General features: G+C 32.2%; 2 protein-coding genes across 2 annotated transcripts in view; both read left to right on the top strand.

The window, feature by feature from the left end:
• Positions 1-4,801: 4,801 nt before the first annotated feature.
• On the top strand, positions 4,802-31,087 carry LOC145283528 (uncharacterized; the record flags this gene model as incomplete). Its single annotated transcript, XM_080132399.1, is given in 6 exon segments — positions 4,802-4,879; positions 13,560-13,640; positions 18,308-18,389; positions 21,228-21,330; positions 27,418-28,293; positions 30,913-31,087. Coding segments are annotated over 5 exon segments (1,203 nt in total). The 3' UTR covers positions 30,994-31,087.
• Positions 31,088-59,249: 28,162 nt separating this feature from the next.
• The window catches only part of LOC145280633 (uncharacterized), a 14,566-nt gene continuing 10,872 nt past the window's right edge, over positions 59,250-62,943 (top strand). The window contains exons 1-5 of the mRNA XM_080132170.1: positions 59,250-59,274; positions 59,682-59,768; positions 60,521-60,607; positions 61,305-61,376; positions 61,738-61,824. Of these exons, the coding sequence (XP_079988296.1) occupies positions 59,250-59,274; positions 59,682-59,768; positions 60,521-60,607; positions 61,305-61,376; positions 61,738-61,824 (358 nt within the window). The remainder of the gene's footprint in view (positions 59,275-59,681; positions 59,769-60,520; positions 60,608-61,304; positions 61,377-61,737; positions 61,825-62,943) is intronic.

Raw genomic sequence — 62,943 nt, 5'->3', positions numbered from 1 at the left:
AATTAATCCACGCTATACTTAGTTCTTGTTTGTCGTTCTTTACAGTCCTCAAGGATGATCTTATTGATTAATAACCGTTCCCGGTGCTTAACACTTCCCACTATACTCTGATTGATCTTTTTCCAAATATGCTCCAGAGGAGAGGTGTTGATAAATATTGTCTGCAACCAGGCAAGTGAAAGGATTGTAGGTAGTAATAGGACAGCACTGTACTTACCAGGGCGTTGTGTTTCACTTGTTTTCGGTGCGAAGGGAGTATCATATTTTAAAAGCTATTCTGCCCTCTTCACCCTTCAATGGTTTGGTAAAGCAACTGCTATACTGACCATTAGCAAGATCTAGGATCCATTTAGCATCTTCACTGTAGGTACTCTAATTCTCCCAAAGAAGCCTCTGATAATATTCCAAGAACATATTATCTTCTAGTACTTTATTTTAAACGAACTTGTAATTCATTACAATATAAGTTTAAATAAAAAAATCTTAATTCGAAAAGACAAACTATTTCTTTTGAATAGACGTCATATATATATATATATATATATATATATATATATATATATATATATATATATATATATATACACTTGTGCCCGATATTATTCATACCCCCCCTTGAAAATTGAGTTTATTAGATGTAACTTTGTAAGAATTTATTGTTTACGTCCATATTGATACATATTCTTTATAAACCTCTTCTGATCATTTTCGTCATTTTAAAATCTCGGGATACTTGTAATAAAAGAAATATACAGCTATTTATAAAATCTGCAATGTTCAAAAATAATCATACCCTCTTATTTTTTCAGTATTAATCGAGTTTCTGACTGTCTGTTTCCTGTTTGATTCTTATTTTGAATGCTTTTATACAACCTTTGATTAATTTAATTTCGTTTTTTGCATTTTTCAGAAATTAAAATGATATCAACTGAAAACCAATAAAAGAATAAAAATTATTAGAATTGGGAAGAAAAAAGAGCTTAGTAATGATCTTAGGACTAAAATTGTGAATTCACATAAGGATGGTTTAGGTTACAAGTCAATTTCCAAGAAATTTGAGGTCCCTACAGCAACAGTACAGAGCATCATCAAAAAATTCCAGAGCCACCCCACAACAAACAACTAGATTGGTAGAGGAAGGAAAAGGAAACTGTCTGCTAGAGCCACCAGGAATATTGTAAGAAGTGTTAATGCAAATCCAACCACCACTACTAAGGACATTTTAGAAAATCTGGAGTCTTCTGGCATAAAAATATCAAGGCAAACATTGCAAAGGACTCTGCATGAAAATGGTCTGAAAGGAAGAAGACCAAGAAGGACTCCATTGCACACCGGAAAACACCTTGCAGCACGTCTAAAGTTTGCTAGGACCCATGTGAATTCTCCAGAGTCCGTTTTCCCAAGTATTTTGTGGACTGACGAAACAAAAATTGAATTGTTTGGCCATATGGATGCTTCTTACGTTTGGAGGAAGAAAGGAGAAGCTTACAACCCAAAGAACACCATACCCACGGTGAAACATGGTGGTGGTAGCCTAATGTTTTGGGGCTCCTTTTCGGCTAGTGGTCAAGGTAGTTTGGTCAAGATAGTTGGAACCATGAAGAAGGAGCAATATTTGGAGATACTCCAGAAAAACATTAGACAGGATGCGGAGAAGCTCCATTTAGGACGAAACTGGGTCCTTCAACAGGATAATGATCCAAAACATACTGCCAAAATAGTCAAGAAATGGTTTGAGGATAATCAAATTAATGTTTTGGAATGGCCTAGCCAGAGTCCCGACCTGAACCCTATCGAAAACCTCTGGCACATAATGAAAACTGAGGTTAAAAAGCGGAAACCTAGAAATTTGAGGGAGTTGGAGAACTACTGCATTGAAGAATGGTCAAAAATCATTGTTGATGCTTGTAAAAACCTTGTTGATAAATATCCAAAACGGTTACAGGCAGTTATTAAGAATAAAGGGCATGCTATAGACTATTAGTAAGAGAGGTATGAATAATTTTGAACTAGTGCCATTATTGTTTTTCTTTGTATAATGTTTCAAACTTACATAATTTATTTATTTGTTGAGTTTAAATTAAATGTTTATGCTTGATTTATTGTTTGAAATCCCTTTAATGTTGTCTACCTTCTGGTTTGAGCAATATTCTTATAGAAATCTCAAAGATCCGAGGGGTATGAATAATATCGGGCACAAGTGTATATATATATATATATATATATATATATATATATATATATATATATATATATATATAAAGAAATATTTTGCAAAAAGGGAATCGAATATGTTTTATTTAAGTTAAAAACTCTAAACAATATTTTATGGCGTTGGCTTTTTTATCAGATGACCTTAAAATTATTATCACAAAATTGCTAAACGAATACAAGAACTGCTGAAGTAAGTTGAAATTATAAAAGAAAATTGATTGTCTTAATGGATTTTTTAATGAGACAACCATTTTTATGGAAATCTCGAATCACGTTGTGAGTAAAATAACCATAAAATTTGAAGTATTTCGAGATCTTTTTTTTCTGTTTGGTTGATTCTATCGCTCCGTATTTCTGGTCTTCTATTTCATCGGAGATTTGATTCTTTCTAGATTCATCTTATCTTTGTCATTTTTCTCTCTTTAAAAGATTGTATATCGTTTGTTGTGTTTGTTGTTATGGTAGGTCAATGCGTTCTGAATCATTGTTAATACAACTTGAGAGTTGGACTTTTGATATTTTTATGCGTGTTTTCAACTTTTACCCTTACAGTATCATACGCCAGCCTAGTATCATCATCATTTGTTTATTAGCAAAGTTAACAGTTACGTTATACATACTAGCAAAACTATACACCAGGAAAGTGCATATTTTTGCTAGTTCTAATAAAGAAAATATTTTCAAGAAATACTACCTCTTAGGTAAGATCATGAATTGATTGATTGTGCTTATAAAGAAACGTTATCATCATTGATTAATTGTGAGATCAATATTTACGTAATTTCCTTGGATTAATTACATCGATATCAGTAGATTTACGTTTTCTTTATTTTTCGCATGATAATTATAGAAAAACAACATATGGTAACCCCCCCCCCGCAAATATAGTAAAATCCATGGAACTAATTAATGCTTCAGTGATGCATTTCAATAAAAATTTCTCGTAATCTTTAAGTACCTTTTATTAAAGGAAATTGCGAATATCGATATCACCCTTAATCCTTCGTGATAATCGTTTTCCATAAGCAGAGGCAAGCAATTAATTTTAAAATGCTTTACACTCGTTTGCTTATTGCTTATCATTAACTGTTTTTCCGTTTCTTGAATCTGTTGTTATGATAAATCAGTGAATTATGAGTTATTCAGTGCATTAAAACAATGCCAAGGCCATTGTTGAGATAGTCAGTTTCCTGTTCACTGTGGTATTCTCTGGTTCTGATCTAGGAGGTCCACTCTCCAAGATTTGACTTCTTTCTATTAAAAAATTCCAACGGAGTTGCTCAGGCATATTTGCAGGCCAGAGTGTTGTTCTCTAAAGTAGATGGCTTTTCGAATCTTTCCTTGCCACCCTTTGTGTCACATCATCCCAATGTGAGAGGGTGATAAATAACTTAAATGGAATTTTGATTTAAACTATCTTTTAATTGAACCTTTAATAAATACATGCACACAATAGTTCATACAATGTCAGCTGCACAAATAAACATGTATTAAATATTTTGTTCCTTCAAAATATTTTCTTAATTCCTTTTTTAATTATTCCTTTGCTGTTTTAATCAAATTTGGCCAGATGTTCCATAAATATGTTGCTTTATTCACAAATTGTCGTATAATTTATTAGGTATCTCAACTAATGTTCATTTAGTTGAATTATTTTCGTGGGAAAATTTAATGCGAGTTAATTCAGAAACAGGATTCATTGTAAACAGGGATAGACGAGGTTCATGCGGTTAACCTCTTGGAACAATCTGCCTAGCATGTTAACCAAGCTTATCAACAATGATGCAAGGTGGCAGATTTGAGAAAGCGAGGTTCTCACAGTCCGGGTGAAGGCCGAAAAGCGACTAGATGTATTTTGAGATTTTTCTTCTTTTTGTGTTTCTTTACTTTTTTTACAAAGCAAAAATTAACATGCCCGCAAGAACCTGTTGATTGATTAATTAATTCGTGTAAATATAGTTGTGTGCTTGAAACCACTTTTCATTTCATCTGCGGAATTATCATCCGTCTAGGGAAGACACTGGTACGAAAGTGTGGAAAGTGAAATGCTGACTAGGAGAAGGAGATGTGTCGTTTGATAAGGAAATGAAAGTGTGAATTACTTATATAACAGCATACTGAATTTCTCATCGCTTTGAAATGTAATTACTTTTAAAACTTCAATTAAATCGCATTTCATTCTTATTATACTAGATTAACCAATCCTAATCCCCCAATACTTTAATTTTTTTTAAATTCTTTTTATTATCTTTCGTTATATTTCATTCCAATCTCGATATTATATTCCAATAATAACCAAAGGTCAAGCTTGAGAACATTACTCTATTTTTAATTTCTAAACTTTATTCATCTCTAATCAGATCGCATATAGAGTATTAGACGCTAGTGAAGCTATATGAGATTACGTGCGTATCAAGTTCGAATCCTGTCGCTTCCAGAACACCGTTTTCACTATGGATGTTGGCAATATCTATAAGTATCTGATTCTAAACTGGAATGAATCGGAGGAACCAATGCAACAATAAAACCAAGTTTAAAAGTTGTACCATGCTGATTCACACGGGTTTCATATTCACTTTAATTTCAGGTTAATACATCTGCTAAATGCCTACAATTGATTCGATACAGTTTGAATACCATTAAGCCGATTCAATAGACCGTAAAGGTAAGTGAATATATGGTATTCAATGATATGTTAGTTCGTCGTAGCTGTCTTTACTTTCGTGTAATGTTGTTGTATAACTAATTTATATTAACGATAACTATTAAACATTATTTCGCAGTGATGTGCTTTAAAAGTTAAGTATAGATATGATTTGTCATGTGGAACTAGTTGATTTGTGATGAGCTCAAGGAGTCAACAGTGACCCGATTCCTTAGGTGGATCATATAACATGTAAAGATTTGAAGTAAGATCCCGTTTGTTGGTACGGTTTTAGTGAAGTAAGACGTAATATATTGTGATAAATAGCATGCATCTGATGCAAATTCTTGAAGGCTCGTGGACGAACATATTTACCAATCATGAGCTGTACGAATATCTTTTTCACCTGAAACGTTTGAACAAATTAGAAACATTTTTCTTTCTTTGTGATACTTGAAAACTGTTACAGATTTTTCTTGGTAATCACCTAACGTTTTAGTTTGCAAACATTTCTAGTTCAGATCAGTTTTATCAATACTATATACCTAATCGCAATTGTGACCTTATTAGTTGCAAATCTTTTCAAATATTTTACAAACTACAGTCGCTGCATCAGCTATAGAAACTTTTATTTTCACCGGAACTACTTATTTATCAGATCACACAACGATCAATAAAACTCCTTAACAAGCCTTCACTGTATTTGCAGGCCAAGGCTTCCTTCAAATATTAATTAAAGATGTTAGTCCTTGCAATAAGCATAGGTTATAATATTGTCACACCATCTGAACTGCGTTGAAAAGAAAAACAACAATTACGTACCATTCATCTAAAAGACGAGATTTGGAATCTAAAAGTCCCTTTTTTTGAAACATCGTAATTTTCGTTAATTTTTCATGTCCAAGTGTAACGTTACTTTTAACATTCTTAAAGATAGACAGTGTAATCTGATGGAACTTCATATCTTCAGTGAAATATGGTTATATAACACGAAATATGGTTATATGACGTGGCGATATGAAATATAAATCTCTAACGTTACACTTACATTTGTTATAGCACCATATAGAGTATAGGTAACGTGGCTTCAAATCTTTATCGTAAACATCGTTATGTAACATAATTACAAATGATTATGGTATTACGTTGCTTAATATGGTTATGTGTCACGTTTGGTTGATAGATTTATTTGTAACTTGGTCTGGTTTTGGCATGGATTCTAACCCCGAAGCGGCGGACTTATTGAGCGAAAACGCATCAGAGACGAATAATAATAATAATAATAATAATAATAATAATAATAATAATTTGCAGAACGCGTGGAAATTCCACGGTAGTTGAAAAATTAAAAAAAAAACACACATCAGTAAGAAACTTCTTATCATATAATCAAACAATTATATTTAGGTTGGACCATGCACCATTAAAGACTTAACTAAATCATGAAGCTCCCGATTTTCAGGTCCTAGTATCTCTGCTGAAAATTGCATCAATTTGACAAAGTGTTCTGATTTTATTCTGATCTCGCAACATTATGATCATGTGATAGTGTAGTAGCCCCCTTTTTTGAAATTCAATAGCATAAACATTTGCAAATAGAAATCTCAGTACATGTCCGTCTTTAATGACTTTCAAAAGTGCAGTTAGATGTGCATGATACACATGTGATATTAAATGCAGGTCGATTTTATGAAAGTTTCGATGGCCTCAAATTGTTTATTATTTAAGGACATCTTGGATTACACATGTATGGAAGGAACAGGTTTGGTTTTCCGTATTTACAGAAAACTGCTTTGTACTAATTGCTTTGTAATAATTTCAACATAAGATATAAGTAGGTAATAATGTTTTCACCTGAAATGCGTAGGTTTAAAAGACCCATAATAAACAAAACTATCTTATGATTTTACTTATTTTGACATAATTCTTTAGTGAGCAATGATCTTTTCACCTGAAATGCGATTATTTTTGAACAGGACATGTAAGTAGATAATAATGTTTTTACCTTACATGTGTACATTTCAAAATCCCTAATCAACAAAAGCATTTTATGATTTTACTTATTTCGACATGACACTTAAATAGTTAATATTTTCACTTGAAATGCATAGGTTTAAAAGATCTTTAATCAACAAAAGTATCCTATGTAAATATTTCGACATAACACTTTAGTCGGTAATAATGTTTTCACCTGAAATGCGTTGGAATTTGTATTAATTATTACATGACATGCAATAATTTATATTAGTTTGAAATAAGTTAAACTTAAAAAACAATCGAACAAAACAAAAACAAACATTGGAAGTAAATATTTATTACGAGTTCGCTATTAAGGTCACACAATAAACGGCGGGCGTTTAGGAAATTGAACCACACCTCTAAATTCCACAATTTACACTTTTTTTTTGGTTACAAACTTAACTTTCCGATAAAAAAAAAATTTAGGAAAAAAAACTTTTTTACAATTTTATCCTCACGGATTAATTTTCAATTATAACTTTCTACTAAATTGAGCATGTACTTTATGACTATCTCTGAGAAAAATATTGCGACTCGATGAGATTAACGCGAAAAACGAATTTAAAAAAAGTAAATTGTGGAATTTAGAGGGTGGTTGGTGTCAATTTCCTAAACATCGGCCGAATAAACATATGATTATTATAATTTTTAATTTTTATTTATCAAACTGGAGATTGGGTGGCAAAATACTCACGATCACTCTATCACATAAAAGGAACATAATTTCCTAATCACCGTTATGTTACCATGGCAACAATATATAAATAATGATATCGATACTTCAGAAGTTAACAGTTTTAAATAAGCAGAACTTACAGCTTTTTTTAAAAGAACAAACACTTTTTTATTTATTTTAAACAATATATACAGAAATTTTAAAAAATTAATCAATATAAATAAAACTTTATATAATATTTAACAATATAAAACTGTATTATTTTTTAATTTTAAATACTATAAACAGAACATTTTATGATTTTTAATTTTTAATTTTAAACAGTATAAAAAGAACTTTTTATAACTTTAAACGGTATACTTTTACTTGATTTTCACCTTAATATTTTTCTTTAAAATGATGACTTTAAACTTTTTCGGGTATGCTAAAAACGAATATCGCAGTCAAAGTTTCCCCAAATAAATAATTTACCGGATATCAAGTCATATAATTATGTTAAAAGTGGTGGCCATAGTTGTACACCAAAAAATATGTGCATTTGCGCGTACAACTATGGCCAGCACTTTACAAATAAAAATTATATTGTTTAATATTCAGAAAACTACTACATTTAAATGTGATATTCGTTTTCAGCATATCTGAAAACCTTTAAAAGTCTTTATTTTAAACGGAAATGTTAAGGTTGAAACTAAGTAAAACTTTACTATAAACTTTTAACATTTTAAACGATATAAACAGATTTTTAGACAATTACTGTCTACGAATGCTTTTGATTATACGGAGAATGATTTTTCCCTTTATCTCTTTTTCGCCACATGAATTTCAATTTCAAAAGTTTCTCTTTTTCTCTTTCCAACTACTCTCATTTATATATATATATATATATATATATATATATATATATATATATATATATATATATATATATATATATATATTACAATGGGACCATTGCCCTTCTATGGTTTGCGTGTGTAGCGAGGAGGCACTCCATAATCGAAGGGGTCCAGAATATAAACTAAAAAAGAAAACACACGTGTATAATTAAATTTTAATTTAAATCGTTTATTAAAAAAACCCCACTCATTTAATTTTCAATAAACACGAGATTAATAATCGATCATTAGGAGAATGGTTCTATTTATATTGTTTAAAATTAAAAATAAAAAAAAAGTTTATATTGTTTATATAAATAATAAAAAGTTTTATTCATATTGTTTAAAATTAAAAAAGAAAAAAACGTTTATATTGTTTATTTAAATAATAAAAACGTTCTATTTATATTGTTTAAAATTAAAAAGAAAGTTCTGTATATATTATTAAGTTTTTTTTTTTTTTGTTAAAGTTCTGTTTATATTGTTTACTAGTATGGGTGCCCGGCGGTGCCCGGGTGTTTGGAGGTGTGTGTTAAGCAAAAAAAAAAAAGTGGTAGTAGGAAGGCAGGCTCGAACCCGTACAGCGAAGGAGGAAAAGAACGGAAAAACATGACGTCTTTGCTGTTACGACCACCGCCAAACCGGAAGTGACGTAGATTTAAATTAAGGCTAGACAATCGAAAAGAGGGGATGACTTTCGAAAATATCGATGAAAAAAGCAACCTCTCCCTGTAGAAAAGTGCCTAGTTAAGGATGAAGAAATTAATGTTTTTAGCTAATTTTTCTGTATTTGTCGTCTGAAGGGTCGAGCTTCAAAACGATACTGATCTTGTGAAAATTCGTCGCCTCTGTCCAAATTTTTATGCACACATGCAAACATACATACATACATTTATATATTGGTAGCTCAAATTTTCGACCCAAACCGATTAAAAACCTTGCCCTATCTCTGAATACCTTTTAAGTAAAATTTCAAATGTTTAGACCAGAAAGTGTCTGAGTAATTTGGTAGAGACCGCAGAGGTGAATTTTTGTTAACTCTGAGCCCTATTATGACCCCTTAAAATTTATTGTTTTGGGCTCAAATAAAGTTATTAAGTTAGATCCATGTCCAAGGAACCTATATCTAAAATTTGAATTGTTTATACCGAAAATTGGCGGAGGAGTTTAGTAGAGTTCTTAAAGGTCAAATCGTGGAACTTTGACTCCTTAACAGCCAAACTTTTGGCCAAAAACGGATTACCAAGATTTTCCTGAACCTCAGTATATCAAATTTCGAGTCTGTAGACTGAAAATTGACAGAGTTATTGTGTAGGGAAATGTACACAGACAGACACACAGACAGACACTTTCACTTTTACAGATATATAGATTTTTTTAAAAAGAACTTCTGACCGATATCATTGTTTATATATTGCTGGCATTTGATAAGATCACAGTGTTCCGATACTACACTTCACCTTTTCTGACCCCAATCAGTTAAGAAGAAATCCTTCTAAACAGAAGAAATTTTTATTTCTGTTCCTACCCAAAATGCCCCTTTCTGGGGAGATGGATTTCCCCCACATTAAAAACTAGCCTTGTGTGATGAGGCAAGTAAGTAGGAACATAACTGTGATTAGGAAATTTGCTTCCTTTTATGTAATATAGGGATCGACGCCCCCCCCCAAGTTAGTTGTAAAATCAACGTTTTTTTTTTCTTTTTACTTTAGTAATCAAGTAAAAAATGGAATTTTTACTTGATTAAATAATTCGAAATAAGAAAAGGATTTTTGTTTTAGTTATTTTTAATTAATATCACCACGAAAATTTTTTTAATTTATATCACCACGAAAAAATTTTAATTTATATCACCACGAAAAGATTTTTAATTTATATCACCACGAAAAAAATTTTTAATTTATATCACCACGAAAAATTTTTAATTTATATCACCACGAACAAATTTTTAATTTATATCACCACGAAAAAATTTTTAATTTATATCACCACGAAAAAATTTTTAATTTATATCACCACGAAAAATTTTTAATTTATATCACCACGAAAAAATTTTTAATTTATATCACCACGAAAAAATTTTTAATTTATATCACCACGAAAAAATTTTTAATTTATATCACCACGAAAAATTTTTAATTTATATCACCACGAAAAAATTTTTAATTTATATCACCACGAAAAAATTTTAATTTATATCACCACGAAAAGATTTTTAATTTATATCACCACGAAAAAATTTTTAATTTATATCACCACGAAAAATTTTTAATTTATATCACCACGAAAAAAATTTTAATTTTTATCACCACGAAATAATTTTTAATTTATATCACCACGAAAAAAATTTTTAATTTATATCACCACGAAAAAATTTTTTAATTTATATCACCATGAAAAATTTTTTAATTTATATCACCACGAAAAAAATTTTTAATTTATATCACCACGAAAAAATTTTTTAATTTATATCACCACGCAAAAATTTTTTAATTTATATCACCACGAAAAAAATTTTTAATTTATATCACCATGAAAAAATTTTAATTTATATCACCACGAAAAAAATTTTTAATTTATATCACCATGAAAAAAATTTTTAATTTATATCACCATGAAAAAAAATTTTTATTTATATCACCACGAAAAAAATTTTTAATTTATATCACCACGAAAAAATTTTTAATTTATATCACCACGCAAAAAATTTTTAATTTATATCACCACGCAAAAAATTTTTAATTTATATCACCACGAAAAAAATTTTTAATTTATATCACCACGAAAAAAATTTTTAATTTATATCACTACGAAAAAAATTTTTAATTTATATCACCACGCAAAAAATTTTTAATTTATATCACCACGAAAAAATTTTTTAATTTATATCACCACGAAAAAATTTTTTAATTTATATCACCACGAAAAAAATTTTTAATTTATATCACCACGAAAAAAATTTTTAATTTATATCACTACGAAAAAAATTTTAAATTTATATCACCACGCAAAAAATTTTTAATTTATATCACCACGAAAAAATTTTTTAATTTATATCACCACGAAAAAAATTTTTAATTTATATCACCACGAAAAAAATTTTTAATTTATATCACCACGAAAAAATTTTTTAATTTATATCACCACGAAAAAAATTTTTAATTTATATCACCACGAAAAAATGTAAAAAACACACATAAAGTCCATCACTACGAATAAAAAAATATTCCATTAAATTTGGTCCTTGAGTAAATAATTCAAAATAAAAAACATGATACCTATGCATCTATAATACCGCATTGAAATCGTTATTTAGAAAACCATTCTTAACATGGGGAGAGGATGGTATTTGTAACTATGTTGTACTTTCACCTAACAATTTAATTTATCAGATTTTAAAGTATTTAAACTGTCAAATTCTGTTAATCAGTCAGCGTCAGACTTTTTTTGTGTCTATAATAATAATGGGAAAACATGTTTATCTCGTCATTTGAAGGAGATGTTGAAGTGTTTAAACTGTCAATTTCTGGTTATGATTAAAGTCAAGCATTCTAGTTCACTTGTCTAAGGAGATGCGAAACACGGAATCTTTGGCCTCGTTACTGTTATATCAAGAAAGGGGGAAATTAAGAAAGGGGAGAAATTGTGATGTTTATTTAAATAAAAAATGGTACTCTTGCAGAGAAAAGACCATGCTGAAATAATAAAGTTATTTCGAAATTCATTTTTAACATGAGGAGGAGGGTGTTTTTTTTTTGTTTTTTTAACTAATCTGTAGTTTTACCTAGCAATTTAATAAACAAAAAATACCGTGAATTTAATAATTATTATTAAAAACAAATGCACGATCATTTCTCTACATAAATAGCTGTAATGTCAAAATTTTTAGCAAAAAATAAATAAATAATAAAAATTATACATATAATCTTAAAATATACAAATATATAAAAAAAGGAAAAAATAACTTGTAAATACTATTAAAAAATAGCGCAGTAGCATATAAATGAGTTTTTCGGTGCCTATGCATGCTTTATTAAACTCAAATATTTATTAGCCTTTTGGAATATTCCACTTTCAATTTAAGGTATGTTCAGGATGATAAAGGTCGAAGCGAATTAGCGTAATTATATATAGAGGAATATAAACTTTCTTCCTTCTTTTTCTCCTCTTTTTCACATTGTTCTTTATTCTAGTCGTTAATAAACATTTTCAAACATAAAACAGTGTGGCAAACTGTAATCTAATTTATAATTATAAAGCGCAATGTGAATTTATTTGTATTCATCTATCCGGCCCGTCACGCTATCGTTATTGGGTAAAAAAAAACAAAAACAAGTCGATTTATACGCTTTTATTTCTTTCCGTTTCATAAATTTTCCAATTTGATTCCTTTACTTTCTGTTTTTATATGAATATAGATAATATGAATATTAATGCGAACACTGGCGAAGGATATTCTTCAGACATTTTTTTTACAGAAAATGTACACTCGTACCAAAACATAAATTCACGCTTTATCTCTTTGATTATGTCAACATCTCTTTGATTATGTCAACAATAGCAGGTATGTCCAGTGTTGGACGGGTTTCTTATTCATGAATGGTCCAACTCCGTGCTTAACACTACCCTTTAATCTTTCAAAGTCAGTAATTACCTACACCGAGCATACCGATTTTCGAAATCGAACCTATGAGGAGTTAAATCTTTAAGAACATTAGGAAAACTTATTCAAAATGGAGAAGTCACAAACACGAAGCTCTAAACTTTCTTGCTTTCCGTATGAAGTTTGAATTCTCTGAAGCTGATCCCAATGATTTCGATAGAACTGGACAGAGTATTTATTTGCCTCATCTCAGGAGGTTAGACCCAATGTCACGTGTGATTTGATAAAAGTGTTTCGAAAGAACAGACTGAATTCAAACTTACTCAGGTTTTCAGTTCGTATCATGAACCACTTAGCTGCACATGGAACTGAGTAGAGTATTACTGTTATCTCCATCATCAGCCGACACCACATTCTACGCGTTATTTAGAATTGGTAAACCAAATATCAATTCTGTATTTGCTCAAGTGAAAAAGTTATCGTCGTACAAATGTCGTATTTGTATTACATCATATTGTTTCTTTTCAGTGTTGATAAAAGCATCAAAAATGGAAGGGAGAAATGTCCTGCTGTTGGTATACCTTTTATTTCACGTTTCATTCACTTCTGGTAAGTATATATATATATATATATATATATATATATATATATATATATATATATATATATATATATATATATATATTTAAACGATTATCCGAAAGGGTAAGACAATTTTCTTTTTTCTACAGTCTTTTGAACTTTTAGTTAATGACAAAAGAAGTAGGTCCGAAATATATAATATTTCTTTCGATTTGCTATAATTTAAAAAAAAGAAGATGATTGGGCTTTATTATTTTTCTTATTGCATTATTGTTTTTTCTTCGTAGATTTTCACACATAGTAATTTTAAATAAAAAAATATTCTTATATTTTAAAATGAAATACGTATTTTATACGTTTATAAGCCAAAATTAAAATGCAAAGAATTTGTAAAATAAATATACAGTTATTTATTTTAAATTAATAATTAATATTTCGACGTGATACGTCTTCCTCCGAATATTTTTTCTTTTCATTGTTATGATGTTAAAACGAAAAAAATATTAGTAAACATTCGCGTGTTTTTCTTCAACTGTGATATTTTTTAATGTATAGGAGAGAATACGTGATCGCGGGTAGTATGAAATAGTTAGGTTGTGTTCTCTGTAATATAAACGTTGTTTAAATTTTAAAATGAAATATGTATGTTATACGTTTATAAGCCATATCTTCCACGGTTGGAAACGAATAAGACTGTTTTGTTTCAATTCCAGCTGATGTCACTAAAGTCATATTTTTTTTAGAAACCTTTGAAATGACTACGGTAAAATATAATAATCAATAGATAAGTGGTCTTCTAATAACAGATACGAAATTAAACTACAATACAGGCGTGCTAGTTTTAGAAACTTATATATATATATATATATATATATATATATATATATATATGTATATATATATATATATACGTATGTATGTATGTATGTATGTAAAAGCAAATACCCCAAAATAAATACATATAAAATAAACATAAATAAATTAAACAAATTATATTAAGTTAAAATTAAATAAAAAACTCTAAAACAATTTATCTGATACTCTACGTATTTATTTGTATATTTCACACACACACACACACACACACACACACACACACACACACACACACACACACACACACACACACACACACATATATATATATATTGTTTCAACAAAAACCAAGACATCAAAGAATGGATTGATGGCAACAAATAGTGTATTTCAACGTTAGTTACAATTGTTTCAAGACTATTCGAACAAATTCAAACATTATGTCGTTTGAAATTTTTCACAAGAACAGCCTTTCATCAGACTTGTTGAATAAAAAATATTTTAACAATTAACCATTATGGAAACAATTTCCCTTCTAAGGAAAAGAAAATAAGCGAAAATATTTGACCTATATCTCATCCTTACAAAGTTTTTTTTTTTTTAAAGATTTATATGTTTACCTATTTTCGTATCTCCATTAAAAAAAAAACTTCACACAAATTATCATACAACATTACCACTAATTACCTATGTCCACTTAATATGATTTACTAATACTATACATTGATTTCTTAAATTACATTTCTTTATTTAATTTAAATTATTTTTTCTAATCTTGACTAATCAACTAAGTTATATTATTGCAATTCTATGTTAGTTTCGTATCTGGAATTTTCTTTGTTTATTTATGAAAATATCGGCTAACCTATTTATGTGATTTAAAAAAGGTTTCTGCTTAAAACTTATTCAATAAAGAAAGAAAGTTTTACATTACTCTATACTTTGTTCATTCTCATTCTTCATTTAAAATTAAGGATCTCAATTTATTTTTAATGTTTTGTTTTGTTTCGTTCCTTCGTATTAAGATTTGCGAATATCGGATATTTTAGATGTAGAAAGGGAGGTGACTCTGTACGTTCGAAAATTTAAAGGTTTAGCTGAATTATAAGTTACCAACATCCTATTATGTATCCATAACGTTGAAATGGAGGCAACTCAAGCCGTTCGATATTTTAATGTTTATGCAGGGTTGTAAGTTTGGTAAATTCCTAATATGCATTTATGATTTATTTATTAATTAAACAAAACCAATTAAATCTATTCAAAATATAAATTTGTAATGCATATCTTAACCACGAGACTGATGATCCCTACAATAATATTATTATATTACATTATTACAATAATATTATTAATATTAGGACCTTTTTAATATATTAGGACTAACGTAAACTATTGGAAACAAACTAATGCAGGAGTTGCAAAAATATAAATTAACTTTCCAACGAATGATTAATTTTTTTTAAGTCGTAAGATACGCTTAAATAAGATATATTAATTCATGCAAATTACATATTCATTATTATAGTGACAATTCTATATCGATTATTATATTGAACCTAATATATAGTAGTGAAATCAGCACTAATATATATATATATATATATATATATATATATATATATATATACTAGCAAAAGTACCTGTTGTTGACTGGGTTCAAAAACAGCCTACAGAAAATGGACTCTGATTTATGAAAGTATGATAGGTTATGAAAAGGAAGGGTTGTAAAGAGATAGCTTCGAATTTGAGGGTATCAAAACCAAAGCAAAATATGATGAAAGTAAAAACAAAATAGATAACCCCCATAATTTATTATACCATACCTGTTCACACTGAAACATTCATCACAATATTCTGTGGATCTATATTAAAAAACCTTGTTAAACTTTGTGACATATTTCCATTCTATGGAGGTCAGGCGCGAACGAGCACACCATAATTTTATTATACCATATTTCTTCAAACTAAAACATAACTATCAAAGTATACTTACGCAGATAGATATGAAAAGCCTTTATTAAAGTTTGTGCCTATTTCAATTCTATAGAGACGAGGCGCGAAATTTTATTATACCATCCCTATTTAAGTTGAAACATACTTATCAAAGTATTATTATGTACATCTATATATATAAAAACAAACAAACTTGTTTTTTTTTAATTTTTAAATTTTTAATTCCATACTTTATGGACTAGGCGCGTACGCAGACCCCACAATTTTAATGAACCACCATTCTACAGGATCAAACGTACCCATTCCTGTGTCTTGATACATCTTCTATCATTATATATGTGATCAGTTTTCTATAATAGTCAACCATATAGGAGCCTATTCGTGATCAGACACACACACAGACGTTCAGCTTATTATATATATATATATATATATATATATATATATATATATATATATATATATATATGCCTTGGGTGCCACCAGCTGGAATCCAAACCAAAACATTCTCTTCTTTACCCTCATTCCTTAGCTTCCATATATATATATATATATATATATATATATATATATATATATATATATATATATATATATATATATGTATGTATGTATGTGTGTGTGTGTGTGTGTGTGTAAATTTACCTGTCATCTTTTTTTTTAAGAGATGGAATGCCCTGATCGTCGAGACAAGATTCAAGTTAGCAAGCCCGGACCGTCCACAGAGTTTTATAATTATGTATATCTAGGTTGGGAAGTCACATTTATAATGAAGGTCAACTTGTTTTTAACATCAGGCACTAATTCAATTGTTTTGAAACCTATCATATATTGATGTCATAATCATACCTAACACCATTATCTTTATCTTTTCAGAAAGTTTTCTTTATATTAGTAATCAGGGAGGAAAATGTCAAAGAGTGTGTGACTTCCTGAATGTACTCTTCACACCTTATGCGATTTCAAGAATAGTTGGAGTCTCGATAAAACTGTTTATAATGTAAAGAATAGAATGACTATAAAAATCTATCATGCGGAAGTTTGAAAGTGTAAGAATAAAAAGAACGCACAACAGCGTTTATTAAAACTCTCCAAACTGAAGTCCTATTTAAACTTGACGTAGACAACAGGACCATTAGATATGGAGTAAAATATGGGTTGTAGTTAAAACTTAACACAAGAACATCAACACACTTGTATACCACTATGAAAGAAGAGATCGAAAAGTTGCAATAAAATTAGTACATGGTGTTACGAAAAATCATCCGTTGTAACGATCTTTATAGATGCTGTTGTGAACCGCAGAAACGACAGATTTATCACAAAATCAACAGCTGAGGACGGGAAGAATTCATAAGAAAACATCCTGATCATGTGTTGTGCTTTTAGTATTGTGGCTTCCGGTGGAATGGAAATGCTTATAAAATTCTTTAAAAATTCTACAAATATTCCCAAGGTTTAAATCAAACTACCCAGATAATGATATATGTACACATAAGAGTGTTCCAACCGACACAAATTGAAATATATAGGATTTTGCAATTTAACTTTAGCAAGTCTTTAGAACTCTGTTTATTACCGTCTATTAGCACAATTTTTAAAGCTTCAGGATTGTGCTATTTGGTGCATTTAAGAATATTGTACATATAGAACATTACACAGTAATGCCAATTATCTTAAAGATTATATTAAATAAGAATTTGAAAAGTTATCTCCCAAATATTTTAGGAACGCTTTTACAAGTTTCAAGAAGTGCGTGAAGGTAGTTATTGAGAAAGAAGAAAGACACATAGAATAAACCTTTTCTATTATGTAGATTTTCGTGGCAAACAAATTCACATGTCTTTCAATAAACTAATTGGCGATACGCTATCTTTCAACTCTGCCTCAAAATATTATCAATAACTTTTCTCTTATTTTAGCCCGGAAATATGACTGTATGAAAAATATTGATGACAGTATAATAAACCAGAGATGTTTGAATTATCTTTCTGGAGGAGCAAAGTAATGTATTTAATTCATTTTTAAGGTTCTTATTGCATTTAGACTGATATTCATGGTGATATATTTATGTTTTCGTCATTGTACGGTAGTCGGTTATTGCGTTTTTTAAAAAGTGTTTTATTCGTTTTTCATGAAATTTTGCATTAAACTGGCCGATCTGAATATTTCGGAAAAAGAGGTTTTACAAGTACTCTGATGGAATTCTTACTGAAACTGCCGTTTTCAGGGAGTCTGGAACAGCTGACAATGACTGGTCAATTAACTCTTTCTATGCCAACTAACTCTGTCTCCAGACTGACTGTTGCAACTCACTCTCTGACTCTCTGCCACAAAACAGCTCTGCACTGCTATATACCCTTAAAATGTGTCCGGGCAGGGGTGTGATCTCCCCTCTCAATCTTACAATTAAGACATCGAATTATGCAGAAGTGGATTAGTCAATCCGATACGCCAGACCGGCATGTCCTGGGTTTTAGTCAGGGTCAGCGAGTTAATTCTCCGGTTTTGACAATTTCCGTTTTTATGAACAGAAATGAAATACAACAATAATTTAAAATTAGTTCTTTCAATCGGAATCTCTAACGATATTCAAAGCCAAATATGTTCTAATCGGCGTGGTCAAATGTTCAATTCTCTCCGAGTTGACATTTTCTTTTTGTTTTTAATCGGAATAACATTCCCCCCTTTTGCGCAGAGACAAATCTTTAATAATAATTAAAAAAATATATATCCAACCAAAATAATCGATTATTTAAGATACGCCCGTATCTATCAGTGCGTTTAAGTCTATTACTCAGCTGTTTAATCATAAACGAACTGTTGCACAGAATTAAATTTTTCAACTAAACAACCATTATTTGTCTTTCTTGCTGGTCGGTTAGTTAATTTCTATTACGTAATCTCTAGACACACACATCACTTGAAATCCCAAGCGAATCGACACATCCCCTCTTGCTCGGAAATATCATTAACCAAGCAATTATATATTTTCTCATGGATATTGTGTCATTATATTATCCAGCCTAACACACACACTAGCTCTGATAATTACTAGTTGACTTACTGCCAATGTTAATTAGGGCCCATAGGTATTATGGCAACTAACTTGACTTGGGGGCTAGATTACTCGGAATTAGCCACATCGAGGAGGCACTAAGGTCCCACCCAAACGATAGCATTAAAAAGGAAACACTTTCCCACTCCCCGAAAACATTACTTTCTAAAAAATGACTTTTTGAAAACATTACTCTTGGAATTGGTAATCTTCCTTATTCTTAACAACAATCACTGCTTCTTTGTATCTAGCAGAAAATAAAAAGGGAAAAATCCCATTGAATAATACGGTAACGACATGACAATTGATCGGATTAGCCGTCTCGATCTCTGATCAATCTGGAATAAAGACCGACATATAGGAATTGCTCAGTCACTAAGACCCAATCCTAAGGTATTACGAGTCACCGCCACGGCTTGCAGGTGGCTCCGTTTTTGTTTTTGCTTACCCTTCTATATGCGGTTGCAATCGACGAATTCGTTGCTCCACTGACAGAGCGGAAAATCATAATTTGAATAACGATTCTAGGCATAAGTTTACATTTATAATATTTTGATTTTAATCTTTGTAAGGGGACATAAGCGTGATGCAAAACTTTTCGATTCATAGAATTAATTTGTCATGTGACGGGTATTTTCCTAATTAATTATATACATAAAAAACAAATAAATTCACATTTGTTTTGATGTTTTTCAGAAAATCTCTTTTGTACTTTACACAAAACCAATGAAACATCAGCTGTCATCTTTCCTGGTGTCTGTGTTTAAATATTAAAATCATAATATTTAACGAAATAATTCACATGAGAACAGAATGGGTGAAAGTTTGAACATTTATATTGCAATAAATTTTCACAATATCACAAAATTAACTATTATTTTTAACGCATTATAAATTGATAAATTGCAAGAAAAGTACAAAACGTAAGACATATGTGATAAAAACATAAGCAACAAATAATTAAATACTGCAAGTTTCTTGAGTTAATCTATTGTCCTGAACAATGTCGGTGTACGGGTTAGCTAATCTATATAATAGTCTGCTTGTTCCTTCCTCAGAAAGTTCGTACCTTACACCATGAAAAGGCCAAATACAATTTTTGAACACCAAACTGCTTCAAAAAGGGTCATTCGGGAAATGTGACCTTTAAAAATGCCAATCTAACAACCCCAGATAAGAATATGAGAGTGATCTCCCTTTGATATAGTCTCGTTTTCGAATATCGCTATAATAATATATGATCATTGTTGTAATAGTACGGGAGAGGAACTCAGTAATTTCGTCATGCAGCGATTTTCCACCGAAGAAAGAAGTCTGCGAAAGGTTGCATAAAAAGGAACATTCAAAAGAAACAAGCCCCCCCCCCCGAAAAAAAACATTGTCTGCCAAGAGGTACTGGACTGATTGAGTAAATCAAGATTGTCTCTTACAATCTAATTTTATCATTTACATAGAACTATGTAGCACAATATTACTTTATGAGTATTTATTAGTACTTATTAATTTATCTCATTTGTGTCAGTTTAATATTGAAAATACAATAGAAATGTTAATACTTCCATATTTGCTGCGTGTTATTAATTTTTCAGCCCCAAAAAACTGATTTTTGCATTATCAAAAAACAAAAACAAAAAGTCAACTTTATCAAAACACATTTGTTAATTAAATATATTTCTCATTGCGTGTATTTTCTACGCGCCCTGCTAGTTTGTAAATAAACTGATAAAAACAATGTTAAAAATTAATGTTTTGTTTTCTCTTAAAATTGGTTAGTTACTTTTCAGGCGTTCAAAATGGTTTCTCTGTAAAATAAAAGTAATCAGTGAACTTTGCGGTAAAAATTCACAAGGATCCATCACAACCACCCAGCATTACATAGAAAACAAAGTAAGTTGAATAATTTTATCATATGACAGATCTTACCAATACATAACTCAACCAATCAATCGAGATTTTAGGTGAATTTATGAATGGAATAAGAGGATTATATTACTTGATTTTATTGACTTTTCCGGGAAGCTAGACGCAAGGTCAGGTATTACTTTAAAAACATAGGGGAATGCGGGTAGGCATATACTGGCCTGCAAAATTGCCCGGCAGTCCCCGTTAGCATTGTCTGGTATGAGCGCTTCAGACGATTAGGGATGAACTAACACCTTCTCAAAAAGAAGGTAGAGCCTTGAAGGATGGAACTCCTGAGACATAACAGGATCATAACTCAGTAACTGTCGGATGGATTGTCACGAACATATCACCGACTGGTATGATGAAAAATAAGTTACTTCATACTAAGGTTTACCTCGGATTTCATTCTGATGCATTTCCCTCGATTCAAAAAAGTCTTTATATATTTCTTAGTTCACTTCATTTAGTGATTTTTTATTTATATTATAATGCCAAAAAGATCACTTGTCAATATGAGTGTCTTCGTCATCAACACCCTAAGAAACGTTAACATTTTTGCTAAACTCTATATAAAATTAATTGGCGACAGATAGTGCGGCTGATCGGTAGCAATCGAACAAATCTAGATGAAAATGAATCTAGTGCAGATCCCACGTTGGCTGAATAAACGCAGAATAAAAATATGGCACTTCGCGGTTTTCGTTTCATTGCTAACGAATGAAACCTTGACAAGATGAATAGATGAAATTAAAAGCAACGAAAGTTTCGTATTTCCTTTAATTAAAAATCTATTAAAATTAAATTATTTTTAAGTTGAAGCAAGATATTTTTATTGTACCGTGTGTGACTTGCATAATCACAGTTCTTAATTATTAACCTTTCTTTAATTTTACTGGAGAATAAATGTAACAATAAACAATGATTTTTCTTCTTTCTCTGACAATATGACAGAAAATGATTTGCATCTGTCTCATATAACAGTTCGGAGTATCTGTCTGATACAACAGTTCGTCTCTCTCCCTGATCAGTGGAGGAGAAACCCTAAATATTAAAGAAATTTTTTTCATTACAATCCAGAGTATTGGGAAAATTGAATTTCCCTTTCATTAACTCTACCCAGTAAGTTAGATTTACAAACACAAAGAAAAGCTAGTGGCTTGAGATGGTGAGAGGCCATCGAATTGAGATTTTACGTCCTCAACAATAGGAGAATTATTTTTGATTGAAGAAAATTTGTACTTTTGTATCAATGCAGTGTTTCGTTTTGGAGAGCAGGATTGTCGTTACATTAAATTAACTTTATTTTTCACTCTGTTTTCGTGAGGAGACAAGTGAATATCAACTAACTGTATGCTACTTTTTCAGTACAGCAACGCTAATAAATTAAATTAAATTTCTTCTAACTCGTTTTCCCTTAGCTTTAGATTTTTAAAATAAAAACAAATAAAAATATTTACAGGAATTTGAAAACTAAATAATGTGTTTTTTAATAAGTAAAATCATTTATTTGTCCAAAGTCTCAGCGTTTTTTAATTGAAATATACACCCAATACACATCGATCCCGAACTTTACTTTTAAAACATTTATTACCAAGATTGAACGCATAATTTGTTATCTTCACAAGAAGGCCATCTTTCCTGGTATTACTACTAGTGGAATGAAAAAGAAAAAAGGGAGGTATTGCTTTTAAAATAACATTTTATTTCTTTAAAGTCTTCGTTTTTAAAATAAATGATTTTATTGATTAAAAATTCACACATTTGGTTTTCAATTTTTCTTTTAATAATAGTACGAAAATAATGCTCTCTGAGATGTAGCCAACTCCTTTAATTAAAAATATTTAGATTTATATCCTTCATAACGTTCGTCAATTTTCCTTGCGGAATCCATCACCGAAATAAGTTAATCTATTCTTAAACATTCATTTTTAAAGCTTATTTCCTTAACAACTGTAAGAAACATTTCCAACAACAGATTGTCATGCTCGATCGCACCCTTCCTGAGAGCCCAACATTCAAACTCTTCAGTCTGACATGAAGCAGAATAGGTACATAGAAGATGTAGCCAAGTCGAACGCAAAGAAAGTAAGCTCCCTCTACCTAGCTAGAAAACCTCCCACACCTATTGATATTCTATACCTTTTAAGCCACTATTCACTTGTGCATGGAGCATTCTTGAAACAACTGAACTGGTACTCCAACCAATAGCTTTTTAGATCGGATACAAACAAGAATTCCTAATTTAATATGTCTCGCACTGTCTAACAAATTTCATGTGTTATCGTCGCATTGTTGCATTGTTGTGTTTGCGTTACAAGTACATGCACAAAATGTGCTCTAATGAATATAAATATTCCGACTCATCCAATTAGCAGGAAAATTCTATGCCTTTACTGCAAATGTCCTTAGACACCAAGAAATGTTCTATTTTAATAGATTCTTTCCTCGAATCGCTTGACAATGTCAATATACAGAAATTTAAATGCAATATGAATAGCCATTTGCTCAACTCCTCACCTGTATCATCCCTCTATAAGATTGGTTCCTATCAATATGGCTATGACACCAGCATATTCTTTTCATTATTTTGACTCTCGAGTATATATCCCACACAGACACAAAACCGAGAACAACACCACTCTATATGTAAACATATAAGATATGAACGGGGACACACTCGAGAGTCAAAACAATGAAAATAATATGCTGTTGTCCTAGCCCTACCTATTAAACTAGCTCCTTACGCTTCGAAGACAATATGCTTTGTATGGGGTAAAGAAATGTATATAAAAAAAAAGAAACACGACAATAAATTATGTTCCACATTTTAATCAAATTATTAGTTATTGGCATAATACTGTTTACATTAAATTACGGAAAATTATTGCAAAATGGTTTCAAAATTTCCAGCTTTTAAATATGCGGTACTTGTGCAGAATATGTTTAGACAGGATTTTCAAGTTAAATCAATTTTTTACGGTATCTTTTATTTGTTAAATCGATAAGTGAAAGTACAGAATAGTTAAAAGAAGCCACATTCCCATGCTAATAATGTCTTTCTAAATAATAATGTTATTATCTTAGCACAATCCGTATTTTGCATGAGTCCCAGATATAGTTCGTGTTATTTATATTTCAATTAATAATTAGGTTGGTGCAAAAATAATGTCATTTTTTTTTATCAGATATGATTTTTGCACCAATTTAATATAATATTCATACATCTGTTGTATTTGTGCTTTGTTTAAAAGAATATCAAGAACGCCGGTGTATAACAACGCAATGATATAACTTTATTGTTAGTGGCGGTGGACGAATGCGGATTAGTTAGGAGTTAAGTTTGAAATAACAATTGTCTATCATACTTAAGTTTGAAATAGTGTCGATCTGTTATGCTGAAATTTGAAATCGTATTTACAGATTAGTTGCATCTTAAAGAAAATGAAAAAAATGTTAACTTTCATCTACCTTTAGAACCAACGCGATTAGTTACATAGCATAGACTCATTGAATAATGTGTTCTAGTGTTTATCTAATTTCGTCCAATAAAACATAATCTAAGTTCATTACGGCGGTGAGTATTTCCTAAAATCTAATATTGCTTAAATCGAACGTTTGTATATATTAGATAATTATACAAATGAGTTTTGATGAGAGTAAATGTTAAATTTATATCTTTTTTTTTGTATAACTTGTATGCTATGATTTTACTATTTGAAGTATTTGGACAACTGTTTTCATCTTGAATGTTATTCTCATCCGATGTAACGACGTCGTATATTATTGAACTCGGAAATCATTCTGTTGCGCTCGGAAATCTGTACGGTATTTCGAATGGAACACATTATTTAATTCACTTGTGTGACTTCCTCTCGGTCCGTCAGCTGTAACGGATAAAGTCTTCAGTAATTCGTCATTGCACTCTTAGTATCGTCGGCAATGAGGACTTTCACTTCAAAATGAGCTTAGCAATTTATCCGTTACGTCACAGATCCTTGTGGACAATTTTAGTATGAATTTTAGGAGCTTCAAACCTATTTTTGTTTTTGATGTGCAGTCACATATATATATTAATACTAATCTAATCTATTATTTATAATTTATGGTTTCCATATTGTATTAAAGTCTCTACTTAGTCTACTAAAGAGGTCATGCGCGTATAAAATGTTTTCTTCTAACCTTACATTTAGTGGGCAATATGTTTTACATTTGTATGTTTTTTTTTTTCACAATTATCTGAAATTTTATGCACACAGTTCTTCGTCATGACTATTTTTCGTAAGGGCATGATTAGTACAGAATGATTAGTACAGAATGGTTAGTACAGAATGGTTAGTACAGAATGGTTAGTACAGAATGCTTTCGGAAAGTTTGGCAGCTCCTAAACGCTTTCCCGATATCATATGGATTACATACTGTTTGTACGTTTTCAGACAAACACTTCACATATAGTATACAAACTATAGTAAGTTTTCGAATAGACTTGAAGTTGAGACATTTTCCAGTGAAAATTGACTTTCGATATGCGGATGACCTGAACACTTGATCTGTGTGAGTTATCGGTAAATCAAGGAAGGGCATTTTGTTATTATGTTTCTTTTCCACGGTGAACACTATAGACATACGGATAGAGTTTACATAGTTCAGCAATGTGGGGATAGAATATGAATGTGTCAATTTCATACATCGCAGCCACATTGTTAGTTTTAGTAGTGTTGATCCTAAAGCAATTTCAATGTATACATTGGATAGTACTGGGAACAACGGTTATTCCATAGCCTTTCTTCCTGTCAGAACCTTACACGAAGTATGGCAAAGGAACTTAACAAATTGTCCTTCTTGGTCAAGTGTTCAGGTAATCCGTATATTGAAAGACGAACTTTAACCGAACAGTATCTAAATTTAAACTCCCACCATCCATATAATGTAAAGAAATGAATCGTCTGTTGCATACAATCTCGAGCATACGTAAGCATAAGCAATACGTAGTAACAGCCATACATATTAAGAGGAGATGGACAGCTTAAGAGAAACCTTTTCCTTAACAATTTCAAGAAATCTGGATCAAAAATCCAAGGACAACATCCGAAAACTCATTACAGTTTGTATACTATATGTGAAGAGATTGTCTGGAAAACAAAGAAAATGAATATGTAATCCATATGGCACCAAGATAGTATTTAGGAGTAGATCAACTCTCCGAAAACATTTTTTTGCAAATTAATTTCCCTAGGAAAAAAGTTATATCCAAGAACTATATACACGCAATTCCATGTAAATGTGTAAAAATGTACAAAAGTGAGGCATGTCGTCCATTAAAAATATGGTTAAAAAGGAAAACCGTAATACATGAAGATATTGAAAAGTCGAATATAACGGACCACATAGGGAGGGAAAAGAGAAACCATTTACTCTTATGTAGCGAAGTAAAAATTATAAACAGAGGGGAACAGTGATAAGACAACCCAAAGAAGAAACGCATATGTTGGGCGAAAATAGCCTCCTAAGTAGACAATGTAGACTTTAATACAATATAGAAACCATTAATTATAACTGATAGATGAGATTACTATTAAAATATATAGAAAAACAGACAGTAATAAGTACTTATCTATAATTATAAGAGGTAATATTGCACATCTAAAACGAGAATAGGTTGAAGGCACCTAAAATTTATGATAGAATTGTCCACAAGGACTCGTGACGTAACGGATAAAGTGCCAAGTTAATTATTACTAAGTGACAGTCTGTTGAAAGTTTAAACGAAAAATAAAATTAGGAATTACTTTGGACTTTGTGTATTGAATAAAGCGTTCCGTTCTGAACTCCATACATATTACTGAGTTCAACAAAACGATTTCTGAATCAAACAAGATATGCCTGAGTAAAGTCGAAGGTTACATGGGTCGAACCATTGTGAGAATAGTATCAAAGAGGAGAACAGTAGTTTGAATAATCCAAATAATTCAAATGATCAGTTCTTATCTAAATAATTCCCAAGAATTTTATGTATATTGTTAAATTTACTAACATCCAATAAATGCAAAATAACTGATGTCTATTAAAAAGGAAACGACGTGGTTACCTGAAATATTCGAAGCGAAACGGACAAAGAAGAACAATCCTAAAGATTTTAAACAAAATAAATTTATTTCCACAAGACGAACAACCAAACCAACATTTTTCATCACTAAACCAACGAAGAATAGTGGTATGGTATCTAAGAAAGTTACTCAAAAATCTACAAAACATCCCAAAACTGCTAAGATAAACAAGCCGCCAACCAAACCAACATTTTTGACCACTAAACAAACGAAGAATAGGGGTATGATATCTAAGAAAGTTACTCAAACGTCTACAAAACATCCCAAAACTTCTAAGATAACCAAGCCGACAACCAAACCTACATTTTTCACCACTAAACCAACGAAGAATAGTGGTATGATATCTAAGAAAGTTACTCAAACTTTTACAAAACATCCCAAAACTTCTAAGATAAACAAGCCGACAACCAAACCAACATTTTTCACCACTAAACCAACAAAGAATAGTGGTATGGTATCTAAGAAAGTTACTAAAACGTTTACAAAACGCCCAGGAAATGCTAACACGAAGCGTATGTCTGACAAAGCTACACCCAAAACAATTATTGATTTAATTACAAAATCGTTCACTAGTCGTTCAATATTTTCTAAAATCCAACAACAATCAAAGAAACCAGTCATTATGACTACAGCATCAATAAATCAAAATGGTGGCTCATCTAATGATGCTATTAAAATGTCGGCAACAAACTGTCAGCTCTTAGCGAGTCTAAATAATAAAGTGACACCGTCGATTTTGTCAAATGATCCTGCTTTATCAACTAACCAACATGGCACCTCTCAAACCAAAATGATTCTCACAACAAAAGCAAATAATATTTTCCAGACTACGAAACCATCGGTAAGAACATTTTATGATTATTTAATTAATCCATGTTTACTTTCAATTAATTTCCATTTCGTATTGTTAAATAATTTGACGTGTATCTATGGTTAATAGTGTTGGGACGATTATTCGGAATTGGAATTGGGAATCGGAAAAATTGGAGCATTTTGGGGTATCAGAATCGGTATCAGAAAAATTTGTACCTATGTTCCAATGTCAAAAACGATTTTTAATTGTTTTTGTTAGCTTGTTTTTGTTTACAACTTTATTTTTCATTTCTGATACTAATAATAAAATGATATATATGCATTGATTGTAATATATTAATATAATAATATATTAGTATTGATATATATGTATTGATTTTATACTAGCAGGAAACCTAAAATCTATAGATAACCTCGTAAACAAATGTATTTATATGTTTCCGAAAACACTATATGGGTTGTTATAGTGATCTGATAGTTAAAATATTTAGTTAAATAGATAGTTAAATATGTAAACATTTAAAACAATCAGAATCCGTAATTTCATCAGAATCGGGATTTTATGACAAAATCGATAATTGTATCCGAATCGGGGGAAAAACATTAAAATCGTCCGATAACTAACAGTGAAGTTATGGAAGATAGAACATTATCAAATGAAAGAATAAAAAACATTTATCCATAAAAAATAATCAGCTTTTATCGATATCCTAAGCCAGAAACACAGAAATAATCAGTAGAATACTAATATTCGGAGCCCCAAGAATGTTCTAGTATGTTGTGTTTGTAATAAAAAAATTGCTTGGACATTGTTGAAGTACTGGCATCAAGTGCCTTCGGCATTTTTCATTCTTTGAAATGATAATTGTCAAAGAGCTTGGCTGTCTTCACTCTTTTTATCTTTAATCACGAAGGTATTCTTAAAAGTACCCCCGAACACTCCGATCACCTGTGGATCCTTTTATTACATAGTGTGTGTATACATAACGAGTCTGTTGTGCAAATATTTAGATGCCGTGTATATATACACTGATTATTTTATTGTTTTTTTTTTTTTTATTTTACCTCAGTTAGTGTTAAGAGATCAAGGGGTTAATATCTGTATTTCGTTACAAGGATGGTTTTAAAGTATTTCTGAAGGTTCTTTTTTATTAGGCCAGTTGCTCCTATCACAAACGATATAATGTTTATTTCTTTCAGAGACCATGTTTTTTTTTAGATGATTTTTAGGTCCTAATATTTTGTTATCTTTTCCCGTTCAGCTCTATTAAGGCCAAAGTCATGTGAGACCATAACATCGATAATGAGCGCAGATTTTTCGGCCTTGTTCTATATTACAATGTCTGGCTTGATGACCTTGACTTTTATGTATCTGCCCTCCTGTATATCTTTGTGATAGAACACTGCCACTTTTCCGTCTCTTTTTTCGATCGTGGTTCATGTTCCCAGATGTTCGACGATCTATCAAATTGCATCTCTTCACAGATCTTCCAATGGAGGTATTTACATATTTTGTTGTAGCAGACAGTGTAAAAACCATCTCTCATGCTCTCTACCGATTCAAGTTATGACAACAGCACCGTTGCTTTCCGGTCACGGTCATAGTATTTAGTATGGTTTCAATTGAGAACCACATCATGCTACCTCACATCTTCGAAATCGGTTTGAAAGTCAACACCAAAGTGTACCTAGATGTGTTGAAGAATGTGGTGATCCCCTGGTGCAATCAGGTGGCTGTTGGCAAACCCTGGGTGTGGCGCAGAACTCGGCGCCGGCCCATAAGTCCAAAGAGATCTAGGCTTGGCTTCAGAAGGAGTGCTACGACTTTGTACCCTTTTCTCACTGTCCCCTCCTCCGTCGACCTGAACCCACTGGAGTACTTCGTTTGTTCATATGTCGAGAACATCACCAACATGACCTCCTACAACACCAAAGCCAGCCTGATCGCCACCATCCGCCGAGTATTCGCCGAGCCCCTGGCGACGCTTGTGGAAAAGGCATACTCCCAGTTCCGGACCCATATCGAGGCAGTGATTGAGGCTGAAGGCGTCTACATTGAATAGATGTCAGCTCTGCTACTTAATCAAGTTACCTAAATTGATTTTTTACAATAAAAGTTTTAAAATAAAGCTGTAGTGATGGTTTGTTTAAGGCGACAATTTTATCGTTCCACCATGTATTTTTCAAGAACCCTAATATTTGAAGATATGAAGAACTTGATCAAAAAGCTCGGCGTAAAAGCATTCGGCATAAATTAATCAAATTAGAGTTTATATGCCGTAATTCAATCCACAGAACTTGGTATTATTACGTTTCTGAATTTTTGAGATGAGGATTGGATTAACCGGACTACTTTTTTTCCAAGTACTCTTGCGGACAGTTCTAATACGAATTTTTGGTGGCTTAAACTTATTTTTATTTCTAGTTTTAAATATTAGTATTTTATTATATATATATATATATATATATATATATATATATATATATATATATATATGTGTGTGTGTGTGTGTGTGTGTGTGTGTGTGTGTGTGTATTGGCATTATTAATGAGATTAAGTCAATTTTGTCACTTGTATAACGATTCCATTGCTTTTTAATAAGACCCATATATTATGTTGAGAGTTAACTTTTATTTTATTTTTCAGGATGCTACAGCTGTCCGCGGTCAATTAAGTCATGTGTTTTTTCCATTGTTTGTATCGTTCCTGATTGGCATGATTTTTTAACAAAAATAAAGAAAACTTCTTCAAAATTTGTAATTTTATTACGTAAGATTCTACTCTGAATCTGAATTTCGTGTGAAATAAAGAATATACATAAAAATACTGATTGTTTTTATTATTATTATTAGACACATATTGGTGAAATCGTTACTCTTGACAACAATATATGCACATGTATGTATATATAATATACATACATATGTATATCGTATAATTTTTATTTATTTATATGAAATTTATTGGCTACACGTTCAGTTCATGTACACGTTTCAGTTGTGATTTCTTTGGAAATCCAATATCATCGGCACAGATTTTACTCGCATTTTAAACAGATTTTTTAAACATACAAATCCTTTCTGTTGCACGAAAAAACTATAGCACACAGTTCCAATATCGAGCAGGAAAAGCAGGTCTCGTAGTGTATACCAAACGCAAGGACACAGAATAGAAGCAGTCGTAAATACATCTGCGAATCTGTTTGGAAAGTCTATTACTCGTATCCCCAATCCACGGTAGTTTAAAATAAACAGGCCATTTCAAAAGTCCAAACTTTTAGGGTATTTAAAATCCGCAACCATTTTGAAAATACAAATGGGGATAAGAGAAAAAGAAACAGCGAACGTATTGTTTCTCTTTGGAGAACTTTGAATCTTTTCTCCCGTTTTCCCCCCTCGTTGTGCCAATATTTTAATCGTTTTTAAACGGCAATAAATGTAATTTTAGTTTGCCCTCGTACTTTTGGCACATTCAATAGTTCCCCATTAAAACTCTTTAAACTTTCGAGATAATATTATTTTGTTACGCTCTCGATTTTCCTCCTGACGAGATGATAGCCGAAAGAGCTCTAGAGAAACTTCCGCGTATTTTATTTAAAGCTTTATACAAATTTTTTTACCTCCAAACATTTATTTAAATATATATATATATATATATATATATATATATATATATATATATATATACATACATATATATATATATATATATATATATATATATGTATATATATATATATATATGTGTGTGTGTGTGTGTGTGTGTGTGTGTGTGTGGATGTGTGTAATTTAAACACGGTAGTGTTTGAATATATGGTTAAGTGTTAGTTTTACTCATTTAGAACTGCTTTAAAGCTTCACCGCTCACTTATTTTACTACCAGATTTCAAACAGATTTTACAGTTCATAAGTCTCAGGTGATAATTAACAAAGGTTTTAAGAAAATTACTGGTCTTCAAAAGTCTTCATAATTAGTAAGGAACGTGGGCGACGATTTCTTCTGATTGGCTGTTGGTTACCATAGCAATTTTTTCGTCGTCGAAACCTTCATAAACCATAGCGGCGTATGTCGCTCGCATGCTGTCTTATTTGGGTTGTATAGAGAGTATTAACAAAAGTGATGTTCTTTGCCGTGCTAGGGCTGATAGCATTTCGCTTACGACGTCACCCGTAAATTCTGTTTCTTTTTTGTCTCTTATTTCTGTTTATTTACTTAATTAAGTCTTTTATTTGATTTTTTATTTAGTCCATTTAAGAAGTTGGTTATAATTTTTTATGGTTTGTTTACAATGCGTATGGTATTAAACACAAAAAAGAAAATATTATTTCAAAGCAAAATCTGGAAAAATCTTGGATTACATAGAAAAATGCGAGCATGAAAAGTAATAAAGTAAAGATTAAGCTTAGTAAAAGGACAAGTTGTTAAAACTGGAAAAGAAAAAGACAATATATTCTAGTAAAAATATAATAACTTCATAACTTAACATATTGCAGTATTAAGAATTTATATATAAGTAGAAGGACCTGTTAACTGGTGTTGCCCGGTGAAAGCCTGCCTCCCCTCGCAAAAAGTAAACTACGGTTGTTGTTGCTGTTGGTGACTACTGCCGATCCTGAATAATTGCAGACACTGACGGCTGTGGTTGAAATGAAATAATCTGGATTTCACTGGTGATTAGTGCTGGTTTGGGGAGATAATATGCAAGTACTGCTTGAAAAAAAAAAATTAAGAGAATGCGTTAATCAGTATGAATTAATAAAATTACAAAAAATGGTGCATTAGAAAAATAATGGGAAGTAAAAAACAGAAGTTTTAGAAATTAGGGATTCTCACTGTATATGAACTGTTTAGAGTGATCGAAATCAGTGTCCTAGCTGTTTTCGTTCGTTGTTCAAGTCTTCTTTTCAACTCATCCACCAATAGTATAAAATACAATTCCAGTTTTATAAGAAAACAATTATGATTTTTTCTCTTCACTCCTTTGAATATTGTTATATTAAGAACGGCGTTTGGAATAGACATCCCAAACTCCCCACGTTAAGAACGGTTTTCGTAATAGACACCAAAATATCTCCACATAAAGAACGGCTGTCAGATTAGACAGCCCTCCTTTTTTGGGGGAAGAATAATTCTCCCAAATTCAATCGTGATAATCGTTGTATGCATATTCACCCGCAAATGCTAAAAAAAATTGGGGCGGGGGTCGGTAGGAGAGAAGTAGATTTGTTTATCGCGCGTTCGTGCAAACCTAACAACCAGTGAATTATAGTGCATAATACAGGTCTTTATATCTCTATAAGTAATTTTCTAAAAAAAAAAATAGAATAAGGTTTTCTTAATCAGCACAGACGAAAACCTATAAAAGTCATCATTCTAAAGAAAATTGTGGAGGTGGACCTAAAGTACAAATTTACCCCCTAACCCCCCCCCCAAAAAAAAAAAATTAACGTGTACGTAATCTCGAGAATCAGTCCAAAAAAAGAAAATTAAATAAAATAGTCAACAGAATTCAAAATTGGTGAAAACACAAGTATATAACAAATAATTGTTTCGCTATGTAATAATATTTACGTTAAAACTGTAGCGTGGGTATAAATATTCGATAATAGTGCATGAAACCAGACCCTAACTTTCAAACACGCAGGCAGGTCTGTCAATTAAGATAGGGAAGCACAAAATGGATACAATACTTCTGCTAATCTTCAAAACTGCTTATAATTATTTGTACATGTTTACATTACCAAATTATTGCTGTGATTACATTTTATTGAATGTTCCGGATGTTCAAGCAAAGACAGAGAAGACGTTACGTATATAAAGTTTTTTACTTGTGCCCATTTATTCCAGTAATTAAGGTTATCAGTATTTAGTTGTCTGTTTATGGGCGGTTATGTTTGAATCGCTGTGAAATTCTTTTATTCGGCAAGTAAAAAATGTAAAAAGCTAGCGAGAGAGAAAATAAAAACTGGATAATATATTATTGTCGCCGTAAAATGTATGAAAATGAACGCAGCAATTTGCTCAAAGAGCAAAATAGGTATCATTGCAGCGCCATATTTGAATGGTATATTAGCATTCGTTAATCCGGAATATAGAAATGGTCAAAGCTCAGCCAATCAGAATGAAAGGAGTTATTCTGAGGAGACGTCATCATTTTTTAATCGAAAAAGGGGAAGATTATGTTATGTCTATGAGTTTGTGATCCAGATGATTCAAATAGAGTTCAAACAAAATATATGTATAATGTGCATATTTCCTCCCGGTGTTAACTGGAGCGGTAGGAAGACTTGATATTTAGAGGGGAAAATAGAAACTACTTCTTCTAAAAATGGTATTGCTTTTAGGATGAAATATAGGATTTTATTATAACAATAAATGTATGCAAAATAGTCTAGACATAATATATTTGTATGTGGCATCTGTTGTTGCAAACCTACGGTACTTTGGTCCAGAGGGGAATTTCTGCAAGCAAAATATTATATATGGAGATGTTAAATTTAATTTTTAAAAATTCCTAATGCTTCAATATTTAAAGTTATAACCTTTAAAAAATATTTTTTTACTAGAATATCTTGTCTTTTTTCCCAAATTTTAACAACTAGTCCTTTTACTTTTCTTAGCTTAATCTTAGCTATATTACTTTTCATGCTCACGTTTTTATACGTAATATATCTATCTATCTATCTATCTATCTATCTATATATATATATATATATATATATATATATATATATATATATATATATATATATATATAGATTGGGGGTTTAGACTGTAGGACTAAGTTTCCTAGCTTGTATTTATCTCCCTGTCTAGTACTATAGATACTTAAGTTTTTTTTATAACATATCACAGAATAGTTCTTAATAGTAATGTTTCAGTAGGACTATTATATTTTTGTATTTATTTACCTTATTATTATTATTATTATTATTATTATTATTATTGCCTCACATGGAGCTTTCACACAGGTCATCATAGCTCTGATTGAAAACTTGTGGTGTTTCCTGGAAGCTGGCTGACAACAAATCTCCCCAGACATCCAGCATTTTCCACTTCCTTCTATAGCATTTGGAAATAAATTTGCGTTATCGCAACAGTCTCTCACCATAGATTTCTTGCTGGTAGCGGACATTGGTCTGTATTGAAATTTGTGTGGCACTAAGCCTCCCCAAGGTCCCAGTTCTCTTCGGGCTTGTCGAACGGAAGTCTGGTCAGCGCTCTCTCGTCGGTCTTTCCCTCCTCCTTGATCCTTCTCGGCTCTTTCGTTTCACACTTTTTTAGGGAGTGGTGGTGATGGGGCAATTGGAGGGGATACGTGATGGGGATGTAGAACTTGTTGATATGCAGCTTCATTGTTTTTCATTCTCTGTAAAACTTCTTCATGTTTTGTCTCTGCAGCAGATTGTCTGGCTCACGCATGTGTTTCATGTGTATTATTTTCTGCGTTCAAGGGGTTTTCTTAATATTTCAGCCGTTTTCATTATCGTTAATCGTTCTATCTTTGCAGCCATTCCTCTGGTTCCAATTTCTCTCATCTTTTTTTCAAAGTATGTCTGGATTTTTTCTAGTGCTCCTGTTATTATAGGTATTATTTTGATTTTCTTTATCATCTAAATCTCTTTTAACTCTGTGGCTAGCTCTGTGTATTTGCTCCGTTTCTCCTTTTCTTTCATACTCATCCTGTGGTCATCTGGGACAGCAAAATCTACAATTTGACAGGATTATTATTATTATTATTATTATTATTATTATTATTATTTTATTTTTTATTTTTTTTTAAATTTATATATTAATGAAATGGTTGCTGGATTATGCCTCCATTTTTTTTTTTATTGGAGAACTGGTATTTTCCACTGGAAAGTTATGATTTTAGCGACTGTCCTATTTTAAAATCTCCGGAACAGCTACACGGTAAACAGATGATGAGCCTCGTTTTCTATAACACAGTTTAAGTTGAGGTTCTCGCCAGTATTTTTGAATAACAAACGGTGCCTTAAAAAGAAATGTCTCTATCCCAACCATCATCAATACACCTGAGGTAATCTCATCAGCATCTGACAAAGCAAAACTTTTGGCCAAGAACTTTGCAGCAAATTCTATCCTTTTCGACCACGGTCGCCGTATTTCCTCATGTTTCTGAAAATACACGGGGCGACATACAAATATGTGTGTGATGTTGCCAAAATTATCAAACACCTTGATTTCAGTAAAGCAATTGGCCCCGACGGCATTCCAATCATAGTTTTTTTTTTTTTTACACAGTGATCACCACTTATCAAGGCCCGGAAGCCACTCAGGGATAAGGGTTATTGCACGTACATTACGTTAGTGTGGAGATTTGATGAAGTGTTTAATTAGGGGGGCGGTTCATTAGGAATTTGTTAACATTGGACTTGAAGACATCCAAGTTGTAGTCCGGAGGGAAGCAGGCAGACGGAACAGAGTTCCACATGCGTGCAGTTCTAAGAAAGAAGCTTTGTTCATGGAATCTACGTTTTGATTTAGACACAGATATAGAATGGGGGAAATTCTTCACAGTGGATTCAGCTAGACGGGTGTTTTTCGTGAAAGATTTGCGAGGGGAGACCAGGGATTGGAGTTCAGACGAGCACCTGCCATGGAAATAACGATAAAACAAGGATAGGCTCGCAACGCCTCTTCTGTGGGAAAGAGGTTGCAGGGTAGAGAAAAGGGCACCCCCCACGAAACCACGAAGTCTATTTTGTACTCTGTCAAGGCATGATAGGCTGTTTTTGGCAGCTCCTGCCCAGATATGGCAACAGTATTCCATCCTTGGACGTACTTGGCTTTTATATAGATAGAGAATTGCATCAGTAGTGAGATATCTTATGGAGCGGTAGAAGAATCCCACCATCTTTCCAGCGACCTTTGCAACAGACTTGATGTACGTGTTCCATTTCAGATCAGGAGTAAAGGTCAAACCCAGAAGCTTTTCAAAACACGGGGCCTCACCCAGACGAGAGCCATCCATTACAATTGATGCCAGCTGGGGATCAGAGCGTTGATGATGTAAGGATAGGAGTTTGGTTTTGGATACATTAAAGGTAACCAGCCACATCTTCCCCCACTGAACCACGTGCTCGAGATCAGAGGAGAGAGAATCCGAGAGAACTTTGTGATTTACAGCCTTTGATGTGTTGCCGTAGATGGTCGTGTGATCAGCATAGCTGTCAACGAATGATTTAAGTATGTGTTTAGGGAGGTCATTGATGTAGATCAGGAAGAGAGTTGGGCCCAGGATTGACCCCTGAGGGACTCCAGCATTTATATTGCAGACCTCCGATTTTTGTCCATCTACCACTACTCTTATGAACCTATCGGAGAGAAATGATTTAATGATTGAGAAAACATTTCCAGTTATACCGTAGCTTGAAATCTTGTGAAGTAGACCCTTATGCCATTCTTTGTCGAAGGCCTTTGATATGTCAAGAGCAATTGCCCTAGAAAGGAAGCCTTTGTCAAGAGATTCACTAATCCTGTGGGATATAACCGTCAGCACATCTGCGGTAGATCTTGCAGAGCGGAAACCATATTGTGTGTCACTAAGAAGGTTATTCCTGCTGAGGTGGTTGACTATTTCTCTATTTAATATGGATTCCAGCAACTTATTCATAACACACAGGAGACTTATTGGTCAGTACTGAGAGGGAGAGGACTTATCACCTGAATTCTTAAATACAGGGCAAACTGATGAGGTCTTCCAGGGGATCGGAAAGCACTTCTCCTTAAGGCAGTTCTAAAAAAGCACTTCTCCTTAAGGCAGTTCTAAAAAAGCTTCAACCGGGATTAGCTCAAATGCTTACAAAGCTGTTTAAACGTATGTTATAATTTTTTTAAAATTCTGTATTATAAAATTCTGGTCATCTGTCTCTCAGTACACATTAACTAGTCTCCTGTGTCATGAGTAAGTTGCTTGAATCTGCGATAAACAGAGAAGTGGCCAACCACCGCAGCATAAATAACTTCCTCGGTGACATGCAATATGGTTTCCGTTCAACTAGATCTACAGCTGATCTGGTAACTGTAATATCACACATGATTAGTGAATTTCTCGACAGGGGCTTCGTTTCTAGAGCAATAGCTCTCGGCGTATCCAAGGCTTTTGACACGGTATGGCATAAAGATCTACTTCACAAGCTCTGGAATAACTGGAAATGTCCTCTCAATTAGTAAACCCATTCTCTTTGATAGGCTTACTAGAGTAGTCGTTGGTGGACAGAAAGCAGAAGCTCATAGTATCAACGCTGGCGTCCCTCATGGTTCTATCCTTTATCCAACTCTTTTCTTGATTTTCATCAATGATCTCTCAAATCACATTCTTAGATCATTCGTAGACATTCATGCCGACGCCACCCCAATCTATGGCAACACCTCAAAGGCCGACAATGACCAAGATCTTTCTGACTCTCTCTTTTCTGGTCTTGAGCACGTTGTGCAATGGGGAAAAGGGTGACATTAATTTTAATGCATCTAAAACCAATCTTCTCACTTTTCAACACAATCGCTCTGACCTCCATCTGGCCCCAATTGAAATAAATGGTTCTCGTCTTTAGGAAACAGTATGTCTTGACAAGCTTCTGGGACTGACCTTCACTCCTGATCTGAAATGGAACACATACATCAAATCTGGTTGCCAGAATCGCCGGAAAATGGCAGGATCATTTACCGCTCTAGAAGGTATTTCATACAATTCTCTATCTGTATAAGAGCTAAATACGTCCTAAAATGGAATACTCTTGCCACATCTTAGCAGGAGTTGCTCAGCGCGCTCTATATTGCCTTGATAGAGTTCAAAGTCGGATTCGAAACCTAGTAGACGATGTCCGTTTCTCTTCCTTGCAACTTCTTTCCAAGAAAAAACGTTGGAGGCCCGTCTCTACTCTACCGTTATTTTCATGTCAAGTGCTCGTCTGAGTTACAATTTCTGCCCCCCTCCCTTGCCAAGTTTTCGCAAAAACACTCGACTAGCTACAACTACTATCAACAATTTCCCCCCACTCACTTTCTGTGTTTTATTCTAAACACAGATTCAATGAACAAAGCTTTTTTCTTAGAACTTCCTGCATGTAGAACACTGTTTCATTGACCAGTTTCCCAGCCGATTACAGCATGGTAGCCTTCAAGTCCAATGTAAAAGGTTCTTGTGGGGCCGTCCTCTTAAATAATCAAATATTTATCCAATCTACACCATTAACGATTACAAAACTACCACCTTAGATTCATTAACCTTTTTCCTTGAGTGGCCTTCGAGCCTTGATAAGTGGTGACTACCTTGTAAAAACGGTTTTTTGTTTATATTTCTGCATTATATAGTTAAATGCTCTTGTAGTGGTGTGTCAGCTGACCACTCTTATTTTGTAAACAAAATACGCTAGTCGGCAGAGGCAGACACGAGAATGACACTCCTGAAAATACGTTAGAAAGAAAAATCACAAACTAAATTTTTCACAACGAAGGAAAATAACAAACTTTTTCTTTATTTTTGAACGAAAAATAAAATATGTACAGGCAATAAACACCCAAGATATTTTTGCCTGTAGGTAATCCGGCCAAAAAATAATAATAGTCATTCGTTTGTTTAGCGACAATGTTGACTTTAGCATAAACGGCTTTCTATTAAAAAACGACTCCAGCTCAGTCGTGCTACTTCCAGCGACTCCAGCTTATTGTTGCAGCCTCCATCTAACTCTCTGCAGCTCCAGCTCACTCTTGCGTTTTCACCCACCAGCTCCTGCGGCCTTGACGTCTGCCTACCGGCTTCAGTTCACCTCGACGTCTAACTATCGGTTTCCAGTGCCTACTGATGTCCAGCTACTCGTATCAATTACCTGCCCCATTGCGCAATGATGTTCAGCTCTCCGTTCCAGTGGCCACTAACGCCTGATTACCTGCTCCAGTGCCTACTGACGTCCAACTATCAGTTTCCAGTGCCCACTGACGTTCAGCTATCAGTTCCAGTGCCCACTGACGTCTATCTACCAGTCTCAGCGCCCCTGGACGTCCGACTACAAATTTCCCTGTCTATATCACTCGGATCAACCGGAAACACGTCACCCTACCTCAGAGACGCAAGACATCAGTTATCACTCCGGCTGATTCTGGTATACATTGCCGTACATTTGACCTTTTTTCTTGCTAAAAATTAAACACGATATCCTATTGCATTTAGCCGATCATCTGTGTTTGTCATCACTCTTTGCTATTGCTGTTAGCAGTGTCTACTTTATTAGTTTCACGGTTGCTTGGTACCTTCACCCCTTTCGATCGGCTGCAACAATTTTTTATAATTGTGAATTTTCCAGCGGTAAGTTAGCTTATGCCAGGACTAAGTCTGCGATATGTGAAACTTTCTCTCTCTCTCTCTCGCTCTCTCTCTCTCTCTCTCTCTCTCTCTATATATATATATATATATATATATATATATATATGTATATATATATATATATGTGCGTATGCGTGTGTGTGCGTCTGTGTGTTTATGTGTGTGTAATAATAGCTAAAAACATTACATTTCTAAAATAGATTCATCTCTTCGAGTTTCATTTGTATAAAGCTAAACTCACGTTTATTTTTATTTTTATTTTATCATCAACGGACATAGGCAGATCAATATAATCCTCCCTCGCCCGCTCACCCTCCGTTCCTGCATGAGACAATGGCTAAGAGCCTCGCCCGCTTCGTCCCCTTCCGATTACTTCATTCCAAACGAAAGGCACGATTTACGCCTCGTTTTGTTTTCCTGCCTGCGTTCTCTTTCGCTCTTGTCCCCGACTGGCGGTGTTTGGCAGTAACTGTGACCAACACGTACGAACACAGGAATCCTATGAACAAAAACCAAAACAAAAAAGAAAAAAAAAAAACAAACAAAAAAGAAAACAAATAAAGAAATATAGTAATAAAGTTCCTTTCATTTTCCCTGTTCAAATAGCACTGATATCTTTCTAGCATGACTCCGGAACAATAAAAATAGAATGACAATTTTTGTTTTTCTTCTGATCAATTCTTCGTTAGTATAACGTCAGAGCGAACAGTACTGACAAAGATGACGCTAAGACTTGGCTTTTTGCTCATATCTGTTGGTAAGTGCTATTTTCAATCTTTTCAAAAACTTTAATATTTCATGCTGTAGCTCTTTGCAGTATGTTAAAAATCTAACAAACCATAAGCATAATACTGATTTCTGTTGTGTTTTAGCAAAATAGATTTTGAGTTTGCTTACGGCGGACTTGTAACTTTTGCTGCCTTATTTTGTTCTTTAGTCCTCATATTCCATGGGCGATAACTTTGACAAAGAGGGAAAAATTTCTGTTTTCTGAGTCAGAACCTTGAAAACAATGTTTTGCTATTATACAATGGAATTAAATTGTAAAAAATAGGCACATTTTTAATAACGCAAATATTTACAGTTGCGTGTAACAGTTCGTGAAAATTCAGATATGTCAATTTGTTTTGTGAAATTTTAAAAATATGTATTCGAAATCAATTAACAAATATTGGCCATATTGGAGTTCCTTTGTTATATTTTAAAGGTTTTATAGAGTGATAATATGGACATAAATACTCATTTACGAATTCAGATATTTCAGATTTGCATTAAATATAGTCATTAAACACCATTTAAACAATGTTCTTGGAATAAAGATTCTAGGCATAACGTTAAGTAGTATTATATATCGATTTTAATATTCTTAAGATAACTTAAATGCGGGGGAATAAATTTTATTTTGACTAAAGTTACTTCCGCATAAATTTTGTCCATAATTATCATAAAAAGGTAAACTGGTACTTATGGCCCTTGTTTCAATAATCAAAATGTTTTAAATTTGAAAACAAACAACATCTTTCTATTTGTTCTATTTGTATGTTCTGCTGTTGGTTTGCACATTTTTGTTCTACCCATTGTACTTAATATCTTTCTCAACTAAAACTCTTGAAATTAAATGAACTTTTCTTCATTTCTTATTTATATAGACAGATCAAGTTGTATAAACACGTACTATTATTGGGCCGAAGTAGCACGAATGACCTCCCTTGGATCTAGCGCATGCGTATAAGCAGCATGACTGCCGTGTTCACGGAATTATTATATAGATTACATTGTTTAAATACAATAGAATTTTATGAGACGTCTAGTCTCATATATAAATTTTACTTTATATTAAAAGTACAAATGGAAGTTTAGTTTTTTTATTTTTACACCTCTATTTTCCACACATTTAGGTTAATAGAGTTCTTAGCTAAAATAATTGATATTTGAATAAACCTAATTTACCTATTACCTAAATGTAAATATAAAAACAATGCAACTACTCTTTAGATTTTTTTCCGATTTAAGTAATCATGTCCCAATTTTTCTTTTCACTTTTAAAGTTATTGAGTTCTTATTCTTCTGATAAGTCAGTGCGGAAAATATTCAAAAATTAACGTAACAATTATTTGATTGTTTCTGCGCTATGAAACATGTGCTTATGAAACATATATATATATATATATATATATATATATATATATATATATATATATATATATATATATATATATATCCGGCAGTTTTTATCTTTGTATAATTGAATATATATATATATATATATGTTATACAAAAATGAAAACTGCCTGATGAATCTATTTCGAGTTGAGTATTTAAGGGAATTGCAAAAGCAATAGCAAGTCGGACAAATCTGTTTCCATATTGAGACCAGGTTCAAAAGAGAGTCGCCAATCTGATAGATCCTGAACTGTCAGCTAAACTTCAGCCTCTGTCCCAACGACGAAATGTTGCATCCCTCTGCCTGTTCTACAAGTACTTTAACGGTGAATGCTCCGACGAACTGCAAGCACTTGTGCCCCCTCGACGTAAATACCCCCGACAAACCCGACAAGCAGCTAAACCTAACAGTAGAGATCCCTAGATGTAAGAGAGCCTTTACTCCAGTAGTTTCTTCCCCAGAACAGCTAGACTTTGGAATTCCTTTCCGGGTCCCTGCTTCCCCGACTGTACTGACATGCAGAAGTTCAAGAGCAACTTGAACCGACATCTTGCTGCCCAACTTCCTACACAGTACCCCTGATGCTTATGTCCCTGATAGTAGTCCCCTACGACAAAGTGGCAATGTGCCTTGTTTTGGGTGAAAATGTAATAAAAAGACGTTTTCTTTTGATTTTCTGCTTTCTATATCAAATTACACGTTGTTGTTTTTTAATTCTGATTCCTTCTTAAAGCTTTCCAGTTTGATACGTTTTCTTACTTTATTAATTCTTTAATACGAACGCAAACGAAAGGTAATTTTCTTTCATTATTTTTGACGGATTGATTGCACTGACCTGAAAATATTTAATGTCGAAAACCGTTGTAGGCCAGAAATATTCCATTTAAAAATAACGATAAATAAAAGATCATGGCTGACATGGAAACGCTTCTGTTTTCCCAGGTCTTTTCTTTAAAGGGTCGCCTGCTGAAAGTGAACTTTTTTGTCCAGAACTGAACGGTTTCTTCGCAGACGCAATCGACTGTACAGTTTTCTACCGATGCGTCTCCAATCGACCCTATAAGTTCTCTTGTTCTTCAGGAACATTCTTTGACCCAATCGATAAAATTTGCAACTGGCCCCGAAAGGTCACAGACTGCGATGCTCAAGGGAAGCGTGTATATTATGAAAACAAGAACGTTCCTGATTACGGAGAATACGAATATGAACAAATAATCCCGGACAAAGAACCAGGGCCTTCAAACAGACCTAAATATGAACCGGAATATCATAAGTACCCGGATACACGTAAGTAGTAAGAACCTTTTTTTCCCTTGGTTTATTAACGTGTGCATAACGAATTTTCTCTCTCTCTTTTTTACAGTGATTTTGTCATAAACCTTTCTTTGTTACATAGTATACATTCAAGTTTATATGAATATATGATGTAATATATATACACACACACACACACAAACACACACACACACATATATATATTAAAAATTGCGTTGTTATGTGTACTGCACTTATGCATTCATGACCTAAAAATTTCATCTCTCTGTTTATAATATATATATGTATATATTTAATAGTAGATATACTATATATATGCTAAATATGCTATATATATATGCTATATATATGATATATATATATATATATATATATATATATAGAGAGAGAGAGAGAGAGAGAGAGTGGGTAGCAGAAGTATTTAGTACATTGTTTTCATATTTCTAAAAAATATCAAGTTTATTTAAATGAAATTTACACTCTATCTCTTAAGAAATATTATCTAAAAATAAAAGGGAAATTAATATATATTTAGTTGACAAATATTTAATAACAAAAAATTAAATTACCCATGTGCAAAAGTATTTAACACATTTACTAATATTTAGTTGTATATCCTTCATTTTTAATTATATCCTCTAAATGCTTTCCATAACTGCCTACTAGTTTCTTACAAGCAATTGCTGGTAATTTCAAACATTTTTCTTCGCAAACTTTCTTCGATTCGTTAATATTCTTGGGATCTCTTGCATGCATTCTTAATTTCAAAGTTTTCAAAGTTTTCTCAGATTTTCGATAGGTCAGGTGACTGCCTAGGCCACTGTAAAACACTAATGCCATCATCTTTAACCATTTCAGAGTTATTTTAGCATTGTTCTTGGGATCATTATCTTGCTGGAAGATAAAAATCACGGCCCAATCCTAAATCTGCGGCATTCTTGAACAGATGCGTTGACAAAATCTTCTTATATTTTGCTGCATTCATTTTCCTTTCTGTTTTCAATTCCTCCAACTTCATTCGCAGAAAAGCAGCCCGAAATCATCACACTTCCATCTCCAAATTTTACAGTGGGAATGATGTTAGATGGTTTAAATTCCGTGCCCTTATTCCTTCATACACGGGTGCACATGTTTCTTCCGAAAAGCTTAATTTTAGTTTCATCTGACGAAATAAATTTATTCCAGAAATCATCTGATTCACGTTGAAATTTATAAACAAATTTCAAACCATCTTTCACATGTCTAGGACTCAACAATGGAGTCTTTGTCGGTAATCTAGAATACAGGCCTGTACGATTCAATGATCTATTGATTATGTCTTTGCTTACTTCAATACTTGCTTTCTGCAAATCCATCTGAATTTTTGAACTAAGTTAGAAATGGTTCTTCACGTTACGAGCAATGTAACGAGCAGTAACATCATTTCATTTACGTCAGCATTACCACTCATTGTTTTCCAATTTCTCACGGCAGTCCCAACTGTACTTACCACCAAATTTAGTTCTGAAGCTGTTTTCCTGTATCCTTTCCATCTTTGTGCTTTGCTATAATTCCCTGTCGCACATCATTACTCAATTCCTTTATTTTAAACATTTTAAAACAGGAATGAAAGAGGCAACCTGCGCAGTGTTTGAGAGCTGTTATCAACTGATCTGTAAGTAGCCAGATCTCTGACGTACCTTCTGATTGGGTGAAATATTGTAGCAAGATTAAATGACTGCTTAAAAATGAAATTTGACAGTGTGTTAAATACTTTTTCATATGGGTAATATGATTTTTGTTAATAAATATATGTCAACTAAGTATATCTTTATTTCTGTTTAATTTTTGAATAAATAATATCTCTTCAAAGACTGGGTGTAAATTTCATTCAAACTAACTCGATATTTCTTGAGAAATACGAAAAAAAACAATGTACCAAATACTTTTGCTACCCATTGTATATATATATATATATATATATATATATATATATATATATATATATATATATATATATATATATATATATTCTCCTTAGCACTAATTCAATGTTTAAAAACATAAATTAGTGAAAAAGGAGAATAAATAAGAGGTGGGGTAGAAAATAAAACACTCTATTAAGACATGTTTCGGCCGACACTTTTCAAAATAAACGTCGCCAACGGGGAGGGAAACATTGTTTAAAAAGTGGTCAAAAGACTATAAATTTCTCGCGATGATAGAAAAATTAGTATAAAGGAAAGGAGAAAAGGAATCCAATACCTATAAGTTCCAAATTATGGCTATGTTTCTTCTGCTTACACATAGACAAAATTAATAGTTACTACCTCGAGAATTTTTAAGTGGATATTGGAGCGTACTCTGTGTAAGATAGAGAAAGTTTTTTCCGTATACCCTCCGGTGCAAATCTGGCACTGCGATAAATGTTGGCCATTTTGTGCCTACATATCGAAGGGGGGAGACATGTTGGGAAATACTAACCTCCAAACGATGAATGGTATTCCCCACATAGTCAGTTCTGACCGTTAAAATGATACACCACCATATTTTATTGAGTGGTAGGGATATCATTTCGAAAGGAGGGGAAAGCATTTCTCGTCCCAAACACTGTCCGAACCTTAGTTGCAAAATAGCAACGTGAAACGGTTGTAGAAATGTTTCGAGAAGTCTCCTGGCTTTTGACATCAGTCCACGGGAACCTCACATATATGGGACATTTTTATGGGCGCACAAAGTTTCCATGCATAAACTCCAAGATTTTATCCCTTATACATTTTTCAATTGTGTGTAAAAGAATAATCATTGGCCAAAAGGATTCCAGTTATGCTTTGGAGTTCCGCATCTAGTTTTGTACTAGAGCATATCAACAAAATTTTGATAAGATTTATTTTTCTGGTTTTAGGGGAGAACGAAACTCAGCTAATAGTTTGACCTGTAAAGGTAAATTTTCTTATATATGCTGGTAATGAAATTCATACCAGATCTTACGACGAGAACATCTAAGAAAAGTAATGAGCCATTAACATCGCCCTCCATAATAAACATCAATGCAGAGTGTCAAGTTTAATTGCTCTAACAGCAACTCATGGAAGACTTTTCAAGCCTACCAGACTAAAATCCCAAATCCTTGTAACCTTCCAATTCAGCACAGAGCTCCAATACGCAGATGACAACGCAGCCATTTACCACTCCAAAGAAGGCATCCAGAGATCTGTAAACAACTGATTCGGACTCACTGTTAATATTGGAAAAACAAAAGTGCTAGTACAGCTAGCAAATATCACCATCTTACAAGACATAAATACTCACATAAATGACAATTGGAGAATTTTCTGTATCTCAGAACTATAATATATAAAAAAAAAACAACCAAGAAAAAAGTTCAATTGAGAAAGAAATTGATTGCTGAATTGGCTCCGTCTACAGAACATTCGGCAAACTAATAAAGCGCATTTTCCAAAATAAAAATCTCTCAATAAAAACGAAACACAGTTTACCACGCGATTGATAGCCCTACGCTTATGTATGGGTCTGAGACCTGAACTGAGTATTGGCGTGATCTCAATAAACTAGAAAAATTCCACCAGCAGAAACTTGGAGATATAATAAACATCAAATAGTATGACTCTGTAACCAACACAAGCGAGAGAGGAGAGCAGTATTGCCACAACAATTTGGCACAAGCTCCGAGGTTGGGGCACGTCCTTGGAGAGATGAGAACACGAAAAACATTGTACTCAGAGATAAGCTTAGGAAAAATACCCACCGGTCGCCCTCTACAACAGTACAAAGACCAAATAAAAATAATTCTGAAAAACCCTGTATTTCACTTTCACACCTGGGAAACAACAGCCCTGGACGAGCATCGATCCATCATATCCGGCACCAAACAATATGAAAAAGAAAGTCGAAAACTGGTGGAAATTAAAAAGCAGCCCCCCCAAAAAAACAACAAAAAACAAAAACAAAAAAAAACAAAAACAAAAAAAAAACAGAACATCCCCGCTTCCAGGCCTAGCTTTGCCTGCTTTATCTGACCACGCAGATTCTGCGCTCATATTATTCTGAAAAGCCATCTGCGAGCAAAACACTAAAATAAGAGGAAATTGAAATTCTCGAATACGGGAAATCGGCTGACGATTTATATATGTAATTTGTATATATGTAATTTGTATATATGTAATTTGTTTTCCTAAATAATAAAATGTAAAAAAAGAGACGGAAGCAAGAGCAATCGTATGGGGATGAATTTTTAGAGACTGATCACGTTCAAACCCAACAAGCAGTCCTTGGGGTTGAACGTGATCAGCCTCTAAAAATTCATCCCCATACAATTGCTCTTGCTCCCGTCTCTTTTTTAGATTTTATTATTAAGGAAAACAAATTGCTAAAAAAATAAATCCCTCGATTCCAATTTTGATGAGTGAGGGCGAAACATGTCAATTGACTCGTTTTGATTTTGTTTTTTTATTCCCTACTTTTATTTTGTTAGTCGCTATACATTTTCCTTTTCTCCTCGGTCTTTTTTTATAATATAAAATGAATTCCGAAGGAATACGCCTTCCCTTCATGATTGCCTTAATAAAGTTTTGTACCCCCAAGAAAATTATGAAATATATATATATATATATATATATATATATATATATATATATATATATATATATATATATATATAGTAAATTATAAAATGTATATGGCGATTAAGCTACACTGAATATTCCGCGTTTCATCCACTCTAGGATTCTTCAGGCTTATGCGCGAATTCTGTGGTTGTTTGTCGTTTTTATATGCGCATCTTCTATTGGGATTTTAATTAGCCAATCAGCTTTCTAGTATCCACCGCGCCCTTCCTATCAGCCAATGAGCATGCATTTATCGGACAAAGGTCTATTTGACCTCTGGTTTACCTGTTACTTCGTGTGTGCTCTATTTAGCCTGGATATTTAGTTTCTTGATCTGTTTTAAATCTAGGTTAGTGTTTTTTTAATGTTAGTTTATATATAAATATATATATGTGTACACACATATATGCACATATATATATACATACATATATGTATATATATATGTGCATATATGTGTGTACACATATATATATTTATATATAAACCAACATTAATAAAAAAAAACACTAACCTAGATTTGAAACAGACCAAGAAACTAAATATCCAGGCTAAATAGAGCACACACAAAGAAACAGGTCAAAAGAGATCAAATAGGCCTTTGTCCGATAAATGCATGCTCATTGGCTGATAGGAAGGGCGCGGTGGATACAAAAAGCTGATTGGCTAACTAAAATCTCAATGGAAGATGCGCATATAAAATCGGCAAACAACCACAGAATTCGCGCATAAGCCTGAAGAATCCTAGAGTGGATGAAACGCGGAATATTCAGTGTAGCTTAATCGCCATATACATTTTATAACTTACTAACTAGCTCTACCTACGTATTGAGCACTTTTGAAGTGAATATTTAAAGATTATGCATTAATCTATACTTTCGTATATTAATTTTATGTGAGTAAATTAAGTAGTTATATATATATATATATATATATATATATATATATATATATATATATATATATATATATATACAATAATATAATACAGAGTTCTAATATTCCAGTAATTGCACTAGTAATTCATTACTCTCTCATTGCAAAAACTGCCGATCTTGGGTTGAGTCATGAAATTACTTGTCTTCTCTTTAAAATAAACAAACAGTGTCCCTAGTTGTTATATCAATTTAACATGTTAAGGAATTCAGCTCGGGTAGAATAAAACACACACACGCATACACATTCACACATTTTTGTCGACAATGTTGACGGTTGGTGAGTCAATAAAAATAAAATAAACAATGCGTTGAAATCACGTATCCCAGAGTGACAGAAACGAATACTCTTCATTTAGCGTTTTATCTGTGACCTTCTCCTCTTCCGGACAAACATTCTATTGAGACACGAACTTTTCTTGCATGTCTTCTTAGACATTTTGTTTACGCAGATATCTTCGTATCAAGAATAGAACAGCATCAAATGAAATAATGAAAAATCTTTGCCCCCCCCCATTTTTTTTTTAAAATTTTTATTGACAGCTTGTTTAGATCACGAAAAATAAAGAGTTGGTAGATTACAAACGGTCAGAGACTCATAGAGAGTAATAGGCGAAAGAAGGTATTTTGTGTGTAAGAAAAAATTGGTACTTATGCAGAATACGGACCGTGCTGAAATAATAATGTAATTTAGAAACCCATTCTTAATATGGAAAGAGAGCTTTTTAAAAACTATTCTATACTTTAACCTAACAATTTAATAAAAATCATAACGCAAAACTTGAATTTAACATTAAAATCCTACCTACAAAATAGCACGGTCCGTATTCTCGATAAGTACCAAAAGCACCTAGTAGGCATGTTCATTTTGACCTGCGCTGTACGAATTTTCGTGCTAGCGGTGCATAAATATAATATGCACGTAGATGTGTGTATATTAGCATGCTTGCTTTGCTAGCGAAAGAGTGTATGTATAAACTGTGTATATGAGTTCGTTTAGCAATGTGTATAAGCTGTCGCTATGTCATTAGTTTGTATGAGTCTCTTGCCGCGTCTGTTAAGGGTCTTAAATGCCTAGGCAGAATGAGCCGGACACACGTACGTTGTCTCTGGAAGAAATCAGGAAAACGAAATAAAACAAAGCGTTGCGTTTGGGTTTTATAGTACTCGCGAAATTTCGTCGGGAATATTTCCGCGGTTGTGAAAGAAACTACCGATTTGAGCTTTTGTCCAATTAATAGTCGATACGTAAAGAAAAAAAAAAATTCGCTGTCGCTGCTGCTGCTTTCAACGCTTGTTGGACTTTTTACTAACGCTAACAACATGCGATTTTTTGTTCCGATGTTATTGCAACATCATTCAACTATTTTCCTCGGCCCAATTATCCGCACATGCTAACGACGTAACGACCCTACATAATATCACGAAATTCTGTAATATAATGATATTTTCATTTATCGAATACTATTCATGGAACATTCCTAGGAGTTACGAGGGTCATTCCAAAAGTAAAGCCTCTTATTTTTTAACTCAAAAAGTTGAAGAGCTACGAAGGCGGAAGTGATACCATTAACATGAGAGACATTTTGTGCTCCAGAATCCATTTTTCTACATATTCACCACTATTCTCCATGCACTTTTCCAACAATGAACGATGACTGTGCATAGGCGTTTGAAGCGCACTTCCTCATACGAAGCTTGTTCCAAAAGTAAAGCCTTTTTAACTATAAAAATTGAAGAACTACGAAGAATCGAGTGGTGCCATTAAAATAGCGATCATTTGTACCCCATAATTTATTTTTGTACACCACAATTCTCAATGCATTTTGGCCAGGAATTCAATGAAACATCTCTGCTTCTGACGCACGTCCATGACAGTGATTGCTTTCTTAGGGTCTCACACTGTCAATATCTGCGACAAAGTGATGAAACTTTCATGTTATGAATACATGAATTCAGTCATCATAGCAATGCAATTTAAAATCCCTTCTGGTTCATTCAGGTGGAATAGATGTAGCATTCATTTTCTGCGGAACACCTGGTCCCATTTAAAAAATTCTGTGACATTTTGCATAGAAGTTCTATACCTACATTTTCGTTTTTTTTTTTTTAATATAATGCTTCCCCCCTTTCGTTGGTTAATACAATGTTACAATGCAACGCATTTGCCTCGTTACTTTATATTTCCCCTATGATAATGAGATAATTTTTCGAACAAACTTTGAATTTCATCGCTAGTTTTCTATGCATACCCATATCTTAGTATACACACGGCTGCTGGTACTCTGTGCACAGTTGTCTTCGATTAATTCACTTGGACACATAAGACTACTTTAAAATGTAAGATTTATTCATATAAGAGCATCGTAAAAATACGATTACACAAATCCGAAAGAGAGACATATTCAAAAGGTGCTCACTGTGTTGAAAATAATATATATATATATATATATATATATGAATCGCACAGGTAAGAAATTCATTTTTATAGTATAAAAAGGTTAGTAATTGCAATTAAGAATAGAAAACTGGATCAAATGTTTGAAACATGTCTTCTTCCTAAAATTAAGGGTGGTGGTGTTTGATCAACACTGCTGGGGAGCCATGATGTAATATACTGTTTTGTTTTTAAATCCCCGAAACAGTGTTTCATGGTAAACAAATGATGATCCCTTGAAAAATAAATGATTGGTATTATAGTAAATTCGAGAGCGAGTTGATGCAGTGATTGCAGGTGATTAAATGACTTACTGACTAGATGGTTTTCTAACGAATGATAAAAATATTTTTTGTATAGTTTTAAAGGTTAAAAACTTCCAAGACTATATATATATATATATATATATATATATATATATATATATATATATATATATATATATACAGAGAGAGAGAGAGAGAGAGAGAGAGAGAGAGAGAGAGAGAGAGAGAGAGAGAGAGAAAGAAATACGGCGCCATTTATGCTAGGTTATAATATTGTTTGGTCGCCCCAAGCGGTTGGGCCTTTTGGGCGACCATAGCTTTTAGTGACCGCTCTCTCTCACTGGAATGAGCGGAGGTGGCAATTCACTTTTTAAGAAATTACTACTGTAACAGCGCGGATGCGCATGAGAAATGACGTCACAAATGGGAAAAAGAAAAAAAAACAAAAAACAAAGACCTCGACAGAGACGAGGTAACGTTCAAAATCTCGGGAGAGATGTTGATAACAGTCTACATCACGTGGGTGACGTCGTGGTTGTAACGAGAAAGAAATAACTGTTGTTGTACAAACCAAAAGGTGAGTCAGAGTTATTCCTATTATTTTGTCCACTTTGCGACTGAGCCCACAACGTGTGTACAAAGGTACAACGTTACACTACAACTTATTCATTGGAGTCGACTTTTTAGCCTGCATCCATCAATCATCACACTATATTTATGGCTGATTTAATTTACCATTACCAAATCATTCACGGTTCGAATAATGCAACAAAATAGTAAAAAATGAATAGTTTGAAGGTTTTTGTTTTTCAATTTACATTTCAGAGTATCACCCAGATGCGACTGACGAAGACGCATTTGTTTGTCCTGCATCTGAAGGGTTTTTCCCCCACCCTCGTGACTGTAAGCGATTTTTCCGGTGCGTTACTAATAAACCGGTCCCATTCGATTGTGCTCCCGGAACTTTCTTCGATCAAACGATCAGTGTCTGTAATTTTCCAGAAAAAGTCTCTGAATGTGATGATAACGGAAACAGAATTTTCGGTAAGTTTTACAGATTCTTAAGAGGTGAAGGAAACACACAAACAAATCGAGCAGTTTAAAACTAGCGATCAAATGTTTATACAAATTGACATTTGAAGATATCGTTTGCGATAGACTCGAGATTAAACAGTTGTAGGTTCGATCTCTGGCTCGGTCAATGTGGTCAATGAGAATAATATATTGAAGAAAATTACGTGCTTATCAGCAAAGTATCGGCATGACCAAGTTGCTTCCATGATAATAAAATAAACTGAATGACTAAATATAGATACTAGAACTTCGAAGGGGAATAGACAACTGGTCGAAAAAGGATAGTTTTATAATGCATGCTAATAATATACTTTTAATGTTAAGTGTAGATATGATTTGGCAGATGCCGTGGGTTAATATAATGATCAATGGGGCTAGGTTTGCGTTTAGCTTTTTAAGGTAGAAAACTGATTTATTAGATTGGTAACGGAACGTATCGAAAAATTTAAAGAAGTAACTTTGAAATAATTATATGGATGGTAAATTAAAATATAACTTTTAAGATTTTAAATAACAGGTAATAAGTTTTTTGTGGTATTCACCCAGCGTCAGGTATTCCGTCTTCCACTTTCAGTGGAAGATTATAGTGTATACTAATTCACACTTGGTCCGCAGTCAGTAAGCATATTCCGGTTATGCGAGATAATATACAGCGTCTCATAATTTCAATCGTCACTCATTTTGTACTGGCTCGATATCGCTTAATTTCTGTGTACTAACGGGAATTCGTGTGTCAACGTAGATGACTATTTCAGGTTTATAAATACGCAATACTTACATCGCAGGAAATGTGTTTGTTTGTTAAGCTGCTATAAGACTTTTTATATTAACAGTTTAAAGTTCAAATTAATTTCATAAAGAGTTCAATGTTTGAAATCATTAATGAAATCTTTTAAGTTTTCCTCCAATTCCATTACGAAACCTCAATAAAGGAGTCCAACTATGGCCTACAGAGGATGCAATCAAGAATAGAAATGCAACACAACGATTCCACACAAATTTTCTCGAGTAACATTTCACAAAAAAGTCAAGGATGGAATTATTTCAGTATTAGAGATGCTTACTGTTACGTTTTTATAACGTATGTAGGGATGTATATATATATATATATATATATATATATATATATATATATATATATAATACGCATCAAGTGCGCTTGAAAGCCAAATCATAACGTAATATTAGGAAAATAAACAATAAACAAATACTTTTTAATATATTTCTGAGGTATACTCCATCTTCAGTGTGTTGATTTGATTTGTTTCTTTTCTTCCTTTTCTCTTTTCTTCTCCCTTGTCATGTTGTTACGTTGGAGAAAGAAGTCTGTTCATATATATATATATATATATATATATATATATATATATATATATATATATATATATATATATATAGGTGAAGCTTGGAGTATTCAATATATTTCATCAAAGTTAATGTAGGTTTGTAGAAACACACATTATATATATATATATATATATATATATATATATATATATATATATATATATATATATATATAAATAAAGATTTTTATTTTTATTTTAGACGGAGCTGGATATTATCCAGATTATTTCGAACCGAAAGAAAGTGGCAAATATCCGTCGTCGTCAAATACAGACCTTGACGAATCAGGTAGGAATTTTTTGTATGTAACAATTTTCATATTATAGTTTATAATTATAATTTCACAAATTTCATCAATAAAATTATTTATAAATCATTTTAGCTTAATTCTTTGTTCATAAATGATACATTAAAGAAAAGCAATTAGCATTTATTTTCAGATTTTATTTCTTTTCATCTTTATTTATTTTAATAAAGCCAGACAATATGTTGAATTAAAATCCATCATATGTTTTCCATATTTACATTTTAAAAATCTTTTTTAATCACAATATAACGTCGGGATACATCGTTTCTTCGTAATCCCTATTTCTCGGGTTCTTACGAAATTGTCTCTATTCCATCCTCTACTCTGACCGAGCGAAAATCACCAATAAATGTATTTAACTGATAAAAATGACCTGTTTCCTCCGCCGTCGGTAATATTGTCACACCATTTATCGTCTAATATTTACTTCCTTCCCATCGCAGGAAGATGTGGTACAAGATCAGAAAACGGGGAAGAATAGGCCTGCGCTCGAGAAGTGGGGTATTCTCGCCTCTTATGAATTTATTGAACAGACCTGCTGGCATTCCTCGTAGCAGACATCTCGGATAGTAATTAACTAGCTATTCCAAAGAGAAAAGGCAAGATCTAGGATGGTTAACCTCCTAGGACTTCCCACGACTAATAGTCCAATAGATAGTGGCAAACGAAATTGCTATTCTGTGTCAAACTGACTGTCGATAACTTATACTCGACTGGTATTCTTAGTCGAAAGCCTAAGACGGCAAGAGTCAACTAATTCGTTCTGCCCTCGATACAATTTTCTATTTGTTATATAGACACCCGGGAATTGATGATAACCAAGTCGTAACCGACACAGAATGATAACCTGGGTGTTCCAAATTCGAATCCAGTTCATTTCACAAAAATCATTTTCACTCAGAATGTTGGCAATCTTCGCGTGGTCTCTCTTGTAAGTACCTAATGTCTTGCTAGAAAGAATTCCGACTAGAAAAATATCAGGGAAACCAATGCGAACAATAGCATACGATATAATTATTATATAGACGCTCGAAGTCGAAAATCCAGGTAATAATGTAATCATTGCTTATATGCAACTTTCATTAAGTCGTTAATTTGAGGCTACTATGAGAATTTTTGTAATTGAAGGGCAACAAAGTTTTTTTTTCTATCTCTACCTTATTTGCAACGAGTCCTTTTTGGGCAGTCTATTACAGAGTGTTATTCTCTTACAACAGTAATGAATCATAGGGTAATTATCTAATGTATCATTAATGCTTCTCTCCGTTTAAAACATAAAACTATAAATGAAAAATTAAATTTATTTGCATTTAAAAGTGTTATTTGTTTTTCTATCTGAATTATTACTAATTTAAATTGTTACTGACAGGTAGTTATAGTCCCCTATTTATGTAGACGATTCACAATGTGAGCTCATGTTTTTCAAAGACCCAAGTATTGATAGTAATAATGATAAATACATCTTTTTCATATCAAAAATTTATTAATTTTATTCACGGCAAATGGCATACAAAGTGCTTCTTTTTATTTGTATTTTTCCTGCTAACAATAATGTTATTGATGCGTGGGCTACTGATTTCAGTTGTCTGTTATCTTCCTTGTGTAGCTGTGTAGTAAACGATTAATTCCGAGTTACTAGTATCAATTGCATGTTTACACCCCACACCACACATAGACATAACTATTGGTGGTTGAGAAGGTTTCTTGCAATTATTAAGGGAAACAAACTTAATCTTGGCAACATTGAATGTGATCATTTTTGTTCCCATTCCCTTACAGATCGGAGGTCTTCCTCCAGTGTTTCTGCCATTGCCTTAGATATGTGTTCATTTGTTTTCCCCTCGTGCCTGTTAAAGAGTGTGGTGTCATCAGCAAATATACCCATCTCAGAGACAATTTTATCAGTGAGGTTATTTATGAATATTAAGAATAATAAAAGTCCAAGGATAGACTCCTGAGGTACTCCTGCATTTATATCATATTTTTAGATGTACAACCGTCGAGGACAACATGGATTCTTCTTTTTTATTATTTAAGAAAGATTTAATAATGTTAAGTATTCGTCTAGTGATACCGTATGATATGATTTTCCTGGGAAGACCATCGTGCCATACCCTGTCAAATATATATCTAGGGATACTGCCCTACCAATCCCTGCTTTGTCCAGTATATACGTTCAGAGATTACAATTAGGATATCTAATGTAGAACGGGTTTGTCTTAATTCATATTGTTGGTTGGTCAGAAGTTTAGCAGCTGTAAGGCGATGAACTAGAGCTCGGTTAATTATGGACTCAAATATTTTGGCGAAAAGTGAGAGGAAGCTAATAGAGCGATAATTTAATGGGTCAGTTGTTTCGCCAGAGTTCTTGTAAACTGGTACCACAGAAGCAGTTTTCCAGTCAGGAAAGCAACATTCGATCAGGCATTTGCTTTAACGTTTGGTGAAGACTGGAGCAACATCAGCGGTGTATTTTTAAATAGTATATTCGGGATGAGATCGGGTCCACAGACTTTTGAGGTGTCTAGTTTTTTTATGATATGATGCAACTTAGAAGGGTTGATTTTCAAAGCATCCAGTGTGTTTAAAGCAAACTGACTGGCAAGCATGCTAGCCTTCTCAGTTGTCGTGCAGACAACCTCATGAATGTTGGATAGTAGGGGAATTGTTGATTTCCCATTATTTACTACACTGTTGTAGATTTTTCAGAAATTACGAGTTCCTAATTTCTGCGTTTTCTAGTAATTTCGGTGTATTTTCTATTAGTAGACGCTATTTCTTCCTTACAATTACTTCTAGCTTCTATAAACTTTTGTCTGTTTGCACTGGACTTATGTCGGATAAATCTGCGGTATGCATACTGCTTTTGAGCAATGGCAGCTACATAAGTGGAAGTAAACTATTGGGGAGAGTGGGGTTTGCTATAGAACTTCCGCGTGGGGACATGGGCTTCAATTGTCGCTTTGAACCATTCAATGATCTTATTTGTGCACTCTTCTGCAGTATCTATCTATCTATCTATCTATCTATCTATCTCTCCCCCTCCCCCCTCTCTCTCTAATATATATATATATATATATATATATATATATATATATATATAATATAAAGTTGAACGTCTGTGTGTGTCTGGTCACGAATAGGCTCCTATATGGTTGACTATTACAGAAAACTGATCACATATAATGATAGAAGATGTACCGAGACACAGGAATGAGTATGTTTTATCTGGCATAATGATGATTCATTAAAATTGTGGGGTCTGTGTACGCGCCTGGTCCACAAAGTATGGAAATAAAAAATTTAAAAATTAAAAGAAAAACGTTTACAAATGTTTTTGATATAAATGTGCATAATACTTTGATAAGTATGTTTTAACTTAAATAGAGATATTATAATAAAATTGTGGGAGTTGCGTTCGCACCTGACCTCCATAGAATGGAAATAGGAACAAACTTTAATAAAGACTTTTCATATCTATCTGCGTAAGTATACTTTAATAATTATGTTTCAGTTTGAATAAATATGGTATGATAAAATTATGGGGTGTTCGTTCACGCCTGACCTCCATAGAATGAAAATATGTCACAAAGTTTAACCAGGTTTTTTAATATAGATCCACAGAATATTGCGATAAGTGTTTCAGTGTGAACAGGTATGGCATAATAAATTATGGGGTTTATCTATTTTATTTTTACTTTAATCATATTTTGCTTTGGTTTTGATACCCCTAAATTCGAAGCTATCTCTTTACAACCTTTTCTTTTCATAACCTATGATACTTTCATAAATCAGAGTTCATTTTCTGTAGGCTGTTTTTGAACCCAGTCAAGGATGGGTAATTTGCTAGTATATATATATATATATATATATATATATATATATATATATATATATATATGCATATATATATATATGTATATAATTATTTTTTTAATATATATGCTTATTTTATTTTATATTTTATTTTATTTATTTAAATAAAATAAATAAAATAAAAATAAATAAAATCAAATAAATAAATAAAATAAAAATAAATAAATAATAAAAAATAAAATAAAATAAACATGCATATTCAAAAATAATCTGAATAACACAATATCCGAAATATAGACTAAAACAGAAAATAACATATCTAACTACACCTAGGTTGAAAGTAGGTCAGCTTACTAAAACGAAAGGATATCTATTCTTCCCATAAAACACACAAAAAGAAGTGGTGAACATGAGGTTAATTGTACCTTTGTCCTGTAAGTGCCGGCCCATTGACTGGTTAGGATGGGCGCGGTGGAAACTAGAAAGCTGATTGGCTAACTACAAAATTCAATAGCATGTGCGTATATAAAAATGCGCGATAACCACAACTTTTCGCATAAGCCTGACGAATTCTCACGAGAATGAAAGGCGAAATATTTTGTATAGCTTGATTGTCATAAAATTTTCATAACTTACTACCTTGTTCTACATATGTATTGAGCTCTGTTGAAGTAAATACTGAAAATTTACGCATAAAATTATATTTTCGTATATTGATTTATGTGATTAAACGAAGCAGCCATATATATATATATATATATATATATATATATATATATATATATATATATATATATATATATTGTGTGTGTATGAATAAAACTGTTGATTCTAATTTTAGACGGAGCTGCTGGATATTATCCAGATTATTTCGAATCAAAAGAAAGAGGCAAATATCCATCATCAAATACCGACTTTCACGAAACAGGTAGGAGTTCTTTGGATGCAATAATTTCCACGTTTTAGTTGATATACTCTAACCAATTCCATCAATAAAACAATGATTTAGGCTTAAGTTTTTGTTGACATGCGCTTTTTGTTCTTATTTAGTTTACTTTCTCTTTAAAAATATTTGGTTCAAAATGCTTTATGACAATTTAGTACTAATGACATAAAAAATATATATATATAAATGGAACTGGCAAATATTTACATTATTTACACATTTTATTATTTTAAATAGTGTCTGTTTTATAACAATAATATTTATGTATATGTGTGTGTGTTTGCGTGTGTATCACATACACACGTGTTGTAAAAAGTAAATAAAAATGTTTTTCATTTAATGATATATAAAAAATTGACACTATTGTGTGCCATAATCTGGTGCCCTTCCAAACACGTTCGTTTTCTTAGCATTATGTAGGTGTTAAAAACTAATTCCATCCTGAATTTAATAAATTATTCTTATGATATTTTAGCATATTACATAAAGATTAATTTCAGAGAGATACTCACTGTCTTCCATGAGATATTGTTAGGGAAAGTGGCATTATATATATATATATATATATATATATATATATATATATATATATATATATATATATATATATATATATGTGTGTGTGTGTGTGTGTGTGTGTGTGTGTGTGTTTTAGTTATTTGACATGTTACTTGTTTTATAACATAAACATAATATATGCATATATACATGTAGACATCTTATTTTAATTTCAGACAGAGATAGATATTATCCAGATTATTTCCAACCAAAAGAAAGAGGCAAATATCCGACGTCGGCACATACTGACATTCGCGAAACAGGTAGGAGTTTTTTTTTTATGCAACAATTTCCATGTGATAGTTCATAAATATAATCTCACAAATTACACCAATAAAATTGTATAAAAATTATTTTAGTTTGATTTTTTTTTGTTTACAAATTGTACATTCACATAATTTTTATATAAAAAATAATTTTTACCGGTAATTTAGTGGAATTTTTTAAAAAGTCATTTAACTTGGTTTGCTGATTTTATTTAATTTTTCTATTTTAGTAACTTCGGACAATGTGTTGAATTAAAACGTACAATGTGTGCTTTTCATATTTATATTCATCAATTCTTTTTAATCATTGTATATTCGTTTCCTTTTTTATTTATTTTGTTTTATTATTTAAAATGGTATGCAATTTGTTCTATAACAATTATTATACAACACTTTTTATATATACTAGCAGGGTTCCCGGCGTTGCCTGATCGCAAATTAAATATGATTTTGTTAATTTATGCAGATTTCCTATTCTCTATTTTTATTATATTGTACTCAACATATAGTAGTGCCCCCCCCCCCAAAAAAAAATGATTTAGGTGCCATCAGCTAGAATTGAAACCAAACATTTAGGACGGGAAAAGAACTCAGATTAATCCATGAGACCTAAAAACTATGTTTCTGAATTGAGAACAGATAATTCCGTCGTCTACATATATCGATGCGAAAAAACTGTTATTTCTAATTTTAGACGAAGCTGGTCGCTATTCAAAACAAAGTGGCAAATATCCAGCTCCATCACATAACAAAATGTACGAAAAAGGTAGGATATTTTTGTATGCAAAAACTCCATGTTTTAATTTATAAATATAATCTGAAAAAAAAAACTACCAATAAAATTATATACAATTTTTAATTTCATTTTTTGTTTATATGCGTTCTCTGGTCTTATTTAGCTTGTTTTATAACTAAAATTATTCGGTTAAATATTCATATGACAATCTATACCTTACCACGAAAAGAATATATAAATGCTACCACTATATTTATATTACATATATATTTATTACACACACACACACACACACACACACACACACACACACACACACACACACACACATATATATTATTTAAAATGAATATATGATATATATTAATTAAACTGTTATTTCTACTTTTAGACGGAGCTGGATATTATCCAGATTATTTTGAACCAAAAGAAAGTGGAAAATATCCGGGGTCTTCAAATACTGACATACACGAAACAGGTAAGAGTTACTTTTTGTCTATAAAAATTTCCAGGTTTTACTTTATAGGTATAATCCGACAAATACTATCAATAAAATTATATAGAAATGCTTTTAATTTAGTTTTGGTTCATATGTGTTTTCTGCTCTTATTTTGTTTGTTTTGTTAAAAAATATTTAAAAAATTAATGTACCAATCTGAAACTAATTACGAAAAATAATTTATATAAATGCAAAAGTATGTTTATATGATTTATGTATTTTTATTATTTAAAATGTTATTTGTTTCATAACACCAATACAATCTATCTATCTATCTATCTATCTATCTATCTATATATATATATATATATATATATATATATATATATATATATATATATATGTGTGTGTGTGTGTGTGTGTGTGTGTGTGTGTGTGTGTGTGTATACATATATGCATATATATATATATGTATTTATATATATTCTTAGCCAAAAATTTACTTATTAAATTCCGCTATTGTTAATATACTAATAAAACTAAAGTCAATATTTCTTGACCAAGTTAATTAAGCTGAACGATTATCAGTATTAATAATCGGGATATATATTATAATTCCACGGTAACCAAGGTAACCATAAATCACAACATGTGTTTTATTATACTGTGTATTTCTTTGGTGTTACAATCGTTTCATAACCATTCGGATATGCTTCATTATTTCGTTAAAAGATATTCCAAAATGGCTAATCTTCAGACACAAAATACAACTGTAATGCATATATAAAAGCTTACAACATTTCTTATTTATAAGCAGCGAAACTCACCTCGCCATCCTTCATTTTCTCGGTTTCTCAGTTTGTCCGAATGGTTATGAAACGATTATGACGCCAAAGAAAAAAATACTCCGTATGATAAAACACATGTGATATATGGTTGTTTTGATTATTGTGGAACTATATATATATATATATTAATTATTATAGTAAAAAAAATAATTATATATATATATATATATATATATATATGCATACATACATACATATATATATATATATATATATATATATATATATATTGCAAAAAGTAACTAAAAATGTTTTTCTTTGGGCTATATAATAACAGTGACATTAGTAACATTTAATGGTGTCGTGCTAA

Source organism: Euprymna scolopes, chromosome 1 (genome assembly GCF_053919585.1).
Source record: "Euprymna scolopes isolate OS-2025 chromosome 1, ASM5391958v1, whole genome shotgun sequence".
Lineage (NCBI taxonomy): Eukaryota > Metazoa > Mollusca > Cephalopoda > Sepiida > Sepiolidae > Euprymna > Euprymna scolopes.
Note: the sequence above shows the minus strand (reverse complement) of the source record. Positions and strands in the feature narration are given on the sequence as shown.